Here is a 72,089-nt window from a genome sequence, read left to right as displayed (position 1 = left end):
GCACAACAGGGTGAGTTATGAATAGAGTGCAAGGGTCAATTCAGCATTTCTATGCTTCCTTTCAGACCCTAAGCATTCCATTACCATTAGCTAACATGACAGCTCTCTGCTAAAAAAAAGAAAAGAAAATAAAAGAAAAAGTGTGTCTGCCTTGAATCCCAATTAACACAGAATTGTTTGCCTTAATTCTAGATGGATTTAGTATATGGAGCATATATTTCCAAAGAATGTTTTGTATTTACAGCATGTCTGTCTAGTTATACTGTTGCAATAGAATTGTTTTCCTGCTGAGAATTATAGCAGTGAAGTTACTCTGGGTACCATTACAGCTAATTATAGTCTTGCTTTGGAATTTAAGGGCTCCCCTGCACAGTTCCCTCCTCCCCCATTTATACACAAAGGACTTGAAGTGCATTTTGACTGCCACCCATAATTGCTATGATTGAGCTCCTGTAATGCCATTGCTAGATGTGTGACATTTGAATGTTTTTGTGGGTAAATTGCCAGAAATGGGCCGGAGTTGATAGGAATGCTGACTTCTAGTTAGATGGTAAGTGGAAAATAACGACTATAACAACACATAGTTGATAAAAACCTGTAAAGGGAGTGCTAGTGGAAGACAAGTTTGAGAGGATGTGTAAAGTAAGATTTATCTTGAGCTGTGCTATGCAGTGAATTTAGAGCACATGAAGGTAACAAACAGAGACTGGAGATGCAGCAGGCAGATTTTTGAGAAGGAAAATCATAGAATTAGGGCCAAACAGTGAATTCTGTGAGAAAAGCCATCGCATTCAGAACCATTAGTGAATGCATAATGGGTGAAATCTACTCCTGTGCTGAGGAGGTCTGTGCACCACACAAGCCTTCAAACTAGGGCTGAAACAGGAGATAAGGGGGGACCAACAGGCCCTAGGCTGACCCTTTTCACAGTGAGGGTGAGGGGGGAATGTCATTGCATGTTTCTTACAAGGGAACAGTTCTTGGTATTTTTTCATAATTGTAATTGTTTCTTTTTACTCGGGTTCTTAGAAGCTTCAGGCTGCAATCAGTTTGCTTAATAAATATTTTCCCCTCAATCACGGCCGTGTCTGTTGGTTTGTTATTAGGTTGCTGGCGACATGGAGCTGGGCACACGCCTGTGTTAGGGTAAGTTGTTCATGAGCACTAGATCCACCATCATGGACCCTTTGCTGGATTCCCGCTGGAGGGCAGAGGCAGAAATGATGCCTGTCCCTCTAATCTCTCCCCAGCTGTGGATCCCAGACTTCACTTAGGCCTGGTCTACACTAAGGGGAGGGGGTCGAACTAGGGTACGCAAGTTCAGCTACGCTATACTCGAAGTACCCTAGTTCGAATTACTCACCCGTCCAGACGCTGCGGGATCGAAGTCCGCGGCTCCAAGGTCGACTCCGCCACCGCCGTTTGCAGTGGTGGAGTTCCGGAGTCGACCGGAGCGTGCGGGGAGTTCGAACTATCGCGTCTAGATTAGACGATATAGTTCGAACTCCGAGAAGTCGAACTCACCGCGTCGACCTGCGCGGTAAGTGTAGACCTACCCTTAGGGAGAAAACCAGTCTCAAAAGGAGGCAGCAGTCCAGGGGAGGCAGTGTACCCCCATCTACTCTATGCAGGAAAGGGTAGATGTGTGCAGAGGGGATTCTCCATGTGGTTATTATAGACCAGAGGTTTTGCCCTTTGTCCTTTCTCCCCCACTCTATATTGGAGCTCCGCAAGAAGATTGCAAGTTTGGCCCTCAGAACATAATCCTGACCCTCAGTCATTCAGTGCAAACTGCATTCATGGCCGTGGAATTATTCATCCCTTTTAAAAAACCTCCGACAAACTGTGTGTAGTTAGATCCGGAAGAGCATCTCTGAGCTGGCATTATTTTCCCATGACCATACATACGCAGATGGTGCGGCTACAGGAACAAAGGACTGCCCTTGCTGTACAGCACCATGTGTTTTAAAAACAGAATGTCAATGAGTTTTCCAGATTAAAACATTAAAAATGTATGAACTGTCATGCAAGGGAGCTAATAACACGTGTGGAGGTATCCTCCCCAAAAGAGGAGAATTCAGTCTTAGTAATGATGAGTTCTAATATAATCACTAAAACACTTCCAGTATCTCCTGTCATGCCAAAGAAACAAGTTCGTAGGCCATGATTCAATGAAGCATTTATAAAAATGCTTAGACCCACTTCAATGGGATTTAAGCACAAGCTTAAAGTAAAGCACATGCTTATAGCCCAACACAGCAAAGCACTTAAGTACATGCCTCAGACCTTGTATTTCAGTCCCAGTGGGGTTTAACCATGTACTGGTGTGTTTTGCTGAATCAGGGCCTTAGCACATAATGAAAATGTAAGTTTATTTTACTAACATTATTGATCCATTTTAAAAAAAAATCCATCAGGACTTTTGAATCTAAAAATGGTCAGATTTTTAAAAAAACATATTTGTAAAGCCCTCTGGTTCAAATGGAAAATGCTGACTATTGTAAAGGGGCCCGGTCAGAAAGAAGGCCCTCTCCAATGTAACTTTGCTTACACTTCCCTTTGTTTCCCCCTCCCCATGCCTCCCAAGTCTATTTTAAAACTACATCTGATTTGCACGAGCTCTTACGCGTGAAGAACCTCAGAGGGAAGGTGATAGTAAATTAAAGTATCATTATTATTATTTTATACTCCCACATGAAGGTGTTGTCTAAACAAGGGACGAAGAAAAAAGTTGGAGAAGTCAACAGAAGGATTAACATGTAGAAAGGAGAATTTATATTAGAGAGAATTAAAAATTAAGGATTTTTTTCTAAACTGAAAGGCCTCGGTTCAGGAAAGCAGTTATGCACATGCATTTTAACATTAAACATGTGCTTAAGTGCCATGTTCAAAGGGATTTTAAGCACATGTCTAGGTGTTGTCCTGAACAGGAATGCTTTCCTAAACTGGGACAGAAGTGAACTCCTACACAACATTCTGTTCTACAGCCTTCTTTCATAGATTTTAAGGCCAGACGGGATCACAGTGGTCATCTAGTCCAGGGGTGGGCAAACTTTTTGGGCCAAGGGCCACATCTGGGTGGGGAAATTGTATGCAGGGCCGGGGCAGAGGGTTGGGGTGCAGCAGGGAGCTCAGGGCTGGGGTGCAGGAGGGGTGCAGGATGCAGCAGGGAGCTCAGGGCAGGGGGTTGGGGTCAGGGGCAACTCTAGACATTTAGCCGCCCCAAGCACGGAGGGTCCGCTGGTCCCGCGTCTTCTTCCGCCGAAGCCACAGGACCAGCGGACCCTCCGCAGGTAAGCCGCCGAAGGCACCCTGCCTGCCGCCCTAGCTGCGACCGGCAGAGCGACCCCCACGGCTTGCTGCCCCAAGCACGCGCTTGGAGAGCTGGTGCCTGGAGCTGCCCCTGGTTGGGGTGCAGGAGGGGTGTGGGGTGTACGAGGGGGCTCAGGGCAGGGAGTTGGAGGGCAGGGTACAGGAGGGGTTCAGGCTCCAGCCCAGGGTCGCTTACCGGGGCCAGGGCAGGCTCCTTGCATGCCTGCCCTGTCCCCAGCCCCGTGCCATTCCCGGAAGCACTGCGGCCCTGGGGAGGGGGACAGAGGGCTCCACGTGTGCTGCCCTTGCCACTCCTCCAGGTACCTCCCCCAAAGCTCCCATTGGCTGCGGTTCCCTGTTCCCCACCAATGGGAGCTGCGGGGGCGGTGCCTGGAGGCAAGGGCAATGCATGGAGACCCCCGCCCAGGGAACACAGGGACATAGTGCTGGCAGCCTGATCCAAAACCCTGAAGGGCCAGATCTGGCCCACAGTTTGCCAACCCCTGATCTAGTCAGACCTCCTGCTGAACAGACCATAGAATTTCACTCTGTTATTCCGGCATTAAACCCAATAACTTGTGGTTGAGCTAGAGTATATCTTTCAGGAAGACATCTAGTCTTAATTTAAAGGTGTCAAGTGATGGAGAATCCACCAGATTCCTTTGGTAAGTTGCTCCAATGGTTAGTTATCCTCACTGTTAAAATATTATACCTTATGTCTAATCTGAATTAGTCCAGCTTCAGCTTTCAGATGTTGCCTCTTAAGAACATAAGAGCAGCCATACTGGGTCAGATCAATGATCCATCTAGCCCAGTATCCTGTCTTCCAACAGTGGCCAATGCCAGGTACACCAGAGGGAATGAATAGAACAGGTAATCATCAAGTGATCCATCCCCAGGCTGTCGCCCATTCCCGGCATCTGGCAAACAGAGGCTAGGGATACCAGCCCTGCCCATCCTGGCTAATAGCCTTTGATGGACCTACCCTCCAGGAATTTATCTAGTTTTTTTTAACCCTGTTATAGTCTTGGCCTTCATTACATCCTCTGGCAAGGAGTTCCATAGGTTGATTGTGCGTTGTCTGAAAAAATACTTCCTTTTGTTTGTTTAAACCTGCTGCCTATTAATTTCATTTGTGATGCTTTTGTTTGAGAAAATAAAGAACCCTCTACTACAAGATATCATCTATCCACATTGGCACTTATGTCCCATGGCCAAGTCACCTCTTACTTTTCTCTTGGATAAATTAATCAGCCTGGGTTTTTTTATTCTCTCATTGAAGTTTGGGTTTTCCAGACCTCAGATGATTCTTATAGCTCTTTTCTGAACCATTTCCAGTTTGTCAACCTTTTTCTCCCTCTGTAAAACTGGCCAGTCTTTTTTATTCACCACTCCACCATTTGTGTCATCTGCACACTTTACCACAATGATTTTACACTTTCTTTCACATAATAACAAATATTGAATAACATTGGGCCAAAACCAATTCACCACAGGGGCTCACTAGAAATACCCCCACTGGGCTATGATTCCCCATTTGCAATTACTTTTTTACATCGATCATTTAGGTAGCTTATAATCCATTAACTATGTGCTACATTGGTTAGTATAAGTGCTAATTTTTTAATCACGTCTAAGTATATTATTAAGTCAACACAATTATCATCTTCAACCAAATGTCTAATCCCATCAACTACGATACCAACTTTGTTTGACAATCTTACTTATAACATTGTTTTTCTAAATGAGGGCACAGTAACTTTTTGTTCTCTCTTTCTTTTTTTAAATGTTGTTCCCCTTCCCTCACTCTTTTTCTCCTATTTCAAAGAGAGAGAGAGAGAGAGAGAGAGAGAGACCCCTCACAATTTTCTTTACAAGGGCTCAAGAATAACTTCTACTTCCCTCCTAACCAGACTGGGAAACGAGCATGTTACTGTCTGGTTTGTCAGTATGCTGCTGCGCAGACCTGGCAATGCAGCAGATCACAGCTGTGTGTTTGGTTAACAAACTTCTACATTCTGAGTTAGGCTCTCAAATATTTCTGCTCTTGTGCAGTATGAAACAATCACCAGAGCTATTACTGGCTGACATACAAAGGCCTTTAGAAATGATCTGGCTGCCCAAAGGATACTAAAGCCGGGTTCTATGTAGCATCCATCTCCATAGATGAGAACTTCCCTGTTGTGGAATTTCTCTCTTCTTTTTTTTTTTGAAGGAGCCTTTTGTTTCAAAGGAGCCTAAGGGAATTAGGTACCCAACTCCCAGTGGAATAGGGGCACCTTACTCCCTCTGGCTACTCCCAGTCTGATTGCTTTTAAGCAAGTGCATGTCCTCCAATTAGCACTGTGGCTGCTTATCTCAGCAGTTCACAGAGCCAAAAATATACCTAAACCACATGGCACTCAGCAAGCGAGCAAAAAGATCTGCAGATTTTGCACATAAAACACAATGGCTGTTGCTATTCGGGAAGTCGTGCATGATTAAGCCAAGTCAGTGAGCAAAGCCAGGCACACCACTGAAACCTTCATACTTTACCAGGCATACTTCATTCCTCTGCCGTCAGTACCTCAAAATCCCAGTGAGGGGAAAAAATAATTTTAAAAAAGAGTAAAATGATCTACAACCTACTGGATTTATCATTTGGCTTTTAGCGCACTATGGATTCCTGAATGATCTTTGTCAAATCTCGTAAAATAAACAGCGTTTTGGTGATTAATCCTGCCAGAGGTATTAGACCTGGTGCTGAAAGAAGAAGAAAAAAATAGAATGGGGGAAAGTGGTCTAATTGTATTAAAGACAATAGCTGTGCCTTCATTTTTGTCATGGCTGCCACGGGGGTGTCCAGGGACCTGGGATGTTCATGGGCAGCTGCAGTTGTTGTTGTTTTATTTAACTAGGGCTTTTGACATTTTGGGGTTTTTTTTTAAATTTATTTAATTGGATGGACCAGGTGGATGTGATGAAAAAACAGCTGAACCATCTTTGCTGAGAGACCTGAGAAATGCCAGGGCAAAGGTGGAGCTGCAGGGCCGTTAACACAGGAACAAAGTGTTCAGCAGGAGTACTGCAGTGGCGAAACCTTGCAGAGAAAGGGCAACAATTGACCAATCCGATAAGGTGACAATTACTCCATTGATTTCAATGGAGACGTGTGCAGTACGTTTTGCTTTCCAGTGCTCTCAGGCCCGCATCAATGGTTTGGACATTTTAGCCTGGTTTTGTGCTCTTTGTGTGCTGAGTTCCCCAGGGCTCTCATTTATTTTTGCAGGTCCTTAAGATTCACTAAGGACCTAAACAGAGACTGGGAATGGTTGGGTCATTACACTAATTGAATCTATTTCCCTATGTTAAGTTCTCCTCACACCTTCTATGGGTCATCTTAATTATCACTTCAGAAGTTTTTTTTTCTCCTGCTGATGATAGCTCATCTCAATTGATTAGACTCTTCCTGGTGGTATGCATACTTCCACCTTTTCATGTTCTCTGTATGTATAAATATCTCCTGTTTGTGTGCTCCATTCTATGCATCCGAAGAAGTGAGCTGTAGCTCACGAAAGCTCATGCTGAAATAAATTTGTTAGTCTCTAAGGTGCCACAAGTACTCCTGTTCTTTTTACTATAGAAGCTGTAGAAGTTCTGTGCACAGAGGAAGAGGAAGGATTTGTGCAATTCTTGATGTTATCTGCAGGGGGCAAAGCAAGGTGGAATGATGGTCTTGTGGTTAGAGCACTGACTTGGTGCCTAAGAGAGCTGGGTTTTACTCCTACCTCTGCTCAGTCTGCCCGGAGACCCTAAACAAGAAAAATGAACACTCAGGGGAATAATTGGAATAATACTTCCCTGTCACTGAGATGTGTTGTGAGATGCTCTGATACTACAGGGATGAGCACTACTGAAAAGCTATAAATAAACGAATTCCCCGGGAAGAGATGCATATGGTTTAAGCAGCTCAGGCTTTTAATCATAGCTGAACTAAGAAACTGTAATACAAGACGTTTCCCATGTATAATCTTCTATCTCAAGTCTCTAGTCTAACACTAACCATTGATCAACATTAATTCCATGGTGGCTCAGGACTTCATTTCTTCAGCCAGGTCGCTTTGGCACCAGGAAATGAACCATCTAACACTCCCGCTGACTCCTTTTTTGGAGGTGATTTTTTAAAAATTATTTTAAGTGGTAAAAGAACCCTCCTAAATATTTAGCAGCAGGTGGGTGAAGACTGGAGTTATTGATCTGTTTTTAGAAAGAGTTTTTGCTTCATCTTCCTGCTCTGCTCTTCACTGATGTATTTTTAAATGAATCCTAACATACACATCAGGTAACTATTAAATTAAAATTATGAATGGCATGCAGACTGTGATATTCCTGTGCACAAGAAGATAACAAGACTCCAGAGACTGCCCTTTACATTCTGCTGCTCTTGCTAACTCCAGATCTGGCACAGCAGGTGCAAAGATTCCACGAAGAAGGGTGAATCATAAGCTCAAAACAATACGCTTGGAAACGCCTGAAGAGCAAGAGATCACAGCGATGATAGGGATGCAATGAGCCACAGCTCCCCCAAGTTCTCAATTAGCTAAATGGTCAGACATGCACCATCAGAGATCCCAACTCTATCACTTACAGGTTTTCGGTGACCTCAGATGTTTAGAGATGAAGCAGCACTGAACTCTCAATGCCAACAGATTGGAGATAAGAATTAGAATTCTAAAGGCTTTTAAAGACAGGCTCCCACCCCAAGGCACAATAAAAGAATAGCTTTTAGATCACTCCTGGCAGAGGAGTTGGAAAGCTGCCATATTCACAAAGTAACAACGGTAATCCATATCAGTTTTCAGAAATCATCTTTAGTGTACAGGCTTTTAAGCCTTCCGAAAAGCTTTCTTCTTAATCCACTTCAAAAAAAAAAAAGACATTTCAAGGTGAAGAAACAGGATAAACAGTGGGATCCAAGATATTGGATGGAAGCTAGGTCAACTGTATGAGTATGTGTCACGGAGCACCATGCCTGGAATCAAAGATAGCGCCCCCTGAGGTGCAGGTATGTCACAAGAGGAAATGGAAGGGTGGTGATGAGAAGGAAAGCACCCTACACTCTGTCTGTGTATTTCACTATGTCTGAGGTCATCCATCATCTGTAGGGAAGACCACACAACTAAGATGTGCTGCAGAACAACCATGTATAATTGCTTTGATGCTTAGGTAATTGAAAGCAGAACAACATCAGTCAAAATTACTAAGCACAAAGGGCCCAAGTCTGCTCTTATTCATCCTTGTGTATGTGAGGTCATAATCAAGCCCAGCAATATCAAAATAGTGCATCCAAGAATAGGAAGGGCTTTGAAAATGTTTGGAGCCTATTTAAGGCAAACTCTGCCCTCTGTTATGCCCGGACTTCACATACATTATTTGGTAGTACAAGTGTAACTGAGGACCAAAGAACTTGCTGTTACAAGTCACTTCTGCAAAGTTGGGATCAAACAAAAATAAGTGCCCTTGTCTTCATTCACATCCCATTTTTGCTGTGTCTAGGTCAGGCAGACTCAACGGCCCAGACGCTCGGGCCTAGTCCAGTTGCATTACACTGCTATAGTGATGCAAAGCAGTCCACTCCCTCATGTATCCGTCCCCCCAGATATTCCTCCTGTGTAAGAGTGATCCTTGGCTTCACCGACAGGCCTTTGGAGCTATAGACAGCTGGGCATAATTTGAAGATAGTCTCTGGCAAAGTTCAAGGAGGTGCAAAATGGCATAAAGTTATATTTGCCCCTACCTCTCCACTGAGAGTATCTCAGCTGCAGATGAAGAGTTAGCCCAATAAATAGTACCTTTTAAATTGCTTAAGTAAAGACGTGGCATGTGATCATTGGAGGGGGTTATACTGCAAGAGAAGCTCTAGTTAGAGCTAGTAAAACTGAAGTTCCACTGTAGCTCCATTATAAGAAGAAAATGTCAGAGTGACTTCTGTATGTTTCTTTAATTCACTAATCCTCTCCACGCTGGACACCATACTCATGCTTGTGCAGGCAGTGAAGTCTTCATCGTGTCCAGCGGAATGTTCAAACCAAAAGGTCTGACATGTGATCCTTATGTTGAAGGACCAAGCTATGAGAGATGGTCTCCAAGTCTGTGCAGCTACCACAGCACACAAGCTTATGCACACTTTCTTTGGTACCGAAGGTTTCCATCTCAGTGATGTTTTGTCATCTTTGTTTCTTCACATGCAAAAGTGCCGATGGAGATGTGCAGGCTGCGTTTGTAGACTCAAACAAAGCAGCTGAACACCTACCGATCCAGTCTGCTCGTGCAATAACATTTTTTGTGTGTGCAGCAATATCTAACTGTCAAAAATAAAAATGTGCACAAGCACAAAGCTTCACAAGTTAGGGAACCAGATCTGAAGACCACTCAGAGACCCCTTTTCAAATTAGTCCTTAACCTATCCACTTACACTGAACTGTACGGCAGTGAAGAGACACTGAATTATTACGACTTCAGTATTCTGTTACTTAATCTTATTGCCCACATATACTAAACTTGCTCAACATTTGGGTGTAGCTACAGTTTATTTGATGATGTTCTTCCCCCCATCAATTTCTGTAATTTGCTAATAAAATAGGCTTTTACCTAAGAAACTGGATTTGGGTCTTCGATATGGCTCATTGGGTTAGTCGCTGACAGGCATCTCAGAGAACAAGAACTGAACTCTGTAGAGGCCGACTGACAAGTAGGATAATAACTTGAGTACCGGGTTACAGGCAGAAGGAGGCACAATTCCCATTTTCAAACAGAGCTGGAAAGACGCTGCTGTTGGCAAGTTGGGAGAGGGAGTTGGGCATAGGCCGAATGGGGTTATACATGAATTTCATTGCTGTCAATTGTTTTCTCTTCTGGGACCCCGTTCCCTTGCTGTTAATCGGTAACTGCATTCTAGTCCCTAACGCTTTGGCCAAAGGAACCAATGGTGTGTCCAGGGCCGGCTCCAGGCACCAGCAAAGGAAGCAGGTGCTTGGGGCAGCCAATGGAAAGCGGAGGCACGTCCAGGTCTTTGCTGAAGAATGAAGCGGCACGGTAGAGCTGCTGCCAAAGTGCTGCCAATTGCGGCTTTCTCTTTTTTTTTTTTTCTGCTTCGCCACTTGGGGAAGCAACAAAGCTGGAGCCGGCCCTAGGTGTGTCAGCCTTCTCCCACATGGTCTACTGTTTCCAAGGATCCAGCCATCACCGGGTAGTAAAGAGCACACATTATGCAACCACTTTGCCAACAGACCACAAAGACCTTCACAATGCTGCAAAGAAAAAGATTCGCAGAACACTATGTTGAACTCATTGTGAAGCACGGTGCAACACCAGCTAAACCAATGGAGTGGCTTGGAACAGAGTTTAATTCTAAATTGCGGTGCCAATTTAGAGCTATCCCTGTGCTTCCAAGGCCAGCTGCCCCTGGATGCAAATGAACAAATAAAAGAAACAAAATTTCCAATTGGCATTTGCAAATATTGAATTTACATATGCAAACTAGATGTCGTGATTTGGGTCCTCTCTCCTTGATTTTTTTCAGACTCTCCTTGGCTGTAGTTAGCAGCATAGAAAGAAGTAGGACATATTGGATTTTTTTAATGCATTATTGTACCAGCCAGTTCATATATTAAGCCTGCCACCATGGCAGATCTTTGGGCTTTCACCACTTACACAGGAATTCGTTAAACTGTCTGTCTGCTTTTCAGTTTAAAGGGAGCATTCACTACTGGCCACCCACAGCATGTATGCTGACTTTGAGATACTGAATTATACCCTTTCAAGTAGATACCTGGCATTTATTTGACTTTTATTACACATTTCATTGCATTTATTGGATGCCAAACATCTGTTTTTTAAAAACAATCCTGTCCAGATAAACTGTATTCAACTGTAACATTTGTGTGTGTGAAAAAGTGGTAAACACATTGCTTCATTTTGATTGGTAGTGATAGCTCAGGTGAGCGATGTGATATTTGCGTGAGGAGGCAATTTCAGGCCCTCTTTAGCATCATTAGAGGGCACTGTCTCTCTCTCTTCACCAGGGCCGGCTCCAGCTTTTTTGCTGCAGTGGATCACGTCATTGGTCTGTCATGTCCAGTAGCCTGTTTCCAGCTGCAGCCAATACCTAATGTTTCGGAGGAAGGAAAATAATCCTCCAGTAATGACTGTACAATTTTGCATAGAGAGGAAAATTTCCTTTCTGACCCCTGCAGAGCTAATTTTATGCTTTGAAGCATAAGCTTTGATTACCATTATCTTAGCATGCAAAACTACAAATAATAGTGGTCATAACATCCATCCCTTGTTAAAATGCAGCTGGAGAAGATAACCACCTTTCTGAGTGAATTCCACAGGCTGACTTCACTATGTCTGAGAAATTGCGCTGTTACCTACATCCTTAAAGTGCTGGTAATGCTGAACGGCAGGCTAAAAGGCCAACCTGCTTTCCAATTCTTGGTGGAATTACCCTACAAAAGCTTATGAGTAACATATTCAAAAGTTCCTAAATCACTTACGAACTCAAGGTCCACTGAAATGGAATTTAGGTGCCTTTGAAAATTCTACCCTTAACCATTAAGAACTGCCATGGATATTATCTAACAATTTGATATTGCTACTTCAAGTCTTATTTCTGCAGCTAGCAACTTCTTGTTCATGGGTCAACTGTGCCATTGTGCCTTTGAGAGCATTCGGATTTTCTTGGGACACCAGGACCCAAGGGAATTATTTATAGTTAAAAAAAAGGATCAATGAAACATTCAAGGATCCATGGTGGTGTTTGTTTGGTCCTAGTCCTGACTACGGTTTTGCAATTGTTTGTTTTTGAGATTACAGGAGTGTGAAATATCCATAACCCCAAAGGAAATCTGGCAGCGACGTCCAGTTTACTCCCAATCCAGGATTAGCTGTTACAAGCATAAAACTAGCAGAGAAGCAATTATTCCATTAGTAATTATTATTTGGAGAGTGCCCAGGAGCCTGCTAGGTGCTTTACACAGGTAGGAAACCAGGCCGCAGCCCTAAAGAGTTTACGAGCTATCACCAGGCATCGTGCTTACTACTACTCATGGTACTAAGCACTACGCCTGGTAACGTCTGTGGAATCAGCTTTGCTGGGGGTATGTTGGGAGAAAAGGAGAAAGGCCAGGGCGTGCTGTGCTGACTATTCGTTTGGGGGCATTACAGGTGGCCATAAATTACAGCAGCCACATGATTAATTTTTCCCAGGGGCTGACTTGGGCCCCAGCAACCCCAGGGATCAGGGGAGCATAGAAGTAGCATGAAGTCACCTTTTCCATCTACCCTAGTCCCGGGCCTAAGATGCTGTGCCATTGGAAGACAAGCAGGCCCTAATGGCTCGCCCTTCCCCATCATGGCTCTTCCGGTAAACATTGCGTCTTTCCACAACTCAGCTCGTCTTTCTCTAATTTAGTTTTCATTGTTTTAAACTGGCTGTTTTCAGATTCCTTTGGGTCCCCTATGCTCCATACTATACATCCAAAGTTCTTATTTTTTCTTAGGTTTCAGAGTAGCAGCTGTGTTAGTCTGTATCCGCAAAAGGAACAGGAGTACTTGTGGCACCTTATGCTAAAATAAATTTGTTAGTCTTTAAGGTGCCACAAGTACTCCTGTATTTTTTCTTAGTCACTGCATTGTGCTGGAAGCTCATGTTCAGATGGTTATCTACCACAATCTCCAAGTTCTCTTCCAAAATAGCCCCCCAGCCTATAAGTATGACCAACATTCTTGATTCCTCAACATATGAGTTTACATTTGTCTGCATTAAAATGTTGTTCGAGTGAGCCCAGTTGACCATAAGATCCAAATCACCTTGGAGAATTGATTTGTCCTTATATTATTTATCATACCACCAATTTTTCTGCAAACTCTACAAGCAATTATTTTATATTTTCTCCTAGCTCATTGATAAAGATATTGAAAAGCACTGGGCCAAGAACAGAACCCCACTGGAAACACTCCCCCGGTTACATTCCCAGGTCCATCAGTTAGCTACTGTTATATGGCTATTTTATGCAGCTATTTTTAATCATAGAAATATTATTTTAGTTTATTTTTAAAGGTTTTTATGGGTCCCTCTGAGACCTGTGAAGTTGGATTTATGGTAACTAAGACACATGGTTTTAGCAGGTAGAACAATACAAAATATAACACTAATTAAACGACATACATCGAAACTCTTCAGCAAGGTTTATAAAATCGGTTTTCTGCAACACAACGAACATTTGAGGTTTATCTTAGGGAACCCTCAGTCTGTTTTTCTCCAAGGTCTGCCATCTTTCTGTGTTTCAGGTATTTCTGTCCATTGAGTTCTTGCCGTTAATGTCAGTGTTTTTAGGGGGAAGACACCTCAGCACAGGAAGTAGGAAGCGAACATATTTGGTAGATCCCCTTTCATAGACTCCTGTATATCGAGTTAATGTAAGAGGAACCTACATTTGATAGGAAAGAGGGGATGCCTGGGTTCATGGAAGATGAGGGTAAGTGTACATGTTATACACCTATAATTTCCTTCTGACATGTAGAGTCCATATCTGGATTACTCCATTTCACTTCCTATTCAGTTACAATATATTGCTATGCAGTATTATATCCAGCCTGGTGCTTTAATCTGCCTACGCTTCATCTCACATTCTCCTCTAGTGGATCCTGATGCAAAATGGCTGTAGAAGAAATTAATTGGACAGCCTATGGGATTGTTTTGGAGCTTTCTGAATACCCGGTGGGAGTAGCCAGATAAAATCCATTTACAAGGGGCAAAACACTCCAGTCTTGGCTCTATCATTGATTAGCACAGGTGAAAAGGGCTCACTAAGAAACAGGAAGTATTGCCGCATTGTGACATGACTCTCTCCCAGCAAACTCTTCCTGACTTAGTTCAGTGAATACTTTTCAACTGTGTCAGGGCTTTAAAGCCTGGAGCGAAATGGGGCAGTGGAGAGAAAATTCATTAAAACATACCTCTTGGTTTCAGACATATGCACTGAGGAAGGACAGGAGAAAAGTTCCTCCTTCTTAAAATGGTTCTACCATTTTAGATTTGGTGAAAGTTACCAGTAAATATTGAACTGCAGTTTCTAGAGCTGGTCAAAAAAACAAGAGAAAAGTTTGCAAAACAGTCACAACATTTTATTCCGTTTTTTGTTTCAGTCAAAATGCTAACAATGATTTTTGGTCAAAATTTTAACTGGCACTAAATAATTTCCTATGTAGTCTGAATCTATCAAAATGACAGTCCCTTCCCCGAAGAGCTTCCTGTCAGAACAACAACATACCAGGTGGATGAGACAAACAAGTGGGTCAGGGTAGTAAAAATAATACTTTGTGTGTAACTCTTAACCAGTCATGAGCAGCGATCACCACTCACCACATGGCTAGTCTGTATCAGGTTGCAGCTTCATGTGTGCATTTGGGGAACTTTTCCTTCTTGCAAAGAGTGACCTGGGAGCTAGCGTGGAAAAATGAGTTCGGAGCAGTCCCACTGAAGTCATCTGCTTAAATTTAGGGACATGTTTGTACTTGGCTGAATTGGTGAGAGAGTCTCCAAAATACTAGTTTGCCAATTCCGTACTTCTAGTCTTTACAGTCAGAACTTTTCATGGTTCTTGGGCATTTTTGGTTCTACCCTGCCGGCAGACAGCTTCTTAATAGGTGAGATCTTTCTAAGACCGATACAAAAAGGTCATATGCTTCTCCTCCATTATGTGATTAATGTGATTCAATTTTAAACAAATAGCAAAAGGCCACTAATTGTCAAGGTTTCAGTGAGTGCCTAGTGAATTCACTGCTGTCATTAGGAGACAATTTGCCATCCCACAGATGAAGCAAGGAACAGCCCTACTAAAAGGAAGAAATTGCAATAAATCTAACAGGAAAATATCAGAATTTTTGCTCACTCTTCATAAAAAATCTCTCTTCTTTGGGCTAGGACTATTTATCAACACCACACTAAACTGAAGCCTGCAAAATAATGGTCAAGAGGATCTTTCTGGAGAGCTAAAATAGATGTTTCTGTAAAGGAGCAAGTTGAAAAGAGGCTTTTTATGCTCCAGATTTGACCTGCCTCGGAATTCAGTAAACAGCATAGAAATTAGAAATGGAAAGTACCTGTTTAGCACAGTCACCCTGTCCATCTCCCAGCCTACGAAGTGCAATACTAGGACATTGTGCAGTGTCTTTCTTGAATCTCCTAATCCACCTCTGCCCTCAAAGGACCATTCCATAGCCAAACAGATCTGCCCCTGAGAAACTTTTCCTTAATTTTCAGCTTAAACATTTCCTTTCTTAATTTCCTCCCCTTACTTCAAATATGAGAACAATTCCCCATTCTGCGCCATGGGGGGCGGGGGGGTTTGACTCCCTATCAGATGTTCTGGAAGTTGGTCATCCAGAATTCTCATTCCTAGAGTGACTTTTAGTCTCCAAAACACTTATCTCCAGTGAAATGCTCCCACTTCTGGGGTGCAAGAAGGCAGCCATCTGGAACACAGCACAGCACTAAGGATGGGGCAGGGGAGAAAGAGACAGAGAGAAATTTTGGCCAGGTATAGGAAGGCAAACCCCGTATTCTAGGGTGACCAGATGTCCCGATTTTATGGGGACCTATTACCCCCCATCCCCATCCCAATTTTTCACACTTGCTATCTGTTCATCCTACCGTATTCTTACAAAATAGCAGAGCAGACTGGATCTTGGTTTTAAGGTCTCAGACAAAAGAACTCCTCCTCTATTTGACCAATAAGCTGCATGGTGACTCAGCTGATTTGCCTTGCAAGGATGAAGGGCTGAGTCAGCGCTAGAGGTCACAGACTTGCAGGTCCCCTCTTCCTGCATGGGCGATCCTTGAGAAATAGTCACTTCAGCTCGACAGTGCATCTTGGAGAGGAGATTTTTGTCCATGGTGATTATATCCTGCTAAGGATCTAGCTGCTCACCAGAAGAGAGGTTTCAGGAGCTTTGGCAGATGTTAGACTTGTCTCCTCCCCAGCAGAAATCAAGAAGTAAGGAGTGGTGGTATCTCTGCTGGGGTCTATCCCCCACTCCAGAGCAGGAAGGTGTTATGAGGGTGCAAACCATCCCTGAGATTTAAAGTTACTTTGCTGCTTACATAACTTGATGCTACATTATTTTTTTTTAATTTACACCTCGGTTACGAAGGATTAACAACAACAACAAAAATCCACAATAGACCTAATTTAGTTAGATCCTACATAACTGTGCTGCTTACAGTCTCTGCAGCAGCAATTAATTAAAAAAATGCTATTCCCAGAGCCATTCTATCATCAATTAGGCTAGCGCGCAAAGCAGTTTGGCTATGTAGGGCTCTCTCCATTAAACTACCCAGACCTATTTATTTTTGCTGTGCTCATTAAAAACAAAAACTCAGGGCTGGGAAAAGGAGAACTAAAGCAACAGGCTTAAATCTTTTTTGCATCCCAAGTTTACAAACAAGGAAAAGACACGGATGACAACTACAAACAAATGTACTTGAAACAGTCTCCATTTTCGACATCAGCTCTGGGGCCAGCCCAGCGGTCTTGCCTAGTGGCAGGTGAAGCGAGGCGCAATCTTTAGCAGCAGGGAGGGTGGTTGCCCTTACGGCTATTTTGCAGAACTCAAGCTGAGTGCATGTAATAAGCAAGGAACAGCACTGACAGGTCGCAGCTGTGAGGAAGCTGGTAGCTGATGCAGTGATGTCTGTCTTAGCATACTTCACTAGGAGATAATGGCATTTAGAGCATTTAGATAGCACAAGGGAATGGAACCCTAAAGACACGTGTTTCACCATTTCTTGAACACATCTCTATTAAAAAAAAATCCTTCAGCCTCTTTTCCCTAATATAAACCAGAGCCAAGAGTACGCCCTGGACGGAGGGGTGATCAGAGGCATCAGTATAAGATGTTGTGAATCACTGACTGCATGAATAATGGGAATCTTTCTACTTCTGAGCTTTTACAGAACTTTAAAAAAGATGAGGCCAAGCAACAATTCTTAGATCCAGACTTCAAACACCCCAAAGAGCAGTGGGATGTGGAGCTGGAGTTGGGATCCAGCATGTTAATAAGATTGAAAAATTAGAGGTGATGTTTTCATCAGGACTCATTTTCTGGCAACCCCACTGGCTCCAGGATATCTGGGTGGGATAGTTTAGGCACATCTCTGTTTTCAAACAGAGCAGGAAACAGGGCCCTTCGTTAACTGCTTCACAACTGGCTCATGTAAGAGGAAACCAGGGCAAACCGAAATCCTGGCCAGGTACATGAAACGTCCTCACTGAAGAGCGATGGGTGCATTGAAGAACATGGTCACATTCTGCCAGAGTGCAGAAACTGACACCAGCAGGGAACGAACCAGAGTTAGCCCCAAACTCTCATCCCCAGCCGGCTCGTCTCTATCTGCCACTTCGCATCCTACTTAACACCTAGACTCCGAGGCAATCCGAGGCAGGGCCTTTGTCTTTGTTACTTGTCTGCGCAGCTCCTAGCACACTGGGGGCCTGATTCTTTGTTGTAGTTTGTAGAGCCTCCATAAAAACTAAACTAATAACTAATAATACAGGAGTTAATTGTGCCTTGCCATTCTGCATCCCCCGACATTCTCAAAGAGCCGCTCTCACATACTTGATATAGATTTGGAGTTGGAGTTGGGATTACTTTGTTGTTTGTAACACTCTTAGAAGCTTGGGAAAAATAAGTTTATCTTCCTAATTTTGCCCCTTTCCACGAGGGAAACAATGATATTTCACCCACCTTCTGTTTATGATAGACCATGGAGCCACTATAGCTTGTTTTCTTCCAAGTTCCGTTGCTGTACGTTAGGATGCCAATATAGTGTTTTCTGTACAACAACAGAATAAAGATATTGCAGGGCCATCCAGAAATAGCGGCTCTTGTTTTGTGCCCTGATTTCTCAATAACAGTGATGCATAGTTGCTGGAACTAGGATGCTGGGGGTGCTCCTACACCCTCTGGCTTGAAGTAGTTTCCATCATATACAGGGTTTACAGTCTGGTTCAATGGCTCTCAGCACCCCGACTGTACAAATTGTTCCAGCTCCCCTGCAGTGATGGGTTTTACATACGTAAGAGAGACACCCACTCTGACAGGAGAGAAAGGACAAATGAGCCTATTAGCTGATCAGCTAAGGAATGTACCAGAGACTTTACAGGAAGGTGTAAGATATTCCATAGTGGACAATTATGAAATAACCTGTCCATAGGAGAAGTTACGGGCTAAGCCCCATCAGTTAGTGGCTGGTTTATGCCCAGAAATAGGAAGGTTCATATCACTTGTAAAAACATTCTTTTATCCTGTCTAAAGTCCCAATCTTGCATACACATATACTCGTGCCAACTCTGACTCCTACTGGCTACTCACAGTACGCAATGATACTATTCTTTGTGTAAAGTTATACATATGCATATGCTTCTGTAGAATTCAGGTCTAAGGTACCTGTTACGTAGTGTTCTCATTATTGGTTTAAACGTTTAACCCTTTTTGAATCCTGCTAAGGTCTTGAACTCAGTGATATCACGTAGCAGTGAATTCCACAAGTTAATTGTGTGTCCAGTAAAAATGTACTTCCTGTGATCAGCTTTACATTTGCTCCCTGCCAATTGTTCCTTTGTTTTGAAAAAGGATAAATTTATCTTCTCTGTAACACTCATTTATTTTATATACCCCTGCAACATCTCCTTTTTCATCTCCTCTCTGAATTAAACAGTCCCAGCCTTTTCAGCCTCTCCTCATGCAGAAATCTTTCCAGGCAACTAAGCAATTTCATTGCCCATCGTAAGACTTTTGGCCTGAAGCCCGTTCACTTAAGGGCAGGGACAGTCTTTTTATTCTGTGTTTGTACAATGTCTAGCACAATAGCTTCCCAGTCCGTGACTATGGCCCTGGTAGGTGCTATGGAAATGCAAATAATAATAATAATACTTCTGTGAATAGTTTTCCTAGTACGGACCAGGTAATTGATTAGCTTCTTTGTACAGCTTCTACTGCATTACAGGTTCAAATGGACTAAGCATATATTGACTGGCCAAGCCTTCTGGTGCAAGGGGACTTGCCTGTTTTCTTTATGAAACATGACCCATAAGTTCCTTGCTAGTATGTAGTCAGCAAAGCACCTCGTCATCTCAGTGGGACTCTGCTGTGCTTTCAGGCAAAATTCCTTTACTGTAAATCTTTTTGCAGGATTGAGTATTATCATCTTTATGACGAAAATAAAATGGATTAGCCCTCACACATGAGGTTTTTTTCCCCCCCAGTGCAATTTACATATCTTAAAAAAGAGAAGTCTTCATCAAAAGCCATCCCCATCCATGGTCTCCATTAACCTTTCCAATTGCAGCCGGAACAGCCAACTGTGCATTCTCCAACTAATGAAACATTCCAATAGCACCTGGGGCAGGAAGGTTTGTTATCTAATTGACTGTCCGGGAGGGAAAAGCACAGTGTTTCTTATATCAGTAAAACAACCTTCAGATTAAATATTTCGACATCAGTCTTAATACACTGTTGGTCTTGTATGTTACAATCTAACAGATGAGTGCTGTGATCGTTCCTCTAGATTAAGCAGAAAGCCGAATCTCAGGAGTTATACTTGCTCCAGCAAGCCTAAAGGCACACTGCACCAGATGGCAAACTGCTGCGGAAAGAGACCTTCCCCCTCTTTTACCATGCAACCTGTCAATAATCCCTCCAATCTGAGTGTACCAGAGGCTTAAATAGGACGAGTGTATTTTATAAAAGGTTGTGTCTATATTAAATTAATATCTGTAAAAGGTGCTGAACTGACAGCACTGAAAACTGAAGTCATCTGTTTATTCACAGACCAATGTACTGGTGCTTGGAGAACTGCCAAAATGTCAATGGCTAGATAGGTGGCAAGCTGCAATTACTGCCTATTGTGCAAAAACTTGTTCTACTGTTGCTTCATCTCATCCCATTGGCTTGTTTCATCTATGTGTTGTTTCTGCTCGTAAACCAAGTATGTAAGTTCTCAGGTCTGTTTACAGCAGGTTTGAACAGTGCCCTGATTGGGGCCCCCAGGTGGTAAAAATAACAAATAATATTCATTTGTTATTGCTTTAATAAAATAAATATAACAAATCAGTAAAATAATTATAATAATTCCTAGCTCTTATATAGCATTTTTCATCAGGAGAGCTACAAAAACTTTACAAAAGGCATCAATATCATTCACCCCATTTTACAGATGGGGAAACTGAGGCACGGAGCAGGCAAGTGACTTGCCCAAAGTCACCCAGCAGGTCAGTGACAGAGCTGGAAATAGAAACTGCATCTCCAGACTCCCACTCCAGCACTCAATCCATTAAGTCACATGTCTTTAAAAAGGAACCAGATGGTCCAAGGTTGTCCAAGTTAATGTGTTCTAAGTGCAGGGAGGATTTAAAAAATCCATTATTTAAATTAAAAACAAATAAATATATAAATACAGGTTTGTTTAGTTTCAAACAAACCTATTTAAAATTAAATTTGAAACTGATAACGTATGTTAAGGCCTACATTTATTATAATCTATTCAAATAAATTAAATACAAAAATAATATTAAACAGTACATGTTTGGTGCCAAGTTTTAAAGAAAATCAAACCTCCAGTGACTGGTAGAAGTCACTGGCTAAGCACCTGGAACCAGTGGCTGGTGAAGTGCTAAACCAGCTTTTCACAGCAGTAGCCTCTTTGGCAGATGCAGAGAGAATATTTTCTTCATGTCAATTTATTCAACTAGTTCAGTTCAAATATTGATTCATTCTAAGTTAACAAAACAATTGGGGGCTGGAAAAGCAGGAAACTTTGCTTTCCTCTTCTTCTAATCTGTGAATCAAAACTAGATGTGAGCGGATGAGAGCTCTTAGTTCTAAAATCTTGAAGGACGATGATTAGAAACAATTAGTTCACTAGCTAAAAGTACTACTTCATTTGTTTAATAAATCAGGTTTAAATGCAAAACGTTTTGTTTTGGGGGGTATTTAGCATATTTAAGGTGGTTTTATTTAATATAATAATAATAATTAATAATGATGATGGTGGTGTTTCCCCGGGATGTTAAAACGTTGTCGGTCAGTGGAGCACAGCGTGTGTTGGCTCTACCCAGCTCAACTATAAGAATGAAACAGGAGGAAGATTCTTCTTTATTGGACCAGAAGAGGTGAAGGATCTGAACCAAAGGTTTTTCCCACTGAAGGTTGCTCTGAAGACCAGGCATGACCATGCTTACCAAGGAAGTGATGCACATAGGTCTGCTGGAGGCCCGACTTTTAACATCTCCTAGCTAAGGGTACGTCTACACTACGGGACTATTCCGAATTTGCATAAACCGGTTTTGTAAAACAGATTTTGTAAAATCGAGTGCGCGCGGCCACACTAAGCACATTAATTCGGTGGTGTGCGTCCGCGGTCCGAGGCTAGCGTCGGTTTCTGGAGCGTTGCACTGTGGGTAGCTATTCCCTAGCTATCCCATAGTTCCCGCAGCCTCCCCCGCCCCTTGGAACTTCCGGGTTCTGTCTGGAGAATTTTAAAAAATGATTCTGAATTTCATCTTCTATAACGGAGCGCTGATAGAACGGATTTGCCTGCCCTTACAGCGATCACGTCCGCATGGTCCATGCTGGAGCTCTTTTTTCATTTTGATTTTGGACTGCATCGCCACCCGTGCTGATCGGAGCTCCACGCTAGGCAAACAGGAAATATTCAAAAGTTCGCGGGGCTTTTCCTGTCTACCTGACCACTGCATCCGAGTTCAGATTGCAGTCCAGAGCGGTCAGTGGTGCACTGTGGGATAGCTCCCGGAGGCCAATACCGTCGATCAGCGGCCACACTAACCCTAATCCGATATGTTAATACCGATATTGGCGCTACTCCTCTCGTTAGGGAGGAGTACAGAAACCGGTTTAAAGAGCCCTTTATATCGATATTAAGGGCCTCTTGGTGTGGACGGGTTGGGCGTTAAATCGGTTTTACGCTCCTAAAACCGATTTAAACGCCTAGTGTAGACCAGGCTTAAGAATGCCTCTATCTCCCTGCTTCTGATGTTCTCTCCAAAGAGTCAGTGTTTTAAGATCAATCAATTTTGAATGAATGCACTTCATTTCCTGTTTGGGGTGAAATTCACCCTGTGCAAAGAGCCCACACCAGGTCTATACCCCCACATTCGAGTGCCACCTATGCCACAAAATAGGGTGCTTCACAAATCAGTTTCAAATGCAAAATGTTTTGACTTTTTGGGGGGTATTTAGCACATTTAAGGTGGTTTTCTTTAATATAATAATGATGATTATTAAAATGTTTTGTGCATTTTTAATTGAATTTGAATTTCCATCCAAGAGCCTGACAGAAATCAGAAGTAAAAAGTTAAGCTTTATAATTGAATAAATGAATGTGTATAGATATAACATATTCTGCCAGTTAGGAAAAAAAGCAAAAGCACCAGATAGAGTATAAAGGCTATAATTAGTTGCAAATCAACATGTTTTACTGGTTACCAACAAATGAGAATCAACCTTTAGGAAAATAACTAAATACAACAAATACAAAGCACAATTAAAATTGCTGATTTAAATCATGATTAAAATCTGTGATTTAAATTGTTCTGATTTAGATCAATCCACCCTGTTTAAGAAGCTTCCAGTTTTGTCACCAGGGTGCCAACCAGAGCCCAAGATTCTTTCCGGGTCAGACAGAACGAGTCACTCTCTGGAGCAATGGGGAGAGCTGGTTGTCTCCCCCGCTTCCTTTCTAGATCCTTCTGCATGCATCACATCTGCCAGTCGGTGGCCAGATGCTAGAGAGGACTTTAACCAATGAATGGAGTCTCTCCCCCATGGCTCACTTCCCAGTCTGTCTTTGTCCTGTTGAGACTAGCTCCGATGAAGTTCTTTGCCCCATAAACATTAGCAGATGGACCAACAGAGAAATGTCGTTGAGTTGAGTGTGGAGCCTCACTTCACTTGGCCAATGACAGCAACGTCTGGAAGTCTGTCGCAGACCAGGGCCCTGTTACAGTAGGTGCTGTACAAACATATTAAAATGACTGTTCAGGGGAGTTTACAGTCCTGGAGCCCAGTCCTGCAATGTGATGAATCCATGTAGAGTCCCTTGGATTCAATGGGAATCTACCGGTGCTGGATCATTGCAGGACTGAAAAATCAGGCTATTCTACAGAAGGGAAACCATACAAATATACATGTGTGCGCCACGTCACGCAGTATTCTTCACTTAGGCAAAATACCCATTGATTTTAATAGGAGTTAAACTGCGTGAGGAGTGGCCCATTACAATGAAATATCACAGAATTAAAAAGACCCAGCAGTTATCATTACATGGCAGCATTTATTTAAGGTCCCCATGCAATGGTATCTGCCATACTGCTGGTGATTCCTATTCTATGTACAGGGTATTGTGGTATTTCACATACCACTTTCCATTAACATCCCCCCGGCAACCACTGTGTAAGGGCCACATCTAGACTAGAGCTGGTTAGGAAATAGTTTTCCCATCCCATGAACATTTTCAAGATTTAAAAAAAAAAAAAAAGATTCCAGTCCAAACCTGGGACAAAGTTTTGAAATCTAGAAAATTTTCACAAACCAAAAGTCCCTAGAAAAATTCAGTTCAGGTCAATTGAAATCTTGTGTATTAATTTTCACCATTTTTAGTTTTTTGTTTTTTTTTTAAACTATAATTGGCTTAAATTTGGAAACAAAATGTCTTTCAAAATAGAAAAACAATGTATTGTTTAGAAAATGTGCATATGGGACATTTCAACAATTCTGAAATTTTTTCCAAAATTTTTTGAAATGAGAAATTAATTGTAACCACAGTTCTCTGTGAAGAGTTTCAGTTTTGACAAACTGCATTTTCCACCAAAAATTATTTCTTTGAAAATTCCCGGCCAGATCTACTGCTGACCCTCATGGTTGCAGAGAAAAGTTTGAAAATGTGATTCCCTAAAGACTCAAATATCAAAAGGCAAGTAAAAAGACCTACCTCTAAAAAAATATCGTATCCAATCTTCTCATGATTTTTAGAATCTGACTCACGGCTTTTGAATACAAGGTTGGCAATACTGAGTAGACAGAATCCTGTGTCACTCTTCTTCTGATGGGAGAGAGCTACTTTATTACAGTTTTATGTAGGTTCTTCCTCCTCCTTTAGTTAAAGGGAACAGTTTCTATTTCTAACTGGCTGTGCACTTATTTGTTGACATTTTTACTAAATTAGACTGTGATAAATCTGTCTGCATTTATGTTTATTTCCTCTTCATGTTCAAGTATTCAAAGGACACTGAAGTAAACTGTTGTGTGCATTAAATGCATGGCCAAATTCTTACAAACGTTTGGGGGTGAATTAAGTCAGAGCACAGGTAAACAAAAACGATGAAAACCCAACATAAACGTCAGAATTAGCCTGAACCCCAAAGGAGCACCCTTTCTGCACTCAGCAGAATGCGACGCTTTTAATTCCCCCACCCCCAGTTTTACAAACTGATATTTTTAATTTATCTGTACCCAGTGCATGGAGTTATTTGAGCCCCAAATACAAGTATCAGAGTAGCAGCCGTGTTACTCTGTATCTGCAAAAAGAACAGGAGCACTTGTGGCACCTTAGAGACTAACAAATTTATTTGAACATAAGCTTTCGTGGGCTACAGCTCACTTACAAGTAGTTTCTAAGAGTATTTAAGATTAAAAATTAACTTTAAACTATTTTCATTGTATATAACGGTTACAATCATAATAAAATAAAAAATAGCATCAACATCATCATCTAACATTTTTCATCAGTGGTTTTCCGAATACTTTACAGAGGAGACAAGTATCATTATCCCCAGGAATGGTGACGTGACTTGCCCTAGGTCAAAGAGCAAGCTATCAGCAGAGGCAGGTCTAGATCCCAGGTCTCCTGATCCCCATTCCCTATCCACTGGTTCATTTCTCATTGATTTTATGGCAAGGAAAGTATCTCACATATTCATATGATATGAGGCTTCTTCCTAAAACTTCCATGCAATAGAATTTCTTAGTAGTGCCCTTTTATCATAGACCTGAAAGTAACGAAAAAGGTGTGACTTAGAAGAAACCAGAACGATCAAGCTCATTCATGGTTAAGGCTTTTGTTCTGTCCATAGCTCTCTTGCCATCCCTTGGTATTTCAGGGATCTTATATGAGTCACACCTGGTATCATGCAGCACATGTGCTACATGACTCAGAGGCATAATGGCACCAAGTAAAGGAATGTGTGGCTACTTTAATTCTAAAGCTGGCCACTTGCCGTGAACCTGATCGAATGCATGCTGAGAAATTCAGTCCAGACACTCCAACTTTAGAGGACTTTGAATGCAAGAAATTTTTGCTAAATTACAATGTCCAGAAATTGGCAACAGCACAGTGATTATGCTTCATTGTGACGGTGATGTCCTTGGCTATGGAGCTTGGAGCCAGCACAATGAATACAGCGCTACCGTATGTGACTCCAGAATGACTGATGACAGTGTGCCACGCATAGCAATTTTGAAACAACTGAGAAGGATGATAAAGAATATTACCTTAAAACAAGTGTATTTGTGGTCTTTCTGCTTAGGTAGAACTTACGTGTAACCAAAGGGCATCGCATTTTATTACATGATATGAATTTAGCTAATAGAGGGGCAATTTACAGCTGCATCAAGCAGTTCATACTAATCCATCTTGTATGCACTTTGCCAGTCAATACTGAAGACACATAATAAAAAACCTTGGACTATCTGCGATGCTTAGGGCTGGAGTGGGGATACTGATGGGCAGTCCCTTTGTATTCTTCGGTATGTTTTCACCTTTGGGACAGGAGCCCAGAGTCTAGGACGGGAGACAACATTGCTATAAACAGATTATCAATTCAGATAAATACATTAAATCAAATAAAGCATTTTACAGATTCTCTCCTGCACTTGAGCTGCTTTTCATTGCTCTGTCAGCACAGTTGATCAAGAGAAGAAATTGCCAGCATAGAGGAAGGGTCCTTCAGTGGCATAGCCCCATAGCCTCCTGTACCACCCCATTTTCTTGTATGTAGCCAAGGATTCACTGTGCCCCAGCAACTTATGGTTGCTCAGCAGTATAAATTACAGCAGTCCTGGGGCTACTCTATATTACACCAGCGGATCACCCTGTTGCACAGTCAGCCCAGGAGTGGGGAGCAGAAAGGTGGCTTCACCCCAATTTTGTACACTTCACACCCCCAAAACTGTGCTGTATATTCCTTGTCCACAGAGAAGGATCTAGCCCTATATAAATAAGGTTAATTCATCCTCCACTGACATAAGCAACAACAATAAATGCAGATGGAAAGAATCCCTCTCTTGAGCACTACTCTGAGAAGGAAAACGTATGGAACTTTACAATACAGAGGACATGCAAAGAGCAGCCCAAGTTAGGCAGGGATGGTAGAGCCCTTAAAACTTTCAGAACCTTTAGAGAAGAAGCTTTTACGTCTTACTAGAGGTCTACAAGTCAAACCTATTTCCTTATTGGCTGGTCCCTGAAACTTGCTGCAGGGGCAGCATTGAGCAGGGATGAAGAAGTTCATCTATTTTTTAAAAAATTCAGATAAAGGCAATTTAAACCCTTGCAGGTAATTTGCAGAGATCAAGGCAAATGTAATTTCAGCAAAAACAAAAACAAAAAAACCCAACTATTTCCAATCTAGCTGCCAGAACAGCTGTACCTGAAAACCGCTCTGCTGAGGGGGACATAAATATTTGACTTCAAGAGAGGGGAAAAACAAGAAAAGGAAATTGGTTACCTTCAAGATAAAATAGATTATTGGAGAATTGCTCCCACCCCCTTTGCTTTGTGGATTTTCAGAATTCCTGAAGGTACAGGGTAGGGCAGTTCTTGTTTTTAAAAATAGTAAAGGATTTTTTAAAGTCAGGAATAATGTCTTTCTAAAAGAGATGCTCTAATTCAGTGGTTCTCAAACTTTTATATTGGTGACCCCTTTCACACAGCAGACCTCTGCGTGAGACCCCCTTATAAATACTTAAAAAAAATATATGTAGACCTATTTTAAATGCTGGAAGCAAAGCGGGGTTGGGGGTGGAGGCTCACAGCTCGCAACCCCCCATGTAATACCTCGCAACCCCCTGAGGAGTCCCAAACCCTAGTTTGAGAACCCCTGCTCTAATTCAACCACAAGTTACTGGGCTCAGTGCAGGAATTAGTGGGTGGAATTCCCTGGTCTGCATTAGGCAGGAGGGCAGACTAAACTATCATAATGAACTCTTGTGGACTTAAACACTATGAAACTGTTACTCTTCTTTGTTTCCTCTCATTATTGCAGAGGCCAGTGGAGAACATCAAACTAGCGCGGTGAAATCTTTCCTTCTGGACACATGAAGCGCATCCCAAGGGTTTTCTCGTCTCACGATTTCGGCCATGAACTGGTGTAGAGATGATGGTGGTGTTTCCCCGGGATGTTAAAACGTTGGAGGATCTGAACCAAAGGTTTTCCCCACTGAAGGTTGCTCAGAAGACCAGGCATGACACTGCTTACCAAGGAAGTGATGCACATAGGTCTGCTGGAGGCCCGACTTCTAACATCTCCTAGCTAAGAATGCCTCTATCTCCCTGCTTCTGATGTTCTCTCCAAAGAGTCAGTGTTTTAAGATCAATCAATTTTTAATGAATGCACTTCATTTCCTGTTTGGGGTGAAATTGACTCCGTGCAAAGGGCCCACACCAGGTCTATACCCCCACATTCAAGTGCCACCTACGCCACAAAATAGTGTGCTGCACAATTTTGAGGGCTTAAGTGGTGCCTATATCTCATGCTGGTCCTTCCGCAGAGGAGTGACGTTCACCCTCAGTTGCTATCACAACCATGATCGCTATTGCTGCTCTGAGAAAGAAGTTTCTGCATGAGAAGGGAAGAGAAAAAGTTGGGTGGTCTTCAGCGCTGATGTGCTAATAGGTTTGGGGAGCCAGCTCAGCTCATCTGATTCCATACTCCATCACTCTCCTCTCTCCTAGATACCTCTGATTCGTCGCTCCTCTCCCTTTGTGCTCCCCTGTTCTTTTTTCTTCCCCTGGTCACACGCACACTTTCTTTCTCTCTGTCTTTAATTCTTGGCTAGTTTCACAAAATGACCAGGCTGACTCTCACTCCTCGAGAAGAAATAAGTGGCTGCTGGCACCCTTCCATAAACAGAGCTGCATCAGTGATCTCATCCAAGGCTATCTGTCTATCTGCTTTCCTACACACCTTCATTGCAAGTATATTTTAACAGCACATCATATCTGCTCTCCTTTATGGAGCAGAGCCATGGAAATCTACAACAGAGATGCCTATGAAGATTGACTCATTCCTAAGTAAATGCCTGTGGAAGATCTTCAGAGGAAAGAGTTTCTTGCAACATCTGACATTCTAAGTAGAGCAAACCAATCTAAAGCATCATATCTGGTCAAATGAAGATGGGAGACATATTTACGGCACACTTTAAGGATGACATCAACACAACTTCCATGTCAAGTGATAATGTGGACACCACTCGGAAAGAAAAAAAGAATATTATGCAGAACAGTAAAAAAAAAAAAAAAGAAGCCAGATCCACCAACATGATACACAGAAGCCTGAACAGACCAGCACAAGACTGAAATAAATGATGGAAACTGGTAGATGCCCTGTGGGGGCAAGAAGGTAAAGAAAGAAGAATCACTACCATATCCGTGTGCCTCCCAATTAACAATAACCTCTCCCTCTTTAGGAGAGAGTTGTGAACAGGTTGCTGAATTCTGTGTGAATGTGTAAAACGTATTGTGGGAAAGCTAAATCAAGGATGAATTTTGCATGACATTTCAACTGTGCTGAGGTCAGGGGTCATTCTCATCTCTTGCTTCCCTCGCTCCTGCTTTTATTCTTTTATTTTTAATATGAGGGAGGCGGGTTTCTGCTTCTCTGGAGGGGACACTGAGTGCTCATCCTCAGCTGTGCCTGACATCTGCTCTGCACCAGGACCTGAGGGAGGGAAGGAGGGGGAAAGAGGTGATCAAAAAGTGGTTTTAAGCTAACTTTATGTAAACCCTGATTCTAGGGCTGGCTGGGGGCCAATCTGACCCCTGATATAACTTAGAGCAGCCTCAGGGCTGCTCTAATTTGTGCCCATCTGTCTACAGCCCAAAGGGGCCATCTGGAAGCCAGGGACTGTTGGAGTCCTGTGGCACTCCTGCCACACCCCTTCTTCTCGCCCCACCAGGACTGCAAGCAGGATGGTGTAGAGCCAGCGATGCTCTAATGGAGGATTCTCCTATGCCAGGGTGGCCAACCTGAGCCTGAGAAGAAGCCATAATTTACCAATGTACATTGCCAAAGAGCCACAGTAATATGTCAGCTGCCCCCTGCCCCCAATCAGCTCCCTGCCCCCCTCTCCCAGCACCTCCCACCCACCGGCAGCCCCGCCAATCAGCTCCTACCCCTCCCTCCCCGCACCTCCTGATCAGCTGTTTTGTGGCATGCAGGAGTCTTTTTGGGTGGGAGGAGCAAGGGCACAGCAGGCTCAGGGGAGGGTGTGGGAAGGGGTGGAGTGGGGGCAGGGCCTGGGGCGGAGCAGCGAGCACCCCCAGGCACATTGGATAGTTGGCGCCGGTAGCTCCAGCCCCGGAGTCGGCGCCTATACAAGGAGCCGCATATTCACTTCTGAAGAGCCGCACATGGCTCCAGAGCCACAGGTTGGCCACCCCTGGCCTGTGCAAAGGGAATCCCTAGCTGGCCAGCTTGACGTTTGCTTTGGGCTGCCAGAGCAAACAGTGGGAGCCATGCCCTGTCCCTCTTTGCTGAGTGTAAAAGCTATTGACGGTCTCGCTAGAGTTCTTATTGGGAGGGTTTGACATAACCAAAACCATTCGTTACTAAGCGGGATATAAATCGTCAGTGGTAGAACCCCAAAAAGCATAGAAGCTGAACAGTTTCTAGATAAAATACCACCTCTAAAGAGGGAAAGTACGGCATGCCTTTTAGAACCGCTCTCATCTACCAACACCTTAGAGCTGTGCTACTGCTAAGCAACAAAAGAATCCCTGTCTTGTGAGTGACAAGAAAAGCACATTCAGCACAACCCTGGAAGCAAAGTCGTGCTAATATGGCAAACAGCGGAAACACTAACAGGTCAGGGGCCCATTCAGGTGAGGGCATTTGCATGTGTGTGTCTATCTACCAGCGATCCCAATAGCTCTGCTGCAATCACCACGGTGATCCAGACAACCACACCTTTCCATTGTCAGCAGGGCTGGCCTTAGGGAAAATGGCACCCTGGGCAAACTTGTATTTGCCTCCCTGGTCCCCGCTGCCTCCCCGGGCTCCGCACCCATCCCCCCAGGCCCTCCACACATTGCCCCAGGCCCCCGCTGCTTACCCCCCATCGCCCCGGTCAGCGCTGTCTCCCTGGGCTCTCCACCAATCCCCTTGGCCCCCGCTGCCTTCAGGCTCTGCTGCCTTCCCTCTGCCCCATTGTCCCAGCTCCCTTCTGTGGCCTCACACCCCAGGCCTGCCCTGCTCCTGGTCTCTTGACTAGTGCTTAATTGGTGCCAGGACTTGCCAGGGATGAGCCCCGGCACCTCTGGGTTTGGCGGTTCATAGCCCGGCACCTCCAGGCCTGGCGGTGCAGAGCCCCGGCACCTCCGGGCCTGGCAGCATCAGTTATGAATGTAAAAAAATTGCTTGTGCCCGAGCACCTCTTTCATTACAAATTAAGAACTGCTCTTGACCCCGGCAGGTCACCCACCCATAAGGAAAGCCCTGAATTTCATTACAACAGAGGCGCAGTCTGCATACTTCAGAGTGCACAACACTGCGATCAAATTCATCCCTTTTATGATGACCACCTGGCACACATCAGAATAATGCCCCACTGACCTGTCACGTGGATTCAAGCAGGGGTTTGATTTGGTTTTATTACCGGCAGTGCAATGGAAGCCCATAAATCTAAAGTGATGTATCGCTAGGTTATAATATCTATTTTTCCAATGGTAATTACTATAGAAAAATCAGTTCAATACATCAGTTTGGGGGATTTTTTTTTCCCTCCTGCACTTTTGTGCTTCACAGTCTCACTAATTGTAGCCCCTGTGAACAATTATGCAAAATTATGTAAAATGTAACATGATCAAGGTGTTAGACCATTATTATCCCCATTGCAGAAGCATGAATCATTTCTAAGAGCAGCAAAACACCCAGCATTTGCTGTCAATTTGAGTTCGAGGGATTTTGGCTGGTTTTAAGTTTGGGTTTTTTTGGGGGGTCTATGACAATTAAACTGGACCTTGATGAATTTAGTGGTGGAGTGGGAGGAGAAACAAGCACAGTTCTGATGAGCCGTCATGAGGAAGCAGAAGAGTGGCTTTGAAGAACTGTGCTTGTTTTGTCATTTAAATAATCAACAAGCTTCTTGGTGTCTTGTGCAGGCCTCTTTTGAGCAGGTGTTTGGGGAGGGCTGAAAAGGAGGAGGGATAGCTCAGTGGTTTGAGCATTGGCCTGCTAAGCCCAGGGTTGTGAGTTCAATCCTTGAGGGGGCCATTTAGGGATCTGGAGCAAAAATTTGTCAGGGGGTTGGACTAGATGACCTCCTGAGGTCCCTTCCACCCCTGATATTCTATGAAATGGCTGTGTGGTGGGAGTTCTTTTGGGGATAAGTAGGGTGGGAGTTTTTAGGGAACATTCCTGAAAAAACTGTGAATCATTCCTTCATGGTGAGTCTCCGTAAGACAGATGGAGGGGGGCTCACCTTGGGAATGACTGGTCAGAACTGCAGCAGTTAGGGACTATTTGTAATTGAAGGCAGGGCACCTAGAGCTTCGGATTTTTAAGATGTGAACACAAATGGATCCCCTGTCAGGTTGTGTGTGGTCAGGTGTTGGTCCCATTTCAGGCGTGTGACTGGAGAGACATTTGTCCTTGGGGGTGTCTGTGAAATGGGCACCTTTGGGGGCAATTATCAATCAATGCAGTTTATGACTGCAATTTTGTAATAGAACTTGAAGTTAAAAGGGCTCCATCTGGGTGAGATCACACAGATCAGATTGCAAGCTACAGCCTGTTCTCAACCCTGCTGAAACATAAGACCAACCTCCATTGACTTCCGGAAGATTAAACTAGTATCCCAGGGAAGAGAGAGTTGTGGACCATATTTTTCCCCCTTTCATTTTTATGAATTTTTCCAAGGATCAGTATAATTCACACGTAAAGTACAGTATGTAAGATGAAGTTTCAGAAAAATCACACAAGGAATTCTAACAACACAGCACACTGAGCCTTGAATCCTAAGAACCATAAAGAATGTATGATGATGTTACAGAAACAATAGGACCTCAAGGTCATGTGGGGAAAACAGAAAAGTGTGACAGAGCCATGCTCCCTAGAGAGTACTGAAAGGTTTAAGAAAAGGACAAAATACTGATAAATAGGTAAAGAAAAATAGATTTGTCACTAAAATAAACAAACCACTATAAATTGTCCTATTCCTCTGTTCAATCTTCATTATTTATACACAGATTCAGAGGAAAGACACTGTTGGCTTCAATAGTAAAGCTCTTGCTAATGTGTGGGGCTTCTGTGTAGAGGCAAGCTATTTTCTGCAGAGGAAAACACAATCCATTCACCTGTCATTTGTGTTCCATGATTTTGCTGTTGTTGCCAGATCTGTGTTTAACCAGGACTTCCGCCTTCCTTCTCCACTTCCTCCTCCTTCAGTGAGGTTTACTAACCTTCTGACATCATTCATTGCCATGTCAATATTTGCATCACAAACACAGCACTAGGGCTTCACTGCAGAAGAAACTGAACGGGGAGGAAGAAAACTCCTGTTCAAACACAAATAGCTGAAGTAACAGCAAGGGAAACAAAGAAAATGACTGGCCAAGGAAATAAATTTTAATATAAACTTTCTCCTTTTGTTTCAGTTCAACATGGAAGTCACACTCAAATGACAGTCACTTGCCATGCTATAGAGAGCTGTGCTTTTTAATGACACTATAGCGAAAAATAAAAGCTTGATTTTCTCATTCATTCAGTCTGCTAGCGGGTGCTAACGCTTTCATTGACAACCACAAGCACTGGCAACAGCACTCAAACAGATTTTTATTCTAGAGGCAAAGCGTTCACTATTCTATTGCCTGAACAGAAAATCAACCATGCTTTAGGTCATAGTCTAAAGAGATCAGCAGTAAAGCTGCTTTATATGTGGAGCCTAGTTGGAAACGCCCAAGTTTGCATTAATTATGTAACTGTTAAAGCCTAGCCCGTTAAAACTTGAGTTCAGTGTTAATAAATGCAAGAGAAAGCTATCTACCTAATTGTCTGCGAAAAGCAGCAGCCCTCATTTACAAGAGTAAGAGAATATTAATCTTCATTCAACAGCATGAGGTTGCTGTTTAAGGTCTGAATTTTCCTCATAGGGGAGAAAAAACAGAGGAGTGAAGAAGAGAGGGGGGGGAAGAGCAAGTGTGATATTAAAATGCTAATGTTGTTTCATTAAATGAATTGTGGAGGAGGAGACCGAGATCGGCATTCTCAAAGAATAATTTCTTTAAATACCTTGAGCTCAGATTCCCCTCTAGGCAACATTTCATCTTTCTTCATTAAAAAAAAATAGTATTAAATTTTATTAAAGAGCCCCAATTAAGCTGGTAACTTGCTTCAAAGAGCATCCAGGCTTAGGGGGATATGTTAAACGTTAATAGAGATGGGAAGATTTGCCCGTAAAGCGGACTTTAAAAACACCATCTTCCTGACTGGTACAATTTGGCTCACACACTCCTTCAGGCATTCTCCCAAACTTGATTGACGCTTATTTTGGGAAACAGCGCATAAATGCTCAGCTTTAAGGTCAAGTATACTGCAAAGTTGTCTGGTTCAGGTGCAAACTTTTCCTGACAGCTTTGGAACACAAGAAAGATCTGCTTTATTACTGGAAGCAAAGGCATTCTTATTTGGATCCAAGACCAATTTAACTCCAGGGTGACTTCAGACACAGATCTGAAACAAACCATATGAATTTAGCTTTTACAAGCAGTGTATTTGAGGGGCACTTTAAGTTGCATGTGCTTCCTTCATGTTGAAACGTCAGTAATTATCATACAGGTCCAGAGTGTGGGCAGCTGGTAGCAAGAGCCTGTGAGATACCTGCTCAGAATGCACTCCTAAAAACAATTGCGGTGGCAGAAAAGTTGATATTAAACCACGCTCTAGAGGCGCAGTCAGCTTAACCAATTACTGGTATCATGATTCAATGTCATCAACTTTTCTTCCATCACAATTGTTTTTTGTCCATACCTAGCTCTCTGCTGAACCATGTTTTTAAACGAGCGTTCTGGACAGGTATCCCGTACACACTGTTGGCACCAGGTGCCCATGCGACAGACTTCCTTTGCAGCTCCCTCGCACTTTCTTCCTAGGATGATGGCATCTCGCATGCAAATCCCTCCTCAGTAAGGGGTCTGCCTCCGGATCAGAGCGACCATTGGAGATCTCGGAGACCTTCCTATCACCACAAATGGACACATCCTCCAGTTCCTTCATGTTAATGCTTGACAGCATGAAAGCAGAGCATGACTGATATGGGAGCAGCATCCGGGCCACTGAACAGGAGGCAGAGATAAAGGCGAAGGCCCGTGACGACTCTCTGGGTGCAGTCTGAGTAGAAGGACCTGAGCGACTGCAGCGTCCACTCACCCCTGCAAGTGTCTTGGAGAAGCAACAGGAGTATCCGGTGATCAAGTATCAAAGCTGTGGTGTAGTGGACTGAACACAAAGCTGTGGGCTGGAAAGCTGGGTTCTAGCCCTGACTGCTACTGACTTACTACACGACCCCAGGCAAGTCACTTCACTTCTTTATGGTTATAATTACCCCATAGATAAAATGGGAATCATGATTCTTACCCACCCATGTAAATCAATTTCAAATCTGTGGATGAAGAAATCTGTATAAGCAGAAAGTATTATTATTAATACCTTGGCACAAATGTTTAGAAGAGGTACAGAACATCAGGTACAGACATGCTCTGAGGCCCTGGAATGACAAGGCACAAGACTGCTGGCTCCAGGCTGAACTCTGTTGAAAAATTGTTAGGAGGGTAGGGGGAAGATCAAGGAGAACATTGTCCTTTGGGGGGATTGCATGCTTCATGCTTTTAGACAGCATCACCAGATAAAGACGATGGATAGAGAAAGTCTGCAACACTCCCAGGCCCCTGCTGACCCAGGAGGAGGATAGGAACAGAAATCAAGCCAGGATCTCCCACGTGGCAAAACAACATCAATAGGCCCTCATCCCACCCTGGGGAATCTATTCCATTCTGCTCCCCTAGCAGGTCTTCTCAGCAATCTCTGCTCTATAAAGCCAGCTATACAAATGCAGTCATACAAATGTCACATTCCTAGTTATACAGTAGTACAGCCTTGCTTTACATGCACAACCTGTATTTCCTTCATTTCTAATGGAATGCTAATTTTACATTCAATTCTTCACAGCCAGATTTAGACAAGACACCCAGTTGTGCATACTTGGGATTTTTTTTAATCCAGGCGTGTCATATCCCAGGTTAAGGATGTGCTGCTTGCAATGTCATTATGCATGTGGGATAATGCTCATGTTGACTAGGGGCTTATAAATCAATTGCCTATTGTTTTATATTTGCTGTCAAAATGTTTTAGAAAAGTAAAGCTTACGCACCACTATAAATATGGGCCCTGCAGGTGAGGGGAAAGGGATCAGAATACAGTCAAGCTGGCAATTCTGTCAGAGGGAACCGCCACCTCTTTCCCATCTGCCTATTGCAACTAACAATCCAAGCAAAGTATTGACAACAGAGGAAGGTAGTTAGAGGTGCTTAGCAGTAAATACTACTTCAATAAGATATAACAGGCCATGTTTCATGAGGACACTAACATACTTACGATGCAGAGCAAGGCTCATGTGCCTTCAGCTCCTCAAGAAATATATTAATACTCAAGGAAAATAACAGCCTCTCAGGTTTGGCATCTTATTTTTAATTTCATATAGAATAATCTGGTTTAAAATTATATTGTTCTCCTGGTTTCAAGGAGGCGGCATGTTGCACAATGGAAAAATCCATTCTAAAGTGGGAGCGGTGCACACTGTGATAGTCATACAGCCTAATTCTCCTCTGCTATCCATTTTACATCAGGCGAGCTCCATTGCACTTTATATAATGGGCAAATCCTCAGCTGGTGTAGCGTGCATGGAAGTATGACTATTTACAGCAGCTTAAGGGGTGGTGAATGATGTATGCAAGAGGAGAAATAGGTCCATGTGGGAATATTTGAGTGCACACAACATGTATTTGTGTCTCAACAGTGAAAGTCTGGGGGGAAAAGCTCCTCAAAAGTAGTAAAAAAAAAATCAATCAATCAATCTGTTCAGCTCTTACGAGCAGTTTTATTATTCTGGTGATTTTCACATCGTCGTCATTTTACTTCCTGGTCCTTTCCCTTTTGTGCACCTTCCCACTCTCCTTAACCAAAAGCTTGTGGCATTCTTGGAGTCATCCTCAAGTCAGTGAACCTGCATGGATTCACACTGTCTAAGAATCTGGTCCTTTAGTCTTTTACCCTAGTTTCTCCCTATCCGTAAATGGATGTTTCCTTTAGTCTGTAACAGAAATAATCTCAGGTGATTTTTAAAATTTACATCTCCTGTATTGGATCTCACTTGCGTCATTCCTGACCTGGACCCATCAAGTGTTCATTCTACTTGAGGAGAAACACGGATCTTACTTGTTCTGGCACAAAACTAGCCTCTTCTCCTCCCACTACTGATGTAAAACGTAGCCCATCTGTCACCCCTCTACCCCTGTCCCATGAATGGAGACTGTCAAGGAACTGCCCCCTGCACACAGGAGGCCATCTCTAGGTGGGAATCTAGAGGGGAAGGCAACCATATTTTATGTTCTACCCCTCCCCTCCAAATAGCTGCCTAGAGACTCTGCATTTGTATCTATTTCATCACCCTTCAAGACCTCATGGAGAATAATCAGAAAGGATAAGTCAGCTAGCAGGTGAATACATAGGAGTAACTGGCCAATGGGTTCGGAACTTGCCTGAAATGTACCTTTTACTGCAGCTGTTATCTATCAACATGCTTGTGATAGCAAAACATGCTGACTTAGTGTCTAGCTTGATTCAAATAACACAACGCGGTTCACATTCCATCTCCTTGTCTCTATGCCCATAATCTCCCTATTCTTAAAGATATACCAGAGCTGCCTGGCAGTTTAGCATCATTTTGTTGGTATAGGAGCGTTTGCCTTGCACATTAGACTTCACCTTACCCAATTCTGTATATTTTAATAGGGAAGCTGATAGTCATCAGAGCTCCCTTTTGGAATTAAAAAATTAGGTTTTACTAAAAAAAGAGAATGTTTTGCCTTCAGGCAAAACGAGGCCTTTATTTTCATGATTTTTAAATTTCATTGACCCCACTTTGCATAGTCTTATCAACATAAACTGTTTTTTGCTATAATTCCCTAATGTTTGAAACTATTGTTTTTGATCACTGAAAATGTCTGTGTTGAGCTGGGGCCAGCACTATGCGGGGACAACAGTGAAATCTTTCAGTTATTCCAGAGTCATCATTTTGGGAGACCCCAGACAATCACCCTACATTGGGAGGCAGAAATCCTTCAAGCCCTTCATCTCTGCAAAGGAGGAATAAAACGTGGAAATGTTTGAGGCTGAAAAACTAGCCACCGGGAAGATCTCAGCTCCACTAACAGAAATACCTTAACACTCTTCAGGGGAATGAGCATCAAGGAGCAGTCTTGCTTTAGTAAGGGGACACAGTGATCAAAAGAATTGGAAATTATGTGGCCTAGAGAATGGAACAAAGTATGAAAACGAAAGAGGCCTCTAACTCAATGGTGAGAGATGCTGTACATATGTCAGACTTTGGCTTCTGTTGGCCGTGAAGGCTGAACGCATCATTAACCCCAGGCAGCGGTTTTTAATTCACTCAAGGGCTAGACCTGGCTCCCGGATGCTCTACTGATGGCATGATCTGTAGCAATACCTGTTCTACAAAGCAAAATGATGATTAGATTGGATATTTCGGCCAGGAGGGCACTTGGGCAGTGACTGGAAAAGCAAAACAGGAGGAAGAATGTGTTTTTTGCTCCAGAGCCTAAAGATAACCTTAGAGTGGAAACTTCACCTTTCATGTTATGCTCCTCTCTCCACACAACCACCAGTTTCCTAAGGTGCATTCTGCTGGCTGCAGTTTCATTTTACCATCTTCATGGTGATGAAAACCCAGGCCTGGGTTTTGAGTGTCTTTTTTTTTTTTAAGTAATATCTATAACAGACTCCTGCAGTGCTATAGCAGCATTCACTGAGTGAATCGATTTCAAATTGCTATAATAATACTGCAGAATTCCTTTATTAGTGCTCCAGCACATCATGGAGAACCCGTTAGATTGCCATCCAGGATAATAAATTAAAGGCAGCAATTTTACAACCATTCTCTCTTTTGTTCAGTCTCTCTTACAACCACTAGCCCATCATTGCTATAAATCAGACTAACTATAAGAGTCATTTGAAAGAACCTATTTTTCATACCCAGCGGATGTGCGTGAATAACAAGAGAGAGCGAACTGTGGGGAGAGAGGGATTGCTGCTGCTTTGCTCAACTAGACTGAATGGTTAATTGCCGCTTCATGCTGTAATTAAGGTAACAAGCCAAACTCTTCTTTCAGTCGCATCAGTGTAAATTCAGAATTCCTCCTTTGGCCTCAGTGAACGACTCTGGATTTAGAGCTTGATCCTGACACCTTTATTCAAGTGCAAAGGGTACGATCCAAAGCTCAAAGAATTCAATGGGAGCCTTTCCATTGACTTCAATGGACTTTTGACCAGACCCATTGTCTTTATTCTTGCAAGTAGTCGAACACGGATTGGGCCCTAACACTGTTGTAACTGAGAACAGAACCCTCCCCAACTGATCTGCTGAATTCAGTCAACAGATTATTTATTTAAAAACAAAATGTTCATTCACAGAAGACTGTGTGGCAGAAGCTGTACATGAACCCATCAACAAACATGGCGCCAGAAAAAGACTGAGCCATGGACAACACTATTACTATTATAGTTGCTTATGTTTTAAGTTCTCTTCTAGATTAAGTGTTCTGAGGTGTTTTATTGAATCATTTCTAACAGAAGAGAGAGAAAGGTTGTATTTACTGTTTTTACAGTCGTGGTTGTTCCAGTCCATACAGCAACATTGCAGATCCTGTCTATAACACTACGCACCTCTTAGTCTCCTATTAAAATATAATTAACTTATTTTATATACCTAACACCACCTTTAGTTTAATTCAAACAATTATACCCTAAAGATTCACTGGTGGCTGCCTTCCCTTTCTGTTGAACTCCAAAGAAGAGTGCAGTAAGGAACATAAGGATGCAAAAAAAGTACACCAGTAGCTTGTCCACAAGATAAAATTAACATCTGATCACCAGAATCAATATGTGGTTGGGTAGCCTCTCGAGATCTTTCGCCCTATTACTCCAGGGAGAAAGGCTTGAATGCAGGATGTCTGATTTGTCAATGCAGATCATCCCATTTGGCACATTGTTTCTTTGGTCTCCTGGATAGGGACTGGGTGGTCACAAAAACTACAGTAAAGCCTGGTCCCTGGCCAAGATTCTCTGAAACACAGAGAGCCAGTTGGATTCACTAGATCCCAAAATTCAGGATGTATCTACATGAGTTTCTAGGGTCAGCAATTAGTGGGTGTGTATCTCTTAGGAGTTACCCTAACTCAGTCACTAAACAAGGATTTTTCCCACAGCAACAATTGCATCCTAGGATTTCCTTGCTACAAACCCACGTTGGAAACATTCTGAAATGATACATGCATGAAACTACTGTTGACTCTACTTGGTGCTATTAACCCCAGCACACCTGAAGTATCTTCTACCCCATGCAAAACATGTCACATTCATGTGACCCTTAGGGGCTAATGCAACATTTCTGCCCTTTTCATTTTCAAAGCATCCCACTTTCCCCTTTACTACAATGATCACAATAATCAGCTGCTCCAATGAGGCACTCATTGTCAATCGCACAGTAATACAGCGGAGGAGGGAAGCTTTGATTACAGTCATCTTATAATCAATAGATTGGTACCACTGCCCCTTCCTTGGCCTTTCCCCCAGCTGCAGTGCCATTAAATGATGATGCAGCTGTCTCAGCTGAGATCATTAGATAGTAATTCACACACTGAGTCAGTGTTTCCCATCAAGGGTTTGTGACATGGTACATTCTTGAGACTTTAAAGTTGGGGTAACTACCAGAAATTTGGGAAAAGCAACAGCTTGGGCTATGCGGAGGGAATTTGTAATTAAACTGAGCAAATTGCATCTCAATAAAGCATCATCTTCACCATCCCACTAAAAGGCTTTGCTACTGAGTGTCCATTTCAGTCTATTAAACAGTATTAAAAATGGAATTGTAATCTACCCCTAGGTAGTAGCAGTCTCAGCAATACGCTTCCATTCTGTGTACATAAAATGTTGCAGAAGAAACAACTGCACATAATTCAGACCATAAATTGTCAACTGCTGCAAGCAATTCCCTTCTCCCGCCATTGATATTTTTAAAAGCACAGCACCCATTCATGGTGGATGAAGTACTGCAGCTAATCTTACTCCATGCCTCAGAAAGGACAAATGCATCACTCTAACCTCTCTCCTCTTGGGGATGCAATCTTAAACATATCCTTGCTTTTTTACAATCTTATCTGAAAGGACCACATTTTCATTAGCCCAGGGCCTTGGATCACCCTTCTCCTCATCTAGTTCATTTGCCCACTAGTCTCTCATTCTTAAATCTACTTCTGATCTTATGTGCTGCATCTTATACTCCAGCAAAAACTGCCGTCAAAATTCAGTGCAAGTCGACTGTTTGTCTCCCAAAGTGACACAATGGAGAAATACCAGCTGAGGTTAGCCCTAGTTCTGCAAAGTAGTATTCCAGTTCTGTGCGCCCTCGACCTTAAAATACATGTAGGAGATTAGCAATGGTAGCAACTTGGGAGAGCTCAGTGGTTTGAGCATTGGCCTGCTAAACCCAGGGTTGAGAGTTCAATCCTTGAGGGGGCCACTTAGGGATCTGGGGCAAAAATCTGTCTGGGGATTGGTCCTGCTTTGAGCAGGGGGGTGGACTAGATGACCTGCTGAGGTCCTGTCCAACCCTGATAGTCTATGAACATGTTTCCTTTCCTCCAGACAGAGTTCAGTTCATCTGTCTGTGTAATGTACACTTCTCTTTGTATGGCTGGGGAAGAAAACAACTTCTCACAAACAAGCAACAGGTCTGCTATTGAACAAGTCAAAGGGGGAAATCTCGAGTGTTCCCTCTTCCTGCCAACTTCTACAGTTCCCAGTTTGAGCCCCTGCACAGCAGCATAAGAACGGCCATATTGTGTCAGACCAAAGGTACATCTAGCCCAGTGTCCTGTCTTCTGATAGTGGCCAATGCCAGGTGCTTCAGAAGGAATGAACAGATCAAGTGATCCATTCCCAGCATCTTACAAACAGGCTAGGGATGCCATCCTGGCTAATAGCCATTGATGGACCTATCCTCCAGGAACTTATCTAGTTCTTTTTTGAACCCGGTTATAGTCTTGGCCTTCACAACATCCTCTAGCAAAGAGTTCCACAGGTTGACTGTGCGTTGTGTGAAGAAATACTTCCTTTTGTTTGTTTGCTGCATGGAATTCCCTTCACAACCTACCATCTCACTTTCAATCTAAGAAGACAAGACAGACAAAGGGTGGAAGAAATACCATTTTACAGAGAGAGAAGTGAGGCACTGAAAGATTTAACAAACATGCCTTGAAGACAGGGACCCATTTCACATAGTTCCTTTTCTTTTTGGAAAAAAGGAACTTCAGATACTTCTGGATTGGCTGAAATTTGGATTAATGCCTATGTGAATTCTGCTTAATGCTTTGTAGGTTATTTTGCTTAGCCACTTGACTGAGTCTTGGCTTTGTTAGCCACTTTAGCACCCTAAGTAATGATATAAGAACAATAGCAAACAAAACCTATGTTCCAGCTCTCATGAAAAAAATAAATAAAAAAAAATCACTAATTCAACAATAAGTGCAAACACCAAAACAAAAAAAACATTAAGAGCATGGTAGATTACAAAAACATAATGGAAGCCACAGTTAAAGCTGAAGCATGTTATCTTTAGCTTTGTTTACACTTAAAAAAACCACAACTATCTGCTGTCTGTCATTCAGTGCATTCCTAACTTGGAGATGTGAATCCACCTAGACGCACACTATAGAACTGACCCATATGGACTCCGGCAACACGAAACCCTTAGTTCATGACCTTCTTTCTGTCCCCACCCCACAACTCTCCAGAGGTTGGGAGGTGGCTTTCACAAGTGCTGTCCCATCTACTTCATCCCCTCCCAACTGACTTTCACTTTAACTTTCACATTAAAAACTAAAGATGGGCCTGTACCGTGAAGTCTGAATATGGATTAGAACTTTCAAAGCTCAAAGGGGTTTGGTTCCAGCATCACTATTCCAACTCATCTTACAGAGATAGCTGAAACTGAATCCAGATCCAAAGTGCCCCAGTGTTTGAGGAGATCTGGATCCAGTAGTCTGTTTCAAGTCCACCTTCATGCCACCACTTACAGAAACTAACTAGCCTCCATCTAGAATCCTTCATACAACTGACTCTGTGTGATGGATGGCACATAAAAAAATTATGGGCAGAATCTGGGTGTGTAATTTCCATTAAATTTAATGGGAACAGGGCATCTAAATCCCACCTTTGAAAATCTCAGCCAATATTACTAATGCTCTTTTAGTACATGATAGCTAGAAAGCCCTCGCTCTGCTATTAGTGATGTGGTTATGTATTATGTAGCTTAAAGCACCCCATGTGCATTGGCAGGCTTGCTCATAGCTCATTTTGTCACAAACGCCACAGCTAACGGGAGATCAGTATATAGGTCTTCATTTAAAAAAATGAAAGTCTGTTACCATTGGTTCATTTTCTTGCATGGCAAGTTCCATAAGAGAAAAATAATGTCTTTGTTGTGATGATTTGAGAATGGTTTCATTTTTATTGTAATCATCAATATGTAGTGCAGAGCATACAGTGTAACAGATGTGACCATATTGCATTGCCATACAAGGATATCAAAGGGAAGAATTTTTCAAGGGTCATTGTAGACTTTGCTGACTGTCAGAATAGCCAGATTACTACCACATTAAATTTTTCATCAGCATTCTGCTTAATTTACTGAAACTGCAATTTAGCCAGTGTGCTTGGCTGGAAAAAGAATGCTTTTTTATTTTGCTCAAGTAGTGTAGGTTTTACTGGGTAATGCTGTAAATCTCACCTGATGGCAATACTCTTCATCTTCACCTTACAGACCCTTTTCAGATCATAACAACCTGAGATGGCCAGGGGGAAAAACAGAAACCTGAGGTAGGTTACCTGGGCAGATGGGGAGAGTGGTGGGGTTTTCATACTGTTTTAACCTTCCTGCTTTTGAGAGGGGCTAGAAGAGGCCTTTTATAATGTGGTGCTTTTGATTGCTGGAAAGATATAATTCCCCATAACAAATCTGATTCTGCTCAACACTCATTGCTTTACTGCTAAGTTTCCTCCAGCTGAGACATACCTACCTCTTTATGGTGGAGAGTTATACCCATGTGGCTTCTGGACTCCACAGTCATGCATTTAGAGACAGACTCGAGGTGGCTGGCTTTTCATTCTTTTTGCACCACTACTCTGCTCAGGCTTCCCATACTTGATAAACTGCAAAATCCAGTAGTCCTCTGAAGGCCTGCCCATAACTCGTGTGGATTTAAGAGGCGCTACTTTAATGCAGAATGGCAGCGCTGTATGCATTCAGACTTCGTTACCATGTGCTACTCATCCAGCTTAAGGAAAAAATAAAAGCAAAATTGTGTGTGTGTGTCATTTCCACGCTTCAGCTGCAGGATTAAACAACTTGCTTGGGCCTTCTACACGCAGAGCTAAAAACATACATAATTCAGTGCTGTTAATTTAAAGTTCAGGTTTCCTCCCATTGATTTTTTAAAGTTTTTTTGCTTTGTTTTATTTTCTTGTTTTTACAAGAAGGATCCTGGTCTGAACACAGAGGCTTCTCTCATTCCAGCCCCTTTGGGAAATGGAGGCAGCAATCCTTCTGGGAAATCAAGTTCTTTCACAGAATTTTTGGATTCCCCATTGCTGCTTGTTTCAGAAACTAAAACAGGCTGAGAAACATGCCACCTGTGGCAGGATCTTTGACTGGCACAGCAGGGAGGTGTGAAGAAGGCTGGTAGGTATGAAAGAAGGAGGCTGGTTGGGAGGCAGGACGTGTGTACCTCACGCCACACCAAAGTGGAGCTGTGGTGACACAGTGGGGACAAAGGACTGGAAAGGGCTTTTGCAGGTATCTCTCAATGGGAAGCTACCACAGAAAAGTCCCACTAGAGAGAATGAAAAATAGCCGGAGTCCTGGCAAGGCTGCAGCACTCTTCATACCTCTCAACTGTACCTCACTGAAAGTCCACCTTGTATTCATTCTAGCGCCAAAGGGGGCAGCATTGTGGTCATCGAACTACACAGACTCTCTGAATCCGCAAGTTCCAAGTCAAGCAGACGGACATGGCTCTTCATCCTTCCAAGATAGAGCAATTGAGTTTCCTGTGATTCACTGTGTGGGAGCCTTTCAAGTGAGATCTGAGCAAGGGCGTGATCCAAAATTCATCGGCGCGAACAAACCCCCTTTAACTTTGGATCAAGAGATAACTGAAATCCTGCCAGTTGTGTGCGTAGATGCTATGGAACTCTTCAGAAGAGTTCAGCCTTGCCTAGTACTGTAGCCAAACTTCCCCTCTTGCCCATGGTCAGAATGCCATTGCAGATGTACGTCATGAGCATAGCCACTGACGTCTGACAGAGCTCAGTTGGTCAGGAACAGTGATACCCGTCATGCACCTTGACCCATGTTCACCTCTCCAATGCCTTTCATTGAGCTCTCTTTGCAGGATAATGGAGAAAGCCATCACACACCATTCGGATGTTGCTGCCCCACAGGAAAATTGGGAATTTAAAACAAATCCATCCATGAGCTTGATTGGCTAGCCAAAGACATATAGCATTTTAGTGAGCGTCTGCTAGGAAAAGCAAAAACTTTCTGCTTTAAGTGACTGTTATTTGCAGCTAGAAATCTTGCAGCCCTTATTTGTGTAAAACAACCCATTGACGTCAATGTGGGAGTTTTGCCCAAGGGAGGCCTGCTAAGGACTTCAGGATTTTCCCCAACTATTGCCTTAGTGTGACTCCAATATATAACAAAATGGATCTCCAGCTGCATTAATATTAGTCTGACTCTGGTTTAGAGGAAGCAGGTATGCTGACAACACCATGCCAGCAGGAGACATCTGAGAGTGGCAGAAATGTGTCTGGTTTAGGATGCTAGAATTAGTCCTTTTCTCTGGAAGTACCACAGCATGAGAGCTGCAGAGGGATGAGGCTAAGGAATGAAATGGGTAATGCAGACATGTGGAAATGCTAATGGTCCTTTGCTTCTTCAAGCAGACAGCACCCAATTCCCTGTGCCTATGAAAGGGTGAGATCTGTATGTTTCTGCTGTGCTGAGAACTGCCTCCGCTGGGAGCACCGAGAAGGACTGGGGTGGGGGCGTGGTGACTTGGTCTATGTGCAGATCTACTGGCCACAAAACACCAAATGGTGTTGTAATAAAGCCTATAACCTGAGTGTGCAGAAACCTGTACCCTGCCTCCTTGTTGTGGATAGTGCGAGGGAGGGTAACTGGACATCTGTGCAATGCCCTTTAACTCAGGCTTTGTGCAAAAGAGTAGCATCTACCCACACTGAGTACGTATCTTCATAAGTTACATAACATAATTACAAGTAATTAAAGTGGAGTAAAAAGGCTTATCCAGCCAGTGTGTCCTTGGGACACCTCACAGAAGCAGATACTGACATCCTCAGATCAATTATTTTCTTTTCTTTGAAGACAAAAGATGAAAAGCAGGAGCAGCTGATTTTATTTTTTATCTCCCCGACATTTCCTGCCTTTATATTCGGTTGATAAAGCAGAGGAAAGAACCAGTTCTGGATAAAATGTCAGAGACTTCAGCTGCTCTACCTCCATGTTCCAGTGAGGCAAAGGGCTCATGAGACATGCAGGGAATTAAGGACAGAGGTGCCAAAAAGGATTCATTCAGGACAGAGCCATGATAGGAGGAGAGCGGAATACGCATTATCTTTCCATTTGAAATGCCCTTTGAATTCCCTCAAGGCCAATCATGCCCCATGTTGGAACCATGCAGTCCACAAGGCATGGGCAAGGTCTAGCCGGTTAGAACCCAGATACCTACATATCTATTCTCCTTTCACCCTTAATGCCTACACCTGGGTCTTATTTCTTGATCCTTTTTCTGCCCTGTCCCAGACAAATTTGGTTTTGTGATAGAAACAGCAGTTTTTCTAGCTGGCACAATCTATTTCCCCACACTAGGCTTTTTTTGAAAAAAAAAAAAAACTAGTAATTACCACCATGAGCTTTCTACTCTTATCAAGACAGTCTCTAGTGTTACTGTTATTAGACTAAGTCAGTCACATCACCTTATTGGGCCTTAAATCTCTGCTTTGAAGGCTGGTTGTTAAAACTCAGAAGTGCTTCTGCATAATAGGGAATGACACAAATGGGAGGAATCGGCCCACTCAGAACGTTTTGTTTTTCTTTTTTTCCCAATACCTCTAAATTATAGCCATCAAACCAACTTGGCTTCAGCCTGCAACGACAGCACTGTGGCTGCTAGAAAAATGAAAAAGCCTTACAGCTATCTGGATATTCTGCGATACTCCTTCCACTTTGGCTTGTTTCCACAAGAGGGCAGAGTATAAAGTTTTGTGGTTTGTTTGCTATTATGTATTGAAGGTAGATGACTGTAGAGTAACTATTTGGCTATAAAGTGGTGTCAGCTCATGTATTATTCATCTATATCGGTTCAAAGAATATTGTGATTAAAGGACTATCCACAAGCGTATATTGCTTGACTGTATGTTATGCTTGTCTACACACAAATCATGTAGTCCCAGTCTACCCCTGCTGCATCACTACTCTGTGCCATTGCGTAACTTGGCTCTTTACATAGTGAACTAAGGTCCAGCTGCTGCTCTTAACAGTGAGGTTGCTCAGAATGAGTAAATAATCAGTGAAACACTCACTAGATTTTGGTCTGACCATTCATTTATCTCCCCACCCTTCCATACCCAAGAGCTGTTACGATGTGCAGTAGGATACAAATGAACTGCTGGATTTCATTATGAAAAGCTTCCTTATTTCTCACGGTAAAAATAAATAAGAACAAAATGTCAGCATTCCTATTCTGAATAGGAGAAAAAGCTGCTGTCATGTTGGTAAACTACATAATAAAATACAGGACTGTATCAGCCTATTTATGAGTCAGTATGTTTTCTTGTTAGTTACTATGGATTCACTTACTCAACGTGCATTCTAAAATAAGATCAGTATTGCAAATAACATATATTTGAAAAATGTGTATTTTCATTCTCACTGTAATGAGCTTCAATAATTGCATAGTGTGCCGACGTGCGTATTTTAAACACACATGGGAGAGAGCTAGATACAGATTTTGGGGAGTGCTCTGGTAGCTGGGCACATGAAATTAGAAGGCCAGATTCTCTGAGTCACTAGGGCAGCTTTGGGCAGGCCCTGCTTGCTACCCTCTAATGCCGGCCCTGGCTTTTATATGCAGAAAACAGTTGTTGTGGCACAGGTGGGCCATGGAGTTTTTATCGCACATTGGGGGTGGGGGTTGGGGGGTCAGAAAGAAAAAGTTTGACGAACCCCTGGCATGGAGGAATCCTTCAGTTGCATAGAGCTGTTGTAGTAGCTCTTAACTCCAACCTCCCTCCCATCCCATAGTTCAGGGGTCATAGCTAGGGAGATGGAGCACAGCCATACACTTCATAGCAGAGGTCTGCACACTGTGGGCTGCGCCCCCCTAAGGGAGCTTGGGCCAGCCCCACATGACAGGGTTCAGGGAATGCCACCTACGTCCCTGACGGTGGGAACGGAGGTGTAGGTTGGGGGCAGGGGAGGAACAACCAAAAATTGTAACTCAAAAAACATGAAAACCACTCAACCACCAGCATCTCAGCCTAGTCAGGAAGCCCTTCCAGGACAGGAATTCAGGCAAGATGCATGGAGACACATAGAAGGAAGACTCTATATAATTACCCAAACTGTAACCAGAGTATCATACACGGATACTGTTTCTTATTCTTGGCTGAGGCAGGAATGACGCATCATAATTTCATTCCTTCAGCCCAACCTAGGAGATTTTGCACAAATTTACAAACGTAGCATCAAATTCCTCTCTTTCTGCCCACAGGGAATTCAGTGGTAGTACCTCAGCACCCATAGCAGCACCGGCACTGGTGCAATTCCTCTGGCAACTTCTGAGTTCTGCAGGGAGTCCTTTGGCCCATATTTTTCAGCTGTGGGTATTTCATTTTGCCATCCAACCTTTCGCTCAGGTTATTGAGGTTGCAAGTGGGGAGAAAGGATTCAGCTGGCAAATTGTGCTAGAACACAAGGGAAAAGGTCAGCAGCACACTGAGCGGCTTCTCTGTCTTTCACAGGAGAGAGGAAGAATTAAAATTCTGACACCAGAGTTCAGTACCGAGAGGAGGAAAGTGGCACCACGTGAATGTGCGGCTGGGGAAAATAATCCTGAGAAGAGGGAGAAATGGTACGGTACAAACTTTACTGGTCCTCATTCCAAGCTTAAAATCCTAACCTTAGAACTGGGGGTTAGTCACAAAACAAAAAGTTTAAATAGCCTCAAGCAGCTTAGTCTCTGTATATCCATAATCCAAAGTCACAGCACAGCTGAAAGGCAGCATGGTCCAGTGGACAGGCCACTAGGCTCAGGACATTCTAATCACACAGAAGTGGCAGACCTGGGACCTTGGGCAAGTCCTTTCACGTGCCTCTGTTTCCCCTCCTACCCTGTGTTTGTATTGTCTGTGTAGACTAGGGCTGGAGCTGTCTTTACTATATTAGGGGTTTGTACAGCACCTAGCACAAAACGCTTGCAATCTCAGTTGTGGCCTCTAGGCGCTAAAGTAATACAAATAATAATTTTGTAACTTCTACTCAGGAAGAGGGAGGGGCACGAAGGGGCCCAACTAGAACAACATGCCTATTGCAGGTCAGCGCAGAGGTTAACTGGGAGATGTGTATGCCTCCTCCTGGGCACTCACCAGGCTGCTGTGAGGGAACCAACCACTGGATCCTAAGTGCTTTAAGCCTCCAGAGCCTGAACAGAGTCCAGGGACTGGCCTTCTCATGGGGTTCCTAAGTACAGATCCTATATCTATCACCCACCTCCTGGGAGCTTAGACCCTGCAGTCTGGTGCTGACCCCTCGGCTTCCCCCCTAGCTCTGGGACAGGATGTGTTTAAACTCCAGCCACATGGGTCCACAGATTAACCCTTCAATGGCACATGGTAGGTGTAACACCACGCACACACAGCCTTTGCACAGGATTCTAAATCACCATTGCCCAAAGCACAGAGAATACAGATCATTTAGAAAACAAGCCTCCTGAACACAATGCCCCTCACTAGCTCCCCTCGCTTTGAGAGGGTAGGGTACCCTCTGCTTCATCAGGCTCCTGCAGCAGCTGCCCTCTGACTCGGTGAAAATGTCTGAAGACCCTAAGCAGAGCAGCTCCTGTCGTTTTACAACTTTCCTGTTCTTCTGTCAGGTTCTCCTGGATCAGCCTCCTCAGTTGATCACAGACTCCTACCAGGTGACTTATTTGCCCATCAATCTCTCCCTGACAAACCAGCTCTCCTTAGTGGGAGCCAGTCCATTTTCTAGGACGTTTGTATTTGAATGGAGGATCATCCAGAGATCAATGACCCCCTACTGTCAGACCTGTATCACTAACACCTGGCATTTATATCCAACATGGAGATAAAAGAACAGTGAAGGCATAGGGCTGCACATTCAAAATTGAGTTTGCAGCTTGATTGGGGGTGGGGGGAGTTCATAATCTCACAGAATTTATAAATTGTATAGACATGTTCCTCAAATCACAGTGTGTGGAAGTCCAAGGAACATGCAGGGCATGACTGAGGTGGCATTATTTAGCAGAGCTGTTTGGAAGAATCTTGCATTGTACCTGGCATCCACACTATGTCTTGCTTTCCTGAGAGCCAGTCACTTGCAAACCAAAGACAAATTTAAAAAATATATATCCAAAGGTCTCAGTTTAATCAAGCAGCTTTATGGCACTGCAGGGAAAACCTCTCATCTCATTGTGTTCTTTGTACACACACAAAAAAGCTAGGGAGAAATATGAATATAATGCTCCAATAGTCCATCTTATTATACACATAACAATATTGAATTGTGAGATATTGAAGATTTAACCTTTGAATTGATACCAACTTTTATTTGGCAGCCAAACTTATGTTACAGGGAAGAACTCTCAGATAGTCTGAGTGTCTAAGTGGAATGTTCCATTGCTAAAGTAATAAGGGATGAAGAATCAGAATAATTCTTTAACAGTTGTCACAATCCTAAATTAGCCACTAGCCAACTGACTGGTAGGCAGCTCCGCGTACTTAGTTACCACCATCTTTTGAAGACAGGCAAAGCTCTGTGTACTCCGTGGGGTGATTTTGTAAATGACTGGGGGGTCACTTTTCAAGCTGTAGCATCATGCCCTCCAAGTACCGCTATGGAGGAAATGAGTTTTTGGAGGAATGGAAGGGCTGAGATGATTTCACCATGAGAAGCGCAATTTTCAGTTTCACGCATGAGTTAGGGAATCCAGTTCTGCACATGGATGTGCAAAAGCCAGACTGAGAGGCCGGAAATAGGAACATGGGATACCAAGTATCAACACAACGGCTCCAAGACAGAAGCAACTGCCCTTAGTGCCCCTTCTTTTGGAAATGTAACACACAAAAATGTACCCACCTGGAAGTGCTGGTACCAGGGGCGCCGGAACAGGAGTGGCCAGGTAGCCATGGCCCCCCAACTTTTCAAAGTGGGAGGGCTATACGCTCCCATTGTTTACTGGCCACAAGGGTGCATGGCGGGGGAGGAAGCGGAGAGGAGAAAGCAGGGGCGGGTGGTTTTTTGGGGTGGGGAGAGGTAGCGTGGAATCAGAGCCTTGGGGGAAGAGGCAGTGCCTTGGGGGGAATGGGTGGTGCGAGGACGGCAGCTCGGGGAGAAGGGGAGGCGTGGGGGCAGGGCCACGGTTTGGGCACCTGTGCCCCCACCACTTTTAAGGCACTTCCACCACTCCTGGCTGGTCCCCACTCGATCAGCCCAGGTTCATGTGTCTCTGACTAACACTGAAGGTGGGTACTTCAAAGCTAACTGGCCATTACATGGGAAAGGGAACAGTAGGAGAGCTATCGTGTAGCCCTGTGACTAAGGATAGTACAGCACAAAGATGAGACAGACCTTTATGTAAGGTTCCAAACTGGCATTTGAAGGAGAACCCCTGGCACTGAAGGTCAGCTCCTTTAGGTAGGACTAGATGACCTCTCCAGGCTCCCTTCCAGCCCTACGTGCCTGTGATTATGCTATCACCTTCACTGCTGGACTGCACTTCAATTCCCATGCTGCCGTGGAGTGCACCAGCAGCCTTCCTTTGAAATGTTACCATTCAGATGATGTGCCTGGCACATCCACCAGCATCTGATGTGAATTTTGCCCATGGCTCTGCCTTCTCCACTCCCGCTTTGGGATGCTCTGCTCTCCAGAGAGGGAGCAGTCTCAGAACTTCCTGGAATGCAGGGACTGCAAGTATAGCGGACTCATACGTGGGCAACATACCAGGTGGGCCAGGCCCCGGATCCTCTACACCCAGCAAACTCATGGAAGAGCCAGCCACAATCTGCTCCTACAGTAGCAGATGTCTGAAAAACAACTTTGAAAATGGAAGTGAAATCTTGGCCTCTCTGAAGTCAACAGCAAAATTCCCATCGACTTTAAGGGGGTTGGGTTTTCACACCATAAAGTGCAAAGAGGAAGTTTCCCTTGTTACCAATGTACTTTAAAAGTTAGTGAGAAACAGTCAATATTTGCATAAGGGGCCGTAAATGAGATAATGGTGTCAGGACCCGAGTTTATCATCTGTGCTATTTAATCCCTGCAGCTTTATACACCTTTACTAGACCATAGGTAGCACTTTTCAAAGAGTCAGTTAATGATGGGACTGATATGGGTAGGAACAATCATTAAGCTACCAGAATTAGAATGCAGCCATAACTTTCTGACAACTCTGCTCGCAGGAGACCATTTTCATACCTCCGCTGTGTTTTTCCCCTCTCTCCTCATTTATTAAAACTGTATCAAATGCTTAGCCAGTGGACTTCAAGTTCAAAGCTGAAGGATGATGTATTTTTAGCTAATGGCCTCTGTCAGCAACTGGTTTGAAAGGAGGTGGTAGCTTTAAACAGCAAGATAAGCCTGTAATTAGTGGGAGTCATATGGGAACACAAGCCTGATAGGCTAATCCTGTAGAGATCAGAAATGAAAAAGAAACTTGTCTGGATTGCTCTAGCTATACATTGAGACAGCAGATAGCTAGAATTTATCATGAGGCACATCCACCAGGTGTCTAAAACCATTTCTTCCATCTCTCTCTCTCTCGCTGTCCAAGCATACATTGGATTAAGTGTTCAAAGAGGATTCAATCTGGCTTCTGAAACTTTCAATGCAAAAAACTCTAGCACTGTTTAAAACCCACCCTGTAAAACTGTATGTGCCAAACATTGCATAGACAATCTTTCACAAGTACCGTGTAAAAAAAAAATAGAATGTGTGTGTGCAAACAGGGTAGCAAATGTATAAAGCATCTGACTTGTTTTTTGCACACAAAAGGCTGCATATACAAAAAAGTTTCCCATCCCAAATTTAGGGCTTCAATTTACAGACAATGTGGCCTTTGTGTGCTTTCTGTTTGGGAAGTTGTTAGAAAAATATTAGAAGTGAGAAAAATAAATGTTTGCTTTGTAAGAATAAATATGTTTTCTCACAACTGAATGTGAACATTTTGACATATATTGTTATTATTCTAGTTGCAGTAATGACCACGCTTCCCTTTGTTTTAGCCTATCTAGACTAAAGCAAGCTCAGGCTATTCCCATTTTTACTTCCCAGTCATATCTGTAAGATATTGACATCTAGAGAGAGTTTCATTTGTTAGCAAATATTGAATTACATCTCTAGGAGTGTTTTGTCCCAGCTGCTACTTTAAGAAACCAAACATTGTTTATTGTTATATGTTATTTACCAAATGTAAGGTATTTATATCTACAAAGCTAAGAGCTGATCATAAACTTTGTGCAGAATTTTTCTTCCTCCCAAAAACAGTTTTTTCATAACATGAAAGTTTTCTTGAAAAATGTCCAATTTTATCAGCATTTTGCCCTAGATCAGATTGGCAGCGACCCTGTTTGGGGGGCGGGGTGTCACCTTCCTCCATGTGTGGGTGTGGGTCACTTGCCAGGATCATCTGGGTTTTTCTCATTTAATCATCTCCCCGACATTGCAGGGGCCTCCAGCACGGGTGCTCCTCGGTCCCTCATATTCTCCGCCTGTGGCAAATCATAGTCTAGGCTCCTGTGGGCTTCAATGCATTGCTCTCATTTCAGTTGTTGGGCTTAGTGTGTGGGTGCTGGTTGTTGTTGGTGGCCTGTGCTAGACAGGTGGTCAGACTGGATGATCTGGTGGTTCCTTCTGGCCTTAAACTCCATGTCAGCATTTGCAGCTGGGTGTTGTCAGGGAAACAAAACATTTCCACCTGTGTTTGGGTGGTTTTTTCCTCCAATGAATCGCTGAAAAAATGTGGGAAAAAATACAACAAAAATAAAATATGGTCATTTTCTGGGTGGAAAAAAAACATATTTCAATTGGCTGTGATGGAATGTTGTGTTTCTTATTTAAAGGTGCAGTGCTGGGGGGATGGGAAGGGTAGAACTTTACACCATGCTGGGAGGTCTAATTTTCTACTTTGAGGTATCCTAGATTACTGAGAGCTTCTTTAATTAAACACATGAAGAACAAAATTCATCCCTAGAATAACCCCTGTGGCTTCGCTTGAGTAACACCATGGATTAATTTAACCCATCCTATCGACACTGAAGTAGCTATCAACTTGATTAGACATATCTGCATTGTCTGGATATTTACCAAATTATTTCCAGAGTCCTATCTTATGCCCTGTTCTCAGCATATAGTTAAGGTGTAGAGTCTTTGGGGTCAGTGTTCATTTGTTCCAAAGTCCTGGTCATGAAAAAACTTTTCACAGATGTGTAATCTGTGGTCATGAAAAATCTGATGGCACTTTTAACCAGTTATTGATTCATGAGAGGACCTTCCCTGTTATCCAATGACTACTTAGTTTCCTTAAGAGCCTTTGGTGAGGGATTTTGTCCACAGGCTTTCTTAAAGTCCAAGAACACTACATCACCTGGATCACCATTATCTACATGGTTGCTGATACCCTTAAAGAATTCTAATCGATTGATAAGGCATGATTTTCCTTTACAAAAGCCATGTTGACTCTTCCCCAACATAGCATGTTCATCTATGTGGCTGATAATTCTGTTCTTTACTATATTTTAAACCACTTTGCCTAGATACTGAAGTTAAGCTCACTGGCCTGTAATTGCCAGGATTGCCTCTGGAGCTTTTTTTAAACACTGGTGTTATATTAGCTGTCTTCCAGACATCTGGTACAGCTTGCTTGCTGCAAGCTTGAAGTTTGCTTGCTTCAGCGATAGGTTATATACCACAGTTAGTAGCTCTGCAATTTGAGTTCATTCGGAACTCTTGGGTGAATACCGTTTGGTCCTGGTGACTTGTTACTGTTTAATTTATCAATTTGTACTAAAACCTCTGCTATTTACACATCAGTGTGGGATGGCACTTCAGATCTGTCATCCAAAAAGACTAGGTCTCATGTGGGTATCTTTGCTGAATGCTCCTTTAGCCCCTCTGTAGTCTAGTGGCCCCCCTGCCTGTTTGGCAAGTTTCCTGCTTCTGATGTACTAAAACAAATTGTTAGTTTTGGAGTCTTTAGCAAGTTGCTTCTCAATTCTTTCTGGGCCTGCCTTATACTTTTAAACTTAACCTGCCAGAGTTTCTGCCCCATCCTATTATTCTCACTAGGTTTTGACTTCCAAAATTTTAAAGGATACTTTTTTGTCTCAAATGATCTTGATTATTCTGGCGTTTGGCCATGGTGACATTTTCTTGGTCATTTTATTGTCTTTTCTGATTTGGGATACATTGAGTCTGAGCCTCTGTTATGGTATTTTTAAATTGCCTGAATGTAGCCTGGAGGCTAATAACACTCGTGATAACTTTTCTTTTAGAAGCATAGCTTGTGTTTTCTGTTACCTTTCGCTGTATATTGGCTTATGTACCAGCCATTAGGACTCTTTTATTCTTCTGCTGAAGGATCTTTGGCTTTGAAGGATAAGAAAACACCACAAGACACTAAAGAATCGACACTGCATTTTTGTGCTTCTCTAGGTAGCATTGACCTACATACTGTGAACAGAAGGAGAAAAATGCAAATACAACTCTCCCCTCTGAGTAAAGTGATTCAAAACAACAGAAATCCAAAGGATCTGAAAGGTGAAAGATAATTTATAAGGGCAGATGTAGGAATGTTCCTCCTATTTACCCAGCTGTGAATGTATTAGATGTGCACAGCTGTGTCCGTCTTTCAATGGTTTGAACTGCCGGCCCTACAGATCACGGACACATTTCTTTGAAAAAAAAAAAAATCTTTGCTTCCCCTGGAGGATTTTTTTTATAATAGGTATTACAATAAAAGGGGGCGGGGGTGGAGAACCTAAATGTCTGTGTATTGGAGGCAGAGTGGAATGATCCTGGCTCAGAAACAGACTCCTTTCCCTGAAATGTTTTTTTCTGCAAAGAAAAAATTCCCTCAACATTCCATCACCTGGTAATTATGCACAAATGCTACAATTAAGTTTCTCAAAGCGGATAAGTGGCAGGTGAAAAAAATTAAACCCACTTAGGCGAGGCAGGTTTAGAAAACGTGTAATGAACTGAAATTGCTTCAGTAAGTCCCTTCTTTTGGTTTGAAAGCCCAGAAATCATAATCGTTTCAGAGCTTTTCCTGCCATTTTTCCCCCAATGTGTTGCAATTAAGCAGTAATTTGTGTCATCTCTCAAGTCAAACAGGTTTTTCACTTGCAATCCCAGTAAAAAGTAAAAGGGTGTAGCCAGCACTGTGTATCGGCTTAACTAAGTGGCTCCTTCAGAGGTTTACAATGTCAGGGGTGGCTGGTCAGCTGGAAATGGTAGAAGTGCCGGTAGTATGGTTTTTAACAAGGGGATGTTATAGGTCCCTCTGCAAGAGTGATTGTTGGCATGGACTCAAGTGCTTGTAATCCTTATAAACCACTTCACGTCCACACACAAAAGTGCTCCTAACATTCCAACGTCTACAACGCCCATTCCAATTCTAAGCAAGTCTTGCAAACACCTCCACCCGCACCAGATCTAGTCGATTTGTTCTTTCAGCACAGTACCACAATGCTCCTGCCAACAGCTCAGAGTAGTGGCTCTGCCACCTGTCAAAGCACACACCATGCTCCATGCAGCAGCCAAGTGAATACTTAGGGTAGGGTGCATCTATACAGCAAATGAAGGTGTGATTGTAGTGCAGGTAGGCATACCCATGCTAGCTTTAATCTAACCGGCACAGGTAACAATAGTGGTGAAGATGCTGTGTCACAGGCTTCTGCGTGGGCTGGCCACCCCCAGTATGTGCTCGCCAGGAACCCTGGCTATGTACTCAGGTTGCTAGTGTTCACTGCAGTCCAAGCCAGCGTGTCTTCGCTACCACTGTTACCTGTGCTAGTTAGATTAAAGGCAGCAAGGGCACAGGTACCTGCACTACCATCACACCTTCCATTTGCTGTGCAGATATACTCTTTAGATCAGTGATTCCCAAACTTGTTCCGCCGCTTGTGCAGGGAAAGCCCCTGGTGGGCCGGGCCAGTTTGTGTACCTGCCGTGTCCGCAGGTTTGACCGATCGCGGCTCCCACTGGCCGTGGTTCGCCGCTCCAGGCCAATGGGAGCTGCTGGAAGCGGCGGCCAGCACATCCCTCAGCCCGCGCCGCTTCCTGCAGCCCCCATTGGCCTGGAGCAGCGAACCGCGGCCAGTGGGAGCCGCGATCAGCCAGACCTGCAGACGCGGCAGGTATACAAACCGGCCTGGCCCGCCAGGGGCTTTCCCTGCACAAGCGGCAGAGCAAGTTTGGGAACCACTGCTCTAGATGATGTTGGCTCTGCCAGGTATATGCCATCCAAGAGAAACCAAGGTGGTCTACTGTTGGTCTCTGCACAGCAGAGTACTCCGCTGATCCTATTCCCTGCTCTTCTGTTAACTCACTGTGTGCCCTTGGGCATGTCACTTAATCTCCCTCAGTTTCCCCATCCATAAAATGGAACTATTAGCTGCCCATCTTTGGGAAGTGCTGTAAGATCTTTGGATGAAAGGTGTCGTATAAACGCGCTAGGCAGTGTTATCATTCATGTGCTACGCAGGGAGAGGGAGGAAATATACTCAATAACATCCCCATCTCGGTTTTAAAAGGACAAAACACTTCCTGTGCTAATGTGTTCATTATAAGATGCACCATAATTTGCTACCCCCATCCTGTGTGCTATTCCAGCATGCAGCTTGTTAATGCTGACAGTGTCCAATTCACCCGTGAACTCGGTCGTAGCATTCAGCTGGCCTAGCAGAGTAAGATACAATACTTGTCGTTCATGAAGTAAAGGTCCTGATCCTCATTCAGCTGTTGTAAATCACTGTGGCTTCATTGAAGTCAAAGCTCATTATGCTCATTTATACTAGCTGAGGATCTGGCCCAAAATACGGATTGATTTAAATATTCTGATTTACAATACAGGGATAAAAGAGGCACAAGTAACTCCTATCACCACAATGTTTACTATTTAAATATTTCTGAATTTTAGCAGGATTTTTCCAGCTTAGAAACTAAGAAATGTTTAAAGATCATTCTTAAAATGGAAAGCAAGGCAGCTTAGGCACCTGAGCCTTTGTGCTAAACTTACAGGGTTTGAGGGAAGAATGGATGGGTTTGTGGCTAACACGCAAAGTGGGGATCCAGATCACCACAATTCTCATCCAAGCTCTGCTACAGACCTGCTGAGTGACCTTGTGCAAGTTGGGGGTACCTCTTGGTGGCCCACAGAGTGGATCCTGCCCTTGGGATGATTTTGTCTGGCCGCGGGATGCATCTGACCCCATGGCATTTTGCTCTACAAAATGGCATCTTCTGTGTTGCATGACCTCACACACTCTGCACAAAGTGGCATTTTGAAAGCAAAATGGTATGGTGGGCCATGAATGCTCACAAAATTGGGGTTTGGCGTGTGGGAGGGGGTGAGGGCTCTGGCTGGGGTTACAGGCTCTGGGGTGGGGCCAGAAATGAGGAGTTCAGGGTATGGGAGAGGGCTCTGGGATGGGGCAAGGGGCTGGGGTGGAGGGGGGGTGAGGGCTCTGGGGTGCAGGAGGGTGCTCCAGGATGGGATTGAGGGGTTTGGAGGGCAGAAGGGGGATCAGGGCTGGAGCAGGTCAGGGGTGCAGACTCCAGGCAGCACTTATTTCACGCAGCTCCTATGCGGAGGTGCGGCCAGGTGGCTCTGCGCACTGCCCTGTCCACAGGCGCTGCCCATGCAGCTCCTATTGGCTGTGGTTCCCAGCCAATGGAAGCTGCAGAGCCGGCACCTTGGCAGGGGCAGCGTGTGGAGCCCCCTGGCTGTCCCTATGCATAGGAGCTGTAGGTGGGACACGCCACTGCTTCTGGGAACCATGGCACATGCTGAGCAGGGCAAGTCCCTGGCCCCGCTCCCCGGCGGGAACTTGAGGGCCAGATTGAAAGGTCTGACAGGCCAGATGTGGTCCCCGAGCCGTAGTTTGCGCACCCCTGCTCTAGGAGAATAATGGCTATGCCCGAGGACCCTAGAAAAGTGTTTATTCTTGACAAAAGAGAGGCCCAAGGCAAAGCACAGAGCTTTAAACCATTAGAAATTGTCTCAAACCCTGCTGCTCTAGGGAGAGAGGACTCTACCTAGACCAGAGGTGCTGAAACAATGTGTGGTGTGGGGGTGCTGAAAGCCATTAGACAAAACCATAACCCTGTAAATGATGGAAACCGCTTCAAGCCAGGGGGTGCTGCTGCACCCCCAGCACCCCTAGTTCCAGCACCTATGACCCAGACTCTCAGATTAAAGTTTGTAAACTATGGCCGGGGTTTGCCTAACTCCTTTAGGCTGTTCAAAAATTCCAGCACTACACACTTGTTTCTTGGTTTTAAAAGGAAAAAAAAAGGCAGCAGTTGATTAGCTAAGATGTCAATTCTCACTTCACTCCCTGTTATCCCGAGTCATTTAACATAACACACTAACGCTGTTAAAAACACCTTTTAATTATCTCTCAAGCACTTTTATTAAGCGAGTCAGCCAAAGCTCTTAGTGCCTCAATATTTTGCTTTCCAATAGTCCGTGCCGTGCAAACCTTTTCTTCTGCTCCTTGTATCCCTACGCTCTCTCCCTCCCTCTCCTTCAACATCCTTCTCATGCACTCACTCTCTGGAAACTCTCTATTCCTATAGGACCAGCTTGTGGCAACACTCCCAGATGCTAAAGTCAACTGTACCTCTCGGGGAGCTGCTTCACTGCCTGACAGCATCTGGGAATGTTAACTCTGCTCTATAAATGGTTAAATTCAACTTGCTTACAAAGATTCAGTTCATTATGACAATGGTAACACTTGTCCCCTAAGCTAGTCCTACAGCAGTAGCTACAATTCAGCTTCTGTTCATAAACTATCAGAGATATTTTGTCCTGTTTGTGTTGGCAGGGCTAGTTGATTGATATACAATGTTATATTCAATCAGGGTTTTTTCAATCAGTCCTATATTTATAAAAGTTTATTAGTTTAGAACAGCATGCCAGACCCTCTGCTTTTAAAAGTTTTAAAATAAACTAAGGAGGATACTGTAGACGGGTCAGACTCACCCCCGCGGCGCCTCCTGCTGGTTGCTCTGGGGATTAGCTCTGTTCCAGGCAATGGAGCGCCCTCTGCAGGCTGGTGATCCACCTGTCTTCAGGCCCCCGTGTCCCTCCCTGGACCCAGTGCCCTTTTACATGGGGTGCTGCCCCCTAGCAGTAACCCCTTTCTCTTAGGGTCTCCCCTCCTCAGGGAACCCTCACCCTCTGTCCCCACCTTGCCTCAGTATTGGCTACTGCCAGTCATTGTCTAGCCCCACACTCTGGGGCAGACTGCAGTATCAGCCTACTCATCACAGGCAAAGTTGGGTTTGGACCTGCTGCCTTGGCCTACCCCTGGGCTGCCCTCTGCAACCCCTAGTACCTGTTGGCCCACTGCTAGGCTGCAGCCTGGGGCTTTCCAGGCTGGAGCTCCCCAGCTCCTCTGCCTTTCCCCAACCCTGCTTTACTCAGGTACCCAGTCTCTAGCTCCCTACAGCCAGGCCCATCTCTCTCTGAAGGCAGAGAGAGACTATCTGCTTGGGCTTCTGGCTCACAGCCTTTTATAGGGGCCAGCTGTGGCCTGATTGGGGTGTGGCCCAGCTGCAGTCACTTCCCCAATCAGCCCAGCCTAGAGCAGCAGCTCTCAAGCCCTGCCAGGCTGCTTTTAAACCCCTCAGGGCACGAGCAGAGGTCCACCCTGCTACAGATACATATTTGATGTGCACTATTGTAACCCAATAATAAGAGATTTGTTAAAGAGCTGTAAAAATGTTATGTTTGTTTTTTAAAGCCTATCATTAGTATTGTAAAATGAAGTGATGCCTCTTTGGTTGGCTGACACAAAAACAACCAGAATCTGAAAGAAATCAAGGACTTTAAGGGATTGTAAAAAATAATAATCTTCTTAAATTGACCCATTCCAGAAAACGACCCATGCCATAAACCATTTTCTTAAAGGCTATAAAATATTCCTGCAGTACTAGCTGTAAATAGGTTAGTAGGCAGTTGAGACCTCAAAAATGTAATGCACTCTGTCTCAGTTGGATGTATGGTTTCCACTGTTAAAAAGGAAAATAATACCTGCCCTCAAGAACAAAATACTGCTAATTTGTTTATTTGTTGTATTAAATCTAGAACGGCACTGTGAGGTAGAAGGTAGGACATATCCTTGGGGAGGGGAAGTTTTTGCTCTGTGGGGTAGTTTCTGTAACAACTTTACAGGAGCTGGATATGTTGGCGAAATATTAACCAAACAGCATTGGAAAAATTAACTGGATAATGTGGTGATCTATTTGACGGCAATTTTTCTTTTATTTCATTTTGTAAATCTGTTTTTTCCGAGATGGCTTAGGTTTGGAAATAGATAACAGCAGCCCCATAAGAACCACGCACTGCCCAGCCTAGTTCGCAGGGGACTGTAGAATTCAAATAAATACATTTTTAATGGAGGGAGAGCCCACCGGAGAACTGTACTCGGGATTGCTTACTGAACTATCGGGATGGGTCACAGAATACTGTTTGCATAGGAATCTCACTAAAGGGGATTGGACAATGGCACATGCATATTAATGCTAGCTTATTTGCAGCTTTGTTATGGAGGAAGGCTGGGGAAAGGGAAGATGAACTAAGATACAGAATCTTCATACCTGAAAAGTCTCTGTATTAGGCAGAGATTGGAACACAGTATTTTGGTGTCAAATCCTGGGGCAGCCTCAAGAAATGGTTGGATTTACAGAAAGAAAATCTCTTCAGTCTCTTAAATCAGAAAATCCACTGCTCTGTGTTATCCTCTGACTTTGAGCATGTTCCAAGTTTCAGTTGGAGTTGGCGATAGGGAATGGATTAAGTACAGCTTGGCTTTTATACTTAAACCTTGGGCATTAATTGATTAGCATACCAAGATTTTCTTGTTGAATTACTTGCTATTCAAACTGCTGATAAACTACAAATTTAAGCTGTTGATAACAAGTAAGCGTTCACATTAAAAAAAAAAGGGCGGGGAGGAGTTGGTCTTGAAGGGGAGTGAGGAATCCAGCAAAAGGGCCAGAATCAGATGGATCAAATAGACTGGGAAATAATTTGCCATCTGGCGAGAAGAAAATGGGGGTATTACCATCTTAAAAGCATTGTATCAGAAGGTCTATTTGTGAACTATCACAGAAGTGGCATATGCTGAGCATCAGTACCTGCACATACTTCCCTCAGATCCATACTGCATACAATGGGAACCCTCAAACATTCAATTGAAGGTACATCACAGGAAAATATCCTTCATGCAATCATCACTTTTTACAGGGGGATCCAGGGGGTTGCATATTTAGGATCAATTCCTGAGAGCTGCTGAGCTCCTGCAGCTCCAGCTGATGTCAACACCTCTGGATCTGATTCACAGAGGTAAAAAACTGAATTAAGACCCATCAGTGCAAGGTGTAAGGGTAGTTGTGTGTGTGCTTCCCTCATATTGGCCCTGTCACTATTCACAGGTTGCAGCAGCACTGATTCTTATGTCTTTTGCTTGCAGGTTGTGGGTGGGTGACGCTACCTACTGCTAAACTAAATAACTGCAGTAAGGTGAAACTGATTCTCTGTAAAGAGAAGAGCATGGTCTGGTGGATAGGGGGCTAGCCACACTCAGGAAGCCTCTTTCTGTTCCTGGCTCTACCAATGACTTTCTGTGTGACCTCAGGCAAGTCACTTTGCTTCTTTGTGACTCTGTTTCCCAGTTGTCCGTCTTCACTGGTTGGACTGCAAGCTCTCTGGGGCAGTCTCTCTGGCCAAGTGCCTATATCGCACCTAGCACAGATTCCAGATGGGGATTCTAGGAATTACTGTAATCAATAGGACAACAGAAACAGTGGCTGGCAGGAGTGAATCACTGAAGAAAATAGCATGAGAATCAAATTCAGCTTCAGCAACCATAGAGCCAAACACCAAGTTGAACATGGATAGAAAAGAGTCCACACCTATAAGTACACAAAACCTATTACAATTGAATGTCCCAAACTAAAATTAATCTTTACCTTGAACCAAATCCCTACATTCATAGCCTTCACAATATTTCAGTGATTCCTATTTCTCAATATCACTGAAGAAGATGTAAATACACCCTAAAACAGGTATGACAAAGAACATCTCATATTTATCCATAAACAATTACATTGCACTCTGCACAGTACATCCTAAACGGATTAGGATCATTTAGCCTCTTTTCTTCAATAGACGTTGATGCCCTTAATGTTTACATGAGTGCCCAGTGTGTATCCTACTGAGACAGAATAACATGGCAGAACGGCATAAAAACCTCACACATGGTATTTTAGAGAGTCAAACTTCTGTCTCCCAAGACATTAGTTGAAGTAGCTTACACTGCCAATACCAGTTCTCACAGCTTTGTCTTTAACTTGTGTTTTTCTTGGGGTTAATGTTAGATGCCAGTCCTGTTGGTTTGAATTACCTGTATTTACAATATACGTACATAGTATATAGAACATAAATGCAATCAGCAACCTAGAGATATCGGGGTTTTCAAAATTTTCAAAAGCACCTAAGTCCCATTTTCAAAAGTGATAGGCACTTAGACTACTGAATCTCATTGCAAGTCAACATGTCATTGGGCAAGATTCACCACCCAGGTGCCTCCTGCTGGCCATGCTGGAAACTAACTCTTGGTTGCTGGTGCGGATTCCTCTAGTGGTGTCTTACCACCATTAATTCTGCTCCACTTCTAAGACCCGCATCGTTTCCCAGACCGTGGCGTCCTCTTCTGTGCCCCATTCCGCTTTCTCTCCTCTTCCAGGGGAACCGGGTGTCTCTAGGTCATCCTCTTGCCATGATGGCCTACTGCAGCCTTCAGTCTAGCCCCTCACCTTAAGGGATAACCTTCAGTCCAAATACTGGCCACCCCTCTCTGTGGCAAGTGGGGGGAAAAGGCGGGGTTACCCCATAGCCAGCAGCCACATGCTGCCACTTCTCCAACTCCCACAGCCTATTTCCCTGGGTCACTTCCCCAGAGCCCTAGCACCTTCCTGGCCCTTTGTTTCAGGGGCCTCAATCTGGCAGTTCCCAGGCTGGAACTCCCTATTGCTCCTCTGACCCTGCCCAGCACTGCTCTGTCTAAGGTACTCCTCTAAGGCAGCTCGTCCTTCTCCCTTGCCCTCAATGACAAGACTACCCCTGCTCTGTTGAATAGCCCTTCTTATAAGGCCCTCCCTGGACCTGATTGGTTGCTCCAACAAGCCTGCTCCTGATTGGCTCTCTACAAGCCCTCCTCCCATTGGTTGGGTTTTGCACAGCCTCCCTGAGGGCTGCTTTAACCCTCCGTCTACCTGTGTGGGGCAGCTGCCCCACCACACAACAGAACCTGGGAGTTCAGCTCAGCCCACCACCTAACCAACACACCACACTGCCTAACCCAAACGACAAATATGGCAGAACAAATGAGGTGAAAAAACACATCCTACTTCTTGGTTCCTCAGTCTGAGATGATCTGTTTCTCCCTCCAGTTCTACTTGTGTAGCCATGCCCCTCAGATCAAAGCCCATGGGAGAAGTATAGATAAATCCGACCTTTCTAAAAGTACAGCAGGCTCAGCCAATGGCATCTGTCGACCTCTGCACCTTGGAATTTGACACTTTTGCAGCAGATAGTTCCCCTTTTTCATGGTGGGTTTCTTTTATGCTAATCAATTGTTTTTCTGAAGATGAAAGTCTCTCCCCATTCCCCCCACTCCCCCTTTTTTTAAATTTAATTTTCCAGTACACCAGTCTTCCCTTCCCTTGGACTTTTATAAAGCACAAAATCATCTGCATGAAAATACTTTTGTCATTTAGCTGGAAAATTGTTTACCATTGTGCCTGAGAGTGAAAGTGGTTTCTTACTCTCAAAGTGCAGGCAAACTGTACCCCTGAGTTTCTCGTTGTCACATCAGAACATATGCCATTTTTAATCAAACTGCTTCCCCGTTTATTAATCTAAACTGCCAAACCAATTTAAGGATTGAGGGGCGGCAGGGAAACCCAAACAACAAGTTTACCGACTTGTCTAATAAAATTTTAAGAGCCACTAAATCAAAAGGTCTCTGTGAAATCAATCAGGCCCCCGCTGGGAAGCTGACCTTTACCCATTGACTCCAAAATATTATTGGTAATGGTTTTTAATAGTGGAGATTTCTGCTGACTGGTTAGGCTGGAACCTTGATCAACAAGGGGTCATACACTGTATTTGTACATTGGTAGAACGGCTGTCTGAGCACAAACAGCAACTCTTTAAAGATGAAGGTTGTTCCTCTTAGACCTCACGCCAGAGTATTATTTCTTATTGTGCGTCTCACCAGTCCCTGTTAAGCAGCACTGTTTTTTAGTCACCCTTCTGAATCAACTCAAGCTTGTGCAATTGTACTTGCAGTAGAAGGTATACCTGGGGGTTGATTTGCAGAGGTACTGAGACACCGTTCCAGGAGACACCGCTGGGAGCTGCAGGTGCCCAGCATTTTCTTATAAATCAGATGTATAATGGGCCAGATTCTTCTCTCAGATACTAATGTGCAGCTCCTGCTTGCTTCAATGACAACTGTGTATTTGCATCTAAGAGCAGGGACATGAACTTACAGACTATCCAAGAGATATTTGGTTGAAACGGATAGTCTTATGTTCCTTTATAAAGCTTCAGGTGGGGCCATATTCTCCAGAGTCGGAGGAGAAGAGGGATGGGAGAAGGGAGTTTTTACAGCCCTAAAGTTCTGCTCGAGCTTCATTCTCAATCTCCAACAGGTTCCCGGGATGATCTGGGATGTTACCAGATCAGGCATTAACAGCAGCGAGGTGCTCATTAAAATCACTGGGCCCCATGCTGGAATCCACACAAGAGAACAGCGTGCTGCACCACATCAGCATGTATTTAGTTTTACAGCAATATCAAACCAAGGCCTGTGCAATGGTGTTTTTCAGCAGAATGAACTGAAATGTTTAATCAAGTTAACGCCTAGATCTGTGTTCTGAGTTCACCTTCTCTGAAGCACCATGCAGTCAACTGATCTAGACTGTTTTGCACTTTGTTAATCAATATGCCACATACATACATACAACAGAGAGAGAGAGAGAGAGGAGCAGGCTACAGAAAAGCAGCCAGGGAAACTGAATAGCTACCTGTGTTGCTGAGGGAAATGATATTCAGGGACACAGAATAGATGAGCATGGCGCTCCTGGGCATTCCTTGCTGTGATGTGTGGGGAGCTATTCCAGCCCGGAATCCCCAGAGAATGAGGCATTAGCATGATCAACACAGGCCTGATTGCGTTTCACTGTTCATGAGCAGTAAGAGGTTACAATGATTAACAAGGACACCGGAGCTGTTCAGAGGGCGAACTTACAGCCTTGGACAGTGAGAAATTATTGTGATTAGCTATTCAGAGTGATTAAAAGTGCACATGGTAAATTGAGACCCATGGACAGAGAGAAACAATGATTAAGTGGGCCGCATCCAGAGTTTCTGCAGGGGGGAAGAACGCTTCATGAGCAATGAGATGGTTATTAACATGGCTACAGCAATAGTTATTAACCTGGTTGCATCAACATTGTTCACAGCATGAACTTAGCTTCATGGGGAGAGAGAGGAAATGATTAACAAAGGATCTTAGCACTGCTCGCAGGATGAATTCAGCTCCCCGGGCTGAGCCCAGGATTAATGCAGACACATCAACACTGACCGCAGTGTGACCAGATTCACAGGCAGAAGACTCAGGTTAACATGGCCTTGTCAAAATCAACATGCCAAAAGACCCCTCTTTTCTGGGGTTCAGGAGATGGTTATAACGCCCAGAATTCAAGGTTAATTTAAACCTGCTCACAGCTGGATATGTTAAAAGATTGGACAGAAATACTGTTCAGCTCTGCTGCCAGTGGGAAAGTTTCCCAGTTACAATAATTAAGGATTCTGAGAGGGCAGAAAATGATACACCGAGCTGAACCTGAGCTGAAAAACCTAGCTCTGAATTCTTTCAACAGCGAGGGATGTTCAGGGACAGTGCTCGTTATACAAAATGCACACTCAAAGGGAAATGCAGGGCAGACATTTGCTGCATTATTGATTTGTTGCAAATAATTCATCCAACAAAGTTGCCCTTTAATCTGTGTATGTCTTGTAGCCGTTCCTCCCTGTCAGGTTTGGAGGGAGGCCACTCTGGGTCACCGTGGCAGGCCGCCCTAGCAGTCATTCACCAGTCTCTCACCCTGGCCCTCTTGGCGGGCAGAGTACCGCACAGTCCATAGCCATGGCTTCTTGGCTGGGCAGACGATAATTAACAGTCTCCAGGTGCTGGCCCTCTGGGCGGGGCAACTCAGCAAGCAGTCTTTAGCTTCGCCTGAGGCTGGAGCAAACAGCAATTACAGTCTAGGGCTCTGGTCCTCTGGGCAGGGCAGAGCAGGGAGCAGTCTTTAGCCCAAGCCGTCAGGCTGGAGCGAATAGCACCATAGTCAGGGCCCATAGACCTCCTGGCTGTGGGCAAGCCACAGACAAGGCACTGGCCTTCTGGCCTAGGGGCGAGTAGCCCGCTACCCTAGGAGTGGGATTGATGGCAGGTGGTAAGGGGACCCAGGCCCACCCTACTCCAATGGGTCCCAGCCCAGGGTCCTTACACGGCAGATGGTTACGCCACTGGGTCAGCGGGGATCCCACTGAAATACGCTGACTTGCTTTCCACCAGAAAAACTAGACTAATGTCTGGCTTCTCTGGGCTACTTTCTACCCCAGTCTGGGTGTAGGGCTCTGTAGTCCAAGGGTCCTCCGTCTCCTCAGGGTACATGGCTGACGATAGTCCTGGCAACTCCTCTCCCCGTTGGTCTCTTCGGGGTGCAAGGTGCCGCACGGTGCAGTTTTGGCTCCAGTTTTTGCCTCCTTCCCTGGCTCCCATCTAACTGAGTTAAAGGCCCCGCCTTTTATACCTCCGGTCCTGCTCCCGTGCTTCCGGTGTGGGGGAGGGGGTTGGGTTGGCTCTGCCCACCAGGGGACATGGCTCCTCCCCATCAGGTCTGGAGGGAGCCCACTCTGCCTCTCTACAGTCTAGATTACAGTTTTTGCTCATTTTACCTCACTAGCTGATTGCCACTTAACTTCAGTTAGCCAGTAGATTTGTAGAGGCTGGTCTGGACACTCTACCAATGTGTGTTATACAACACAAGCCACTTCTACTTTATTGTAGGCTGGACGTGGAGTTTCTAGACTAGCATTTACAAATGGGTTAGTTAACTTGAGAGAACTGGCAGTCAAATCAAGTTAAAACAGGAGGAAAATCTCTAGTTTAGACACACCCATGCCAACTTATCCACAATGGGCTGTGATTGATCACACAGTGAGGATCAGGGATCATGTCATCTGTCTGATTGTCCTGTGACAAATACATCAATTGCTTACACAGAAGAATAACATTAGAAAAGTATTTGATTTTTGCCTGTCTCTACTGCAAGAAACACCTTGTCCTTTTTGAAAAAAATGTGAATCACATTGGGTGAGCTTTTCAACAGCTCAGTGGATAGTTAGGTGTTTAACTCCTATTGTAAATCAAGGGTTTATATGTTAAAGAAGGTGACAAGCCATGGGTAAGGGTAGTAACCTATATGCATCAGAATAACTAGGCCTATGAAAGACCAATGTGAATCAATGCATACCTCAAAAAGGTGGGCCTTGGGAGCAACATAAAAACAAGACAAACGACGTACTGGACCGAAGACCCTGCAAGATAGAAGAAATCCTATTTCCACAGGAGGTACGGCCACAAAAGCTTTCCTTTACATGACCTAACCCTGATCCGTGCAACAGACATACTGGCACAGGGTCTGAATGTTGTTCACACATGTAATGGGGATAGAGTGGAAAAAGGTCTGTTTTTCTCTCTGGGATTGCAGAACATTTCCTTTAAAGATGAGCCCCAAATCCATACCTTTGATGCTCATGTGTGCTCATGCTGGGGGGATGCACTCTGAGTGAGCTGGAATGGTATGAAACATGAAGTTAAATTAAATTCCCATTAGCAAGAGATCTGTTCCAGCCATGTTGTTACTTAACCTGAGTTTTCTGGACAATGACCTTTGCCCCACTATGACTTCTTGTAAATCTACCATTTCGGTATTTTAGCTGATTGCGTACTAAGCTATTCCCTTAACTCTAGGAACACAGCAGTGATGAAGATTCTTAGGAGAGCTAGTTAGGAATGTATGGCAATGATCTCTGAGGTGGAAAACAAATGCATGGGTCTATCCCGAGACCAGGAGGTGGCTAGGAAAGCGAAGTCAGCAGGAGAATTGAAGTGCTGGGAAAACCAGTCTCCTCCGTACTGTGTACACAGAATTTCATTGTAACAACAGCTAGCTAATTATTTCTCACTGCGTATCAGCAAAGGCTGACCTGATTAAAATGATAAATCAGGCAACACCTCAATTTTTATGCTGCAAGAGTCCAGGCCTCTGTTTACATGTTAAAAGATATGCTAGGTAATCAAAAATATTTGCTAGAAAAGAAAATCGATTGTAAACTGACAGAAGCAAACATTGCATTCCAACTTTTTAAAAAAAATCTTCTCTATTTACATTTGCCATTAGAAATTGGGAGCACATTCCAAGCCATCTGTGATTTCCTTCTTTACTATTTAAAGATAAAATTACTGCGTCATCCCATATCCAAGCCCTTGCTTTCACTTGGTGGGGGAAGCATGAAAAGTGCTGTCTGGATGTAAAACTACATAACTTTTATGGGTTCCAGCATGTATTTTCTGGCTCTGCTTCCCCTGTGCTATGCAATATCTGATTAATGTCACCGGGCAGCACCGCTTAGATATTGATGTTGAAACATTAAAGATATTTCATCAATACCAGGGTTGGAGGGAGGTCACTTATAAGAGCATTTATCTTGGCCATCATAAAAATCTCCAAGGGTCCTAGTATTGATGCAGCAATTCCCATAATGTCATTAAAAGAATGGCCCCTTTCTTCCCTATTAGAATGTTATTGCTAAGTTTGTAAGGGATACGATCAAGTTGGTGGATTCCAGCACCTGACAAGCACTCTTGTCCTGGGGTCCATATGCTGCTCTCTGTCGGTTTTCCTACGTGAGGAAAAACATTTGTTAACCAAGCCAATCAGGTCTTTCCCTCTTAAGAGCAACAGGACTCTACAAAGATATTTCCAACAGCAGCATGTTCAAATGCCCTGCCCCAGTTAGACTGTACAAAGAACCTGCAAACGTCTTGCTTTTTCTTGTCCTCATGTTATGCTAATTCGACAAGGGACACAAGGGTTTGAGTTTTCTTTCTCCTCTTTTTTTATTTTGCTCTTATGCTCCAACTGTCAAAGTTTAGCCTTCTGGGAAAGGGCCAGAGCCAGAGTTTACGTCGCCATCTGAGCAGCAGCCTGCAGCCCTGTGGCAAAACATGAAAACGTCTCTCATGGGGAAGTAACGCGATCGCCTTTAACAGCTGCGGCGCAGCGCACAAAGGAGCTGTTACCTGTCACCTCCAGATGCCAGCTGCTGGCTGACCACATATCGAGCACTAGTATTTCAACTCGGCATCTATAGCCCCACGCCCCGGGCGGTTAGTTCTGGGAAGGACACCGCAACAGCTCATGAAATGCTATTTGCTAGAGCTGAGCCCGCCCAGCCCCACCTCCTTTCCTCTCATATAACCACACTGGTGAAATCCTGGCTCCACTGAAGTAAAAAACAGAACAAAAACCAAAACACATTGACTTTAATGGGCCAGGATTTCACCCACTATGGTGAAACTCTGGGCCAGGGTACATGGGCCTGCCCACACAGGAGGCAAACTGGCAGTTTCCTACGTGTACCCCACTGGCCCAGTTTGCAATTATACCCCAAAATAGATGCATGCAAAGCACTCCAATACTTAAGGCAGCAGGTGCACACACCGCATCTGTCTGGCCACAAGCGAGCAAGAGGTGCTTCTGTATTTGGTTGATGCTACAAGTAACAGTAACAAAGACAGATGGGTTGAGCCAGTAGCATATACCTAATCCCAGAAAGAGTGTTTGCTTTTTAAACTTAGCTGTGTTATCCCTATTAAAAAGTGACAAAGCTCGCCCTGTAATGAAACGCACCACTTAGTGCATCAGCTGTCCCCTCTGTGCACTACCTCTAAGATAACATTGTTCCACGTAGGGAATTTTGAACTGAGTAATAAAATCCCCTCAAAATGGAGGGGTGAAGGGAAAGGAGGTGGTGTGATAACTGGGCCTACGAGTCTATCCTGACTGTGGGCTCAACTATGAAAAGGGAGGGAAAGTTCAAAACGCATCACAATAACCTGTAACCATAAATGTTGATGGTGCAAAAGCAAGACAAAGCCTGAATTCGTCCAAATAAAAAGGCCTCCTGATATAACTTGAGGACTGTGTTAAGATCATGCTGAGTAAACAAGAGTGGAATTGGAAATCAATGAACCAAAATTGGTGTGTTGGAAACTGGGCCTAACAGGTGGACAAAATAATGTGAGGATGGGCTGTTCCGTCCAACACTCCCTTCCGGA

General features: G+C 43.8%; 1 long non-coding RNA gene across 1 annotated transcript; it reads right to left on the bottom strand.

Moving 5' to 3' along the window:
- Window positions 1–14,313: 14,313 nt before the first annotated feature.
- On the bottom strand, window positions 14,314–33,095 carry LOC123376661. Its single transcript, XR_006581871.1, has 3 exons — window positions 33,005–33,095; window positions 18,103–18,190; window positions 14,314–14,435 (listed from the first exon to the last, which is right to left on the bottom strand). It is a non-coding gene; the product is annotated as an uncharacterized LOC123376661 (long non-coding RNA).
- Between the last annotated feature and the right edge of the window lie 38,994 nt (window positions 33,096–72,089).

Source organism: Mauremys mutica, chromosome 8 (assembly GCF_020497125.1).
Source record: "Mauremys mutica isolate MM-2020 ecotype Southern chromosome 8, ASM2049712v1, whole genome shotgun sequence".
Taxonomy (NCBI): domain Eukaryota; kingdom Metazoa; phylum Chordata; order Testudines; family Geoemydidae; genus Mauremys; species Mauremys mutica.
This window is presented reverse-complemented; position numbering and strand designations above follow the sequence as displayed.